The sequence below is a fragment of the Pseudorca crassidens genome, chromosome 7 (assembly GCF_039906515.1).
Source record: "Pseudorca crassidens isolate mPseCra1 chromosome 7, mPseCra1.hap1, whole genome shotgun sequence".
NCBI lineage: Eukaryota > Metazoa > Chordata > Mammalia > Artiodactyla > Delphinidae > Pseudorca > Pseudorca crassidens.
Genome location: NC_090302.1, coordinates 79,150,293 through 79,222,381, shown reverse-complemented (window position 1 = coordinate 79,222,381; position 72,089 = coordinate 79,150,293). Strand labels below are relative to the sequence as shown.

Genomic DNA, 72,089 nt, shown 5'->3' with positions numbered 1-72,089 from the left:
TCATTTTATGGCTGAACTGCAAGATAGATATAAAATGCTGTATGATCTTTGACATATATTATGGAATTAAATGGATTAATGTCATACACATGCAGTTGAAAGAGTGTGGAGATAGGAGTATTTTTATATGTGACCTTCCTAATTAGGCAGTGAAATAGGCTATTAACAGAGGATCACATTGTTGCCATTATTTTCCTTATGGCACTATAGCTAGAGAAAAAGCCTAAGTTGAAGGCTCTACTGATTAACACAACATTGTAAATCAACTACACTTCAATTAAAAAAATATTGATTAAGGATATTACAAATGGTTAAAATGTTTGAATTCAGGATTGTGTGGCTGGTGCACAAAGGAGTGCTTTGTAGGGGACTTTGGCTTCATTTGGGCCATTTCCCTTTCTCTGTTGTGTGTGAGTCCTGATGTCACCCCTTGAAGGGCCATCAACTGACAGGAGAAGTTATAATGATATTAATGATGATGACGATGACTTGCATTTCTTTGAACCTATTAAGAATAAAATAGTTTCTAGTATAATTGTCCCAGAAAAATTTTTTTATGTTAAAGTGCTTTTTGTTTTATTTTATAAAATAGGCAGAGAAGTGACTAAATGGGTTAAAAGAATATGAACTGTGGAAGTTAAGTGTCTGTTGGGCAGGCTTAGGGAAGACAGTGAGGGAAATACCCCAGAGACAGGGAGAGGAGTGCAGAGAACCAGCTCCTTCCTCAGCCCCACCTGGATCCACCCCTTCAGGAGACTGTGTCCAGGTCTGTCCCCACCCTGGGTCTTCCCCTCACTGCACAGGTTACAGGAGATCAGTGTTGGGTTGGCTGTTCCTCCCACATCTCAGTGGCAGATGCTGACATTTTTGCTGAAACCCAAAAGCAGATATATGGGAGCAAAGACCTGTATGTTTTGGAGTCTTTTTTTTTTTAATTGAAGTGTAGTTGACTTACAATGTCGTCTTGATTTCTGCTTGGAGTCTGAATTTCTCGTTAAATCCTGAACGTCATGAGCCATCCCATCCAGCACCCTAATTTCCATTCCTGTAGATCCAGTATTTGCTCAAGTTCAAAAATGTAAATAAACATGTATGTTGTGAAATGATTACCACATTCAAGCTAAAAAAAATATTAAAACAAAAAGTACAAAGAAAAAGAAAAACAAACAAACAAAACTATCGTGCCTTACTCCTGACCTCTGTTTCAAAGTATAAACAGAAAGGGGAATGTCTAGTTTTAGCTTAGGTCTTCAAAGAGGTTTCTAAAACTTACATCCTATCCAGACCAGTTCATTAAGAGTCCACTGAATTGTAGCAAAGGAGGCAATTGTCATTAATGACTCTCTTTTCTTTCTGTCTACACATTCACTTCCTGTCTATTCCTTTCCAGCTATAGAGTCTTCCACTATTCTTATGGTTTATTTTTCCACAAATAACTCTTTAATGGAGATCTAAACATTTTTCCTTTTATAGAGTTAACCAATACTAGACTTATCAAATAATACTTTATTCTAAATTTTTGGCATGATATTCCTTCCTCCATTCTATATAAAATTAATAGCAAGTGATTATGTAAATATATAGATATGGATAGATTCTGGTTTGATAAATTGGAGTTCTTTTACTCTGCTCAGGTGATTTGTTGACTTGTTCTTGTTATTATAACTAAAGCTTTATAGCATATTCATTACCTGACAGAGAAGTTAAACTTTTTTCATTTTTTTCAAAATTATTTTAGCTAATCCAAAAAATTAATTTTCCCCAAAGTATCTAAAAATTTTTAGAAGTTTACTAAGTTGCCAGTTAAGCTATTAAGCTATTTTGTCATAAATGGGCATCTTTACAATATTTAATTTTCTCATCCACTGACATGTATGTACATCTCTTCACACTTCGAGTACTATTCGTAGTTTTCTTCATCTAAGACCTGTGGAGTTTCCCGTTAATATTATATGTACACACACACAAATACATGTGGCTTGTACTCTTAACACAATACGTTACCCTTCATTGTATTTTTCTTTTTTTCTAAAGTCTTTCAAACTTCTCTTTGTTATCCTTACTATTGACTGGTATTTTTTCTCCACTTTCTCCTCCCTGATACAGACATTGAAAATGGTTAGGCGAAACTTATTATATGTCCTAACATCACTTATCTCTGTCATGTCAAAAAGTGACAAATAGATACTATTCTTGAATCAATGAAGGATAATTGTGGTTCCTTTACTATGATAGAGAAGTCATAGAAAGTGATTTGTTCACCATTATTATTCAAATATAGTAGGATTTATGTCAAAGATTCTTAGTACAATATAAAATCTGATAATAAATCTAATATTTTGCTTCACTTACGAAGCAAATTATTAGCTATTTTCCCCCAGCTTACCAAGATAGATATTGCATTTTACAATTTGCACTGCTTTTTATTGTAGGTATAAAAATGAAATCATTTGACAAGATTTATAATGACAAGATAACTATAGTGTAAAAACAGAAAGGGTTCAAGTTTTATGACACACAATTAAAGGTTATAAAAATAAAAATATTGAGACTAAGCATTTTTCATAATCATATATTGTGATAACACAAATAATCTTCAGTGAAAAACATTTGTTGTCACAAACTAAAATCATAAGTAATTTCTGTTTAAATAATATACTTGAGCTGGTAAAAAATTTGGCTAAAAACATTTTTATAGGCTGCATACATAAAATTTTATGATAGAAAACATTAAAGGTTTTATGTCATAGGAACTGTAAGGCACCCTTTATATTCTCAAGTCTGCTTTATAAATAATATAACTTTCCCCAACTTTTTACATATTTCATTTTTTTAATGGAAAATCTCAAACATTATAGATGCACTAAGATTTTGGGACAACCCAGGAGTACATAAACAGAACAAGATTATTTCAGATTATAGAGAATTCCCTTGAAGAAGAAATGAGATTGTAGTTGAGGAGAAATACTAGCCATTGTCCCAGAACCAGTTGGTTGCAATTTGAAATTATGGTAAGTGGAAAAGCCTGTATATAAACATCTCCTTGTTTTAAGAAGCTCATAAGTCAAGTTTATAACAAAGGCATTACCTGTTTTTAGTTTCAAGGATTCCCAGCACAGTCAAGTGTTAGATGAGAAACTTCTCTTTGAAAATTAGTAATTCAGATAGAGATGAGAAACATGTCCTACACTGGGTAAATAAAAATGTTTCATTTTAGTAATGATAATCACAATTCTATTACTTTAGCAACTGAATTGGTAAAACTATTATGTTAAATATTCCTATTAAATATTCCTATTCCTATTATTGTAGGAGGAGTCCTTGAAAATTAACACATCTATTCTGATTTGTAGTTTGGAGAATAAACTCAGTAGTAGTGTTGCTTGCACCCAAAGTAGTGATTGTTTGCTATCAGCAGTGGTTTAGTAGTTGTTAAACATTCGTATAGCTCTTTTCCCCTAAAAAGTTCAAATCACTTTAGCACGGTTTAATCATTTACTATTAGAAATTTTGGTAAAGTCAGAAAGCAGCTGAGCCCTAAACATATATTTATAATGCTCCAAAATTATAAATTCTTCAAGGTCTTGAGCAGACACAAGTGGGAGGTAGTGTGATATGTGAAACAACTGACCCGGGTGGTAGGTTGTTGCCTCCATTTTCATTTTGATATAGTTTAAAGCAGAATGTTGGTAGAATTGGTGCTGTTTGTCTTGTTAGAGGAGAAATGGGAGGACTCTCCAACCTTGTTTATTTATCACATCAAATAGGTGCTGATTCAACAAGACAGCCTACACTCCCCACTTTTGATGGGAACTTTGCTTCTGCTCCAGGAAATGCCTAAGTTCGTGGTTATAAATGGTAGTGGTGATGGAGTTAATCAATCAGGTGCTATTTGGGAAATATAGATTCTAAAGGGTTTCATATCTCCTGGGTCCTCTAAATAAACTGTCTTCAGATGTCCCTGAGTTTCATACAATAAATTCTGTCCCTTGTGGGTCAAATAAGACAAATATAAATGTCTTCCATGATCATTCACTCTCCTTGCTGGCTTTAGGTTTTACCTGGTGAGAGGCCCATGGCCCTAGCGTTTTCTACAGTTCTAAGCCTATACTCAGAATTGGAAGTGACTAAAGTATGCAGAGTTCTGGGAATTTTCTTCAGAGAAGAACATAGTTGATTCTTTACTGGGATTATGGTTCTACCATAATTCTGGTATTCAGGACCTGGGGAGAATTTCCTTCAACCCAATCTCAAGATCTGAATTTTTCAGGCCGAGAACATCTGGTAGGGTGTTCTCCACTGATTGAAGTCCCAAAAGGTAATCTCCATGGGCTATAAGGAAGAAATACCTACCTGGTGGTTTAGCAATTTTTCTGTTTTCATCCTTGTGTGAAAGTCAGTCATAGCAAAAGGAATATAAACAAATCAGTATATAAATAAATAACACCTCCTTTTGTGTTGTCTCATTCACCAAGCCTTTATTGGCACATGCTGTAATCAAAGAGCTGTCCTGTGTCTCTGTGAAAGCAGGTTGCTAACACTTGCTGTCAAACGTGAAGGAGCTACAGTCTCATGGAGACAGAGAGGCAAAGAGGTCAGTACATAACAGAATGTGATAAATCTTATAATTGAGAAAAAAGCAAAAAATGTACAGAGAATTAATTCTAGCTTGGGAAATGAGGGAAAATATCTGAAAGAGGTAATTGTGAACTAAGCCTTGAGAAGTAATTGTTGGAGAAGAGGTGTGGAGATATATAAAGCTGAAAGGAAAAGCTCATGAGCCAAAGCCTGGAGGTGTGGAAGCCTATAGAATGGTTAGGTTCTGGCAAGTCATCTGATAACATGGAAAGGGAAGAACTCGGAGCAGATATTGATGTTGGAGGAAGCAGATGGAACGTGTGTGTGGTGATTCCACATGCAGTCATGAGGATTGGGGACTGGTCCTTAGACCATAAAAAGCTATTGAAATGTTTTAAAGAGAGGGGTGACATGTTCTGATTTACCCAATGAGAAAGATTCTCTTAAATATTAATATATTTAATATTAATAAAATATTAATATTAATTAGAGAGATTAGTTGTGAGGCTATCACATAGTATAAACAATAAAGACTGGGATTCAAAGGAAACATAAATAAGTCAACTTCCTTCCCTAAAATATGAAGAGTTGTAGTAGAGAGGATCCATCTAGATCAGGAAATATGGAGGGAACATGAAGGAATCACTTTAGGTGCCCTCAGCCTTCTTCATGAAGCAGCCAGCAAGGAGATCGGGTGAGACGTAAGTTTAAAGGTTTCCAGGAGTGGTTTGGGGGAAAACAGCAATAACAGTTAATCAAAATGTGATTTGATTTGGAGTGTGCTAAAATACAGTGCTATTTCAATTTGTTATAAAAATGAGTCAAGCAGTCTTCTGAAATTCAGAATTGGGGGGAAAGGTGGGAAGAACTAAGAGGACCCTGTGGGTGTGCTGAATCATTCAGTACATCATGAGGCAGTGGCCCCATAGAAAACATAAAACATAGCTATGTATTTCAGGAATAAAATTTTTGAAGAAGAAACTCCCTTTGCCCGGGAATGGTAACTGCAAGGTTCACTCACTGGTGGGATAGCGTCAGGAAGACTTCTGTTTAGGAGCAGCTCTGACCTTGATATAGCTGGCCTTTCATCCCTTTCTGTGTTTTTCCTTTCTAGTTCTCCCCTGTTGGGCTGCCTGGTCCAGTGTGTGTCCCTTAATTGTTACTTTCAATTGAGAGGTAGATGATATGCAGATAAAATGAATGACCTACCGGTGATAGAAGACACTCATGTTCATATTCATATTTTTTTAATATATAAATTTATTTTATTGTTTTTGGCTGTGCTGGGTCTTCGTTGATGCACACGGGCTTTCTCTAGTTGCAGTGAGCGGGGGCTACTCTTCATTGTGGTGCGCGGGCTTCTCATTGCGGTGGCTTCTCTTGTTGCAGAGCACGGGCTCTAGGTGCATGAGCTTCAGTAGTTGTAGCTCGCGGGCTCTAGAGCGCAGGCTCAGTAGCTGTGGCACACGGGCATAGTTGCTCCACAGCATGTGGGATCTTCCTGCACCAAGGCTCGAACCCGTGTCCCTGCATTGGCAGGCGGATTCTTAATCACTGCGCCAGTAGGGAAGCCCCCATATTCATATTAAGGTCTTAGGATGAGGAGCAGCAAGTAGACTTTTGGGAGGGGTGTAGTCAGAAGATGCTGCCATAGGATGGTGTGTTTGCTGCTGTCCAAGTGAGAGGGAACTAACCTGTAAAATGGACCTACTATGACCAGTTACTGTGTTTAGTATTGGGTTGGCCAAAAAGTTCGTCCAGGTTTTTGTAGTATCTTACAAACTTTTTGGCCAACCCCAATACTTTCATATATTATATCTTTTAATTCTCAAAACATTTTTACAAGGCAGGTATAAATATTCCCCTTTTACAAACAATGAAATTAGAAACTAGACATCTCAAAATACTTACCCAAAGCTCATCTAGCTGGATAGCAATAATACTGAAGTTTGGTCAAAGCCCATTTGTTTGCAAAGACCACGTTCTTTCTTCTATACCACATTGACATCCATGTGTAATGTGTGTTTTAAAAAATCTAGTATTCAAGCTGATCCTAAAATTTGGAGCATCTGTTAGTAAAATGATTTATCTATATGCCCTGATATACTGTATTAATTTTAGGGGCCTATTACTGTAAAACTTTTTAAATGTTTCCAAGAAGATACAAAGTGATGATTATTGTTATTGCCAAGCATCATGTAATGAGAGTTCACTAAAATTTCATTGTAACTCTATTAACCCTGTCTTCCCTAAAGAGAAAAAAAATCCAGTAAAATCACACTTACTTTGACCCAGAGGCTGCTTGGGACTACAGTAAATCAAGTGTGATTTTAAAAACTTCTGCTAAGAAAATAAACCAGTTCTCTTGCTGAGTGCATAGCATAAGTGCATAGATATTCTCTCCCATCTAAAGAGACAATATTGTAGGTTTCTTCTTGAAGAAACTTGACAAATCATCAGGCTATATCAAGATTTCAACTTCCCATACAAATTTCTTTGTAGCCTCTGCTACAGTGAATCGTCCTCCTTTATTTCCAATAAAACATTTGCAGACAGAAATCATTTTCAAATTTAATCATGACACCATGGTGCCATTTCTATATGGGGTCCTGGGTCATTTGGTGTATATTAACTGATTAGCTGTCAATGGTTTGGTCTATTAATCCCTCCAGATGCCTTCCTTATGCTTTAATATTTTCATGGCAAGAAAGCTGTGCTTCAAAATGAGATGTAAAACTTTCTAGCGGAAAACACCAGCTGTCTGGAAATGCTTGGGAGTTTCCATATGTAAGAGAAAACTACATCGTTCATTGAGGGTCCTGTGTGCCCTTGGCAATCTTGATATTCTAGAAAGAAACAAGATGTGCCTCAAGCAAAGAGGCTGGATTCACACAGGGACAATTACTAAGCTTGACTAGTGTGAAAGCACATTCTGTGATATTTTGTGATTAACCTTATGCTCTTTAGCTTCCTGGTAGGTGAAGCTGCCTTATGACTGGCTCAGGAATGCTTCTGAGAACGTGTGTGAGAAACCACTCAACTCACGTCTTGCAGTTCCTATTTCAAATGGTTCATACTCTGGTTTTTATTTTCTAGAACAGCCCGCTTTTTAGCCAAGAGGGATGGCGTCAGAACCTTTGATTCTTGGTTTTCCCATGATTCACAGTATCCTCCAGGTTTATAGTTCATTTGTTCAATCATTTAGTCATCTCCTTTTAGGGTCTATGAACTGGGGTAGGCACTGTGCAGATGGAAAATAAAACAATTTGATTTTAGCTTCATAAGACCTATATCAGATTTCTGAACTCCAAAAAGGTAGGATAGTAATTTTGTGTTGTTTTAAGCCATGAAGTTTGGGATAATGTGGTACAGTCACAATAGGAAAAAAATCCACCTTCCTTTTCCTGTAAAACTTGCCTTTCTGAATATTACAGTGCTTTCAGTGCATTAAGCCAATCAGTCATTTTTGTTGGAAATCAACACTTTGAATCAGTTTTGTCCTAAATTTGATTTGGACATGTGGCAGTTTAATTACCCTCTGGAATATGTGAAGCATATCATTGTCATATCTACTAAGATCTGAAGAAAAAGCCATCTAGCAATATTAAATATGTGAGAGGATGACATGTTTTTATCATATTTGAATTATGTCTCATCAGTTGGACTATCCTGCTTGTATGGTTGTTAAGGATGAGAAAGCATCATTTAAGTATGGGTTATACTAACAAAGATGTGATGTTGGATCCCTCATATTTTACTGAATAACATTTATTGTAAGTTAAAGAAAAATATTAATTTAAATATGTATTGTAACATGAAAAATCTGATGTATGTTTCTGTCTGTAGAATGACAGTATGTTAGTTTTCAATGTGTACCAAAATAATTTGGTTGGCAACCAAGTGTGATGATTTTCCTGACTGACTTTGAGGTAACAGGAAACATAGGGTATATTAAGAGAATATCTATATCTATATCAGGATCCATTTGTTTCCCACTTCAATTGAACATTAGTAGGCTTAATATTGGATGACAATCATTAGAGAAATTTAATATAAGGTTATTTATTCATCCATTTATTATGGAGCTTTATCTTGTTTTTAATGCTGAGAACTGAGTTCATCTGTTGGTACTCCTTTTAAAGGCATTTTATAAATTTTGGAAATGTTGAGGCTCAGTAGTTGAAGATACAAATTATTAGAGAAGATTATGCAATCTAGTAGCATATCTAATATGAAAGAATACAGTTTTTCTAAGTTTTTAAAGTATAATAATTACAAATAATTATTTATACAATTTAGCAATATTAATTAGTGTCATCAATTGGCTCTTGAATGCCTTTTAAGACAAGAAGATAATTGTAATCTTCCTTACATGATGATTCATACTCTCATGAATGATTTTATTCTGCCTGGAGAATTAGAATAGAAAAATGTGTATGTATGCACATTTAATTTTAGAATTCTAAAAATAATTAGACCAAATAATCAGTCCTTTATAGAAAATGCATTGTTTGGGAGACTGCATGTGAGTAGTTTTATTGAACTCACTGGAGGGGAATGTGAAAAACGAACTTTGCTGAAGGCAACCTTACTTTGATTAACGAGAACTCTGATAGAACTCTGCTGTGTGATGACTGTAATAATGATAACAAACTTATAAAGCCAGGAGTTCAAGAGATGAAACCCCAAGGGGGAAAATTCCAAAAAGAAAAACATATAAGACAATTTGTCCTCCTCAACTTTGTTTCTGGAAGAAGGTGAAAAAGTCTCTCCTGATTCTTTTTTTTTTTTAATTTTTAACTTAATTTAATTTTTTTTAATTTAATTTTTATTTTATGTTGGAGTATAGTTGATTTACAATGTTGTGTTAGTTTCAGGTGTACAGCTCTGTGATTCAGTTATACATATACATATATCTTCTGATTCTTTATAATCTCAAGGCAATTGTCACATGGGTGGGAACAAAACTCATACAATTATCTTAGCCCGAAGAAAGACTGAAGAAGCAAGCCTGAAAATGTAGTTTAAATTTAAATCTCACTGGTAGTGCTGAAGACATCTGATAAAAGCAGATGTATACCTTATCTGGAGGAAAGCTTTAAATTTAGGCATCAAAGAATTCCACAGACAAAAGTTTCCCAGAGGAAAATGAGATTATAATCAAATATCTCAAAATAAATGAGAAAATAAGTCACCATGAATAAGAGTCATTGGAAACAATAAATACCGATTCATCCACAGAGACTCTGGTACTAGGTCTATCACATACAGGATAAAAAATTAGTATATTTAGTACATTTAAAGGAAAAAAAAACACAACCAGAACCAAGAATGTATGTAAGGAAAAGAGATCATTTAAAAGTAACCAAGAAGATTTTAGTGAACACAACCAGTGAGGCTTTTAGAAATAAAAAATATAATATTTGAATTTAGAAACTCAAAGCAGGGGCTAAGTATCAGTAGACACAATGGAAGAGGGAATTAGTGAACTAAAATTTAAATCTGAAAAAATGTATGCAGAGTGTAGCACAAAGAACTTTAAGAGAACATCATTATTAAGGATGAAACAGTTAAGACTTTCCCTTAGATGCTAAAAATAGTCAAGGGTACCCACTAATGCCACTTCTCTTCATTGAACTGGATGTCCTAACCAGTGTTGCCTGGCCAAAGAAAGAAAGAAAGAATGAATAGTTGAGAGACTGAAAGATTGGAGAGAAGAATTAAAGTTACTCTTGTGTATGTAGAAAATTCAAAATATCAGAAGCATTATTTGAATTAATAAGGGACTTTGACAAAATTAATAGATATAAACTAAGTGTAAAAAAATCAATTGTAGGGCTTCCCTGGTGGCGCGGTGGTTGGGAGTCAGCCTGCCGATGCAGGGGATGCGGGTTTGTGCCCCGGTCCGGGAGGATCCCACATGCCACGGAGCGGCTGGGCCCGTGAGTCGTGGCCACTGAGCCTGCGCGTCCGGAGCCAGTGCTCCGCAACGGGAGAGGCCACAACAGTGAGAGGCCCGCGTACCCCTCCCCCCCCAAAAAAAATCAATTGTATTTCCACATACCAGCAATAAGCAGGTATCTTTTAAAAATACATAATTACCCACAGGATGAATAACACTTAAATCCAAAAAAGTATAAATATAAAAAATGAGAAAAAGAAAGCCAATCCAATAGAAAAAGCTTCACAAAGCCCATCATAATAAATAAATTGTTGACTTTGTTAATCATCACAAAAATGCAAATCAAAATTATAATTAGAAACCACAATACCCACCAAATTAGTAAACTTTAAAAGTCTGAAAATATCAAGTTGGGGTGAGAATATGAAACTTTTTAGAAAACAAAACAGTTTGGCATTATCTAGTAAAGTGGAAGATACTCTGTCTCCTATTCAGCTGATACAAACATATAAGAAATAGCTGAACAACTTAAAAGAAAGCTATGTCAAATCAAATCATACAAATAAAATTAATAAAAAAATGAAATATCAGTGGCCAAGAAACAAACAAATGCTCAACTTGACTAGTAAGTAAATAAATGTAAATTAAGATATCATTTCACTTCTAAAATTAATAATAAAAATAATATCAAGCTTTACCTTCTTGCTATAAAATGTTGCCACTAACTGCATGTGAGAGTGTTAATGGGTACAATCTTTCTAGAAAATAGTTTGGCAATTAATACAAAAGCATCCCTAGCTTTTGGCCTAGTACTTTGACCTTTTAATCTAGGAAATAATAAACAGGCACAGGGATTGACATGCAAGGATGATCACTGAAGAGCATTTCTGAATAGCAAAACAAATTTCAAATTTTCAAAATGTACAATAAAAGGGGAGACTTAATTTTTGCATATCCAAACATGAAACATGCTGAAACATGCTGTACAGTTAGTGTTATGAAGAAATTCTCAGCACAGATTGTCACATGATACAAACTTGTTAGAGAACAAAAGTGTTCATAGCATGAGCCCAATGCTATTTAAATATTGTATGCACAAAAATGGTAAAATGTTTAAAGTACTTATTATGTGGTGAGATAACAGGCAATTAAACAGTATATTCTCTTTATTATTTTCTGTATTTTCTACAATGTTATATGTGATGTTTTTCATATGTAAAAATTATTAGAAATATGTAGGAAAATCAGTATTATGTATTATTCACCATAACAGCATCCCTAATAACGTACCTCTGTTTTCTCAAAGTTTAGTATTTGCAAATATGTTTTCTTTGACCCTTGGTTCTAGGTTGTATATACAATTAATTCTTGATTTCCTTGCATCAGGAGAACACTTTTCAGTTCTCTCCCAAACGTATTTTCATGTGAATTTCATCTAAATTATAAATATTTATGTATTGAAGAGGATCAAAATGCCCACAACTGCCTAAAATATAAGGAGTTCCTTGTACATCAGGAATAGCTTCATAAGCAGCCCCAAATAAGATTGTCTGTTTCTGCATATGTTCAATTTGTTCAGCAGTTTGGAAAGTAGCCAGAACAACAAATGGTGTGGACATTAAATTCAGGGCACAAGTCTCTTAGTCAATATTTGGTGTGAAGGAAATGGTAGTATGAGTTGTTACAGCAAATACTGCCTTTATTTCTGCCATCAAAATAAATAAAGCTCAATCCTTTCATGTATGCATTAGGAGATGAAATTCTGAAGAAACAGCTACTCATAGTTCATTGGCATTGGGATAAAGTTGGATTTTCAATATAACCCAGCAAATGTATCACTCTGAATATTTCATTTAACTACTTGTTGGTGGGCTGGATGATGGTCCTAATTCCTGGAACCTATAAATGTTACCTTATTTGGAAGAGGGTTTTTCTGCAAATGTGAGTAAATTAAGGATCTTGAGATGGAGAGATTATCCTCGATTATCCAGGTGGGCCTTAAATGCCATCATATATATCCTGAATTGATGCTTCCCATATCCTTGTAAGAGGAAGGCAGGGAGAGATTTGACATTCACCCAGAAGAGAAGGCATTGTAACCATGGAGACAGAGATGAGAGTGATGCAGACACAAGCCAAAGAATACTGGCAGCCACCAGAAGCTGGAACAGGCAAGTGTGAACAGATTCTTCCCTAGAGCCTCCAGAGAGAGCACGACCCTCTTGACACCTTGATTTTGGACAATAAGCCTACAGAACTGTGAGAGAATAAATTTTTGTTGTTTTAAGCCACCCAGTTTGTGGTAATGTGTTACTGCTTCACAGGAAACTAATGGTTCATAATATAAATACAGAGTTATCAGTGACCATAAGTCATTGTTATTAAACCATTGGCTACATATTTGTGGGAAAAAGACAAGTGTAACTGGCGAAAACAATAAAATGTTTTTTCTAAGAGCAATCATTTCTTAAATGTCATTTTTCATAGTCATTTGTACAGCATATTCTTTCTCTCTTTAATACTACTTTCTCTCCTACATTAGCAGTTGTGTTTTTCTTGGCAATCTCTAACGATCCATGCTTCCCTATTCCAGCAATCATTTATCTTCTTGTTTTAATAAGTGCAAATGAGTCCATGGCCTAGAGAAGTAATCAAAACTGTCATACAAGCTTTTCAAAACATGAGACCCTGAGGTTACTAATGCTAGAATTCACTATTAAGTTCATAATATTCTTTTATTTTCTCATTATGTAATAAGTTGCCCTAATCTTCCTGAACAAAATTAGCGAGCTTCTCCTAGTTCCTAGAAAACACAGTTTGGAAGCTGTGTCATAGTGCTCAGATGTTTGTTAGTTTATATTTTCATTCGTATTTTTAACTTCCGTTTTTTTTGCGGTATGCGGGCCTCTCACTATTGTGGCCTCTCCTGTTGCGGAGCAGAGGCTCCGGACGCGCAGGCCCAGCAGCCATGGCTCACGGGCCCAACCGCTCCGCGGCATGTGGGATCTTCCCGGACCGGGGCACGAACCTGTGTCCCCTGCATCGGCAGGTGGACTCTCAACCACTGCGCCACCAGGGAAGCCCTGTTTTGTTATTTTTATCAAAGTAAAATAAATACATGATAAAAACTTTTTTAAAGGGTTATGATAGAAAGAAATAGAACACCCCTACACATACACATACATCGTCTCCACTTCTAGTCTCCGCAGAAATACCTTTTTATGGGTTCAATTTTAAAATTTCCAGTTGTCTCCATTTATTAAGTAATGCACCTATACTATTATTTCTTGATTTATTATTTTTTCCATGTTTTCTATTGTGTCATAAAAGGTGAGGATTTAACTTAACTTGCACATCCTACAATTGTCCAGGATTGTTGGATGTTGGGCTGTGCACAGGTGATGGGGCTGTTGAACGGAGAAAATGCAAACATGAGGACAGTATGATACTGTGTCCTTTCCCTTCCTTTGGTTTTGGTTTTGCTTTTCCATCTCTTCCTCTCCCATTCATCACTCTGTAATTTTCCTTCTCCTCACTCAGGCTAGCTTCTCCCATCCTCATCCAAAACATCTGTGGAAAGACTTCAAGTCTTTTTACACAAAGGCCCACTTTCTAATCATTTCTCTCCTCTCATGGGGAGATAAAACCTATCTCCAGGTAGAGCCTTATGCTGTCTCCTCCCCTATATCTGAAACAGCACCTCTTTTGTATTTATATTATAAACACAAATTTCTTCAGTCTTTTGCATTCACTGTCCTTTATTTCATGTTCTCTTTGATTACCTTGGAGCCTCCTGTAGGACACTGAATGTGGGGAGAAGCTATGAGACTGAACGTTTTGGCACCATCCATTGGAAAATGTAAGAAGCAGAAAAAACAAAAAACAGTTGCCAAATCATCTGTACAAGTACCATGCACAAACTACCCCAAATGGCAAACAGCTGCAATCTAAGAGGCAGGGTTAACTGCTTTCAGTAGATAGCGACTATTTTTGGTGCTATGTTCCAAAAAAATTCTGCTGTATTTGGATTTATGGGGAAAAGATTTGTGATTTTTGTCACGGCTATGTGGCTGTTTTCTCCAGTTGAAAGGGTTTACTGAGCCAAAACCTTAATTGCTTCCTTCCTCTTTGACAGCTTAATCCATTTAGAGTTTTTAACGACAGATATGCTGGCCACAATGTTGATTTGATTCTTGCCTCAAGGCTGAATAGTAATCATACTTTGTTGCTCATATTCCTATTCAGTTTTATCTTTTACCCCTTAAGGATGAGAAAGTTTCTGAACTTCCCTTGTCTCTCTTTATTTTCGCTTGTAAATCAGCCAATTATTTTCTAAGCTTATCTCTCTTTTAAAGGTCTTTGTCAATGCAGCTAATATTAAACAACATATTCTATTATTATTTTGTGTTCCAGCCCTTTTTCTCTGGAGCTACAAATTCATGAGATGTATTATCTTCATTCTAAGTGATGGCAGGTGAAACTTTTACCATACAGAGTATGTTCTCTGACCGAAATGGAATAAAACTAGAAATCAGTAACAGAAAGACAGGAATATCTTAAAACATTTGGAAATTAAATATCACTCTTTAAACAATCCATGAGTCAAAGAGAGAGTCTTAAAGGATTTTAAAAATACATATTGAATAGAATTAAATGAAAATAAAATATAACCTATCAAGTTTGTGGCATGCAGCTGAAGCTGTGCTGAGAGGGAAATTTATAGCACTAAATATTTGCGTTAGAAAAGAGGAAAAGTCTCAAATCAGTAATCTGAGTTTCCGCCTTAAGAAACTAGAAAAGGAAGAATGAAATAAACCTAAAGCAAGCAGTAGGGAAGTAAGACAATAAGAGTATAAATCAATAAAATTGAAAACAGGAAGACCATAGAGAAAATAGCTGAAGCTAAAAACCACTTATTAAAAAAAAAGACTGGTAAATTTGATACAACTCAAGCAAGAGCAGCAGACATAAAAAGAGAAGACAAAAATCATCAATATCAGGAGTGGACTAGAGATATCAGTACAAATTTTACTGCCATTAAAATGATAATGAAGGAATACTAAAAACAAATTTATATTCATAAATTCAACAACTTAAAATAGAACAATTCCTCAAAACTTATAAACTACTGAAAATCAAGATGAAATCAGTAACTGGAGTATTTTAGAACCACTAATGAAACTGAGTTTGTAATTTAAAAACTCCTAAAAAAGAAATCTCCATGCCCACATGATTTTGCTGGAGAATCTTACTAAACCTTTAAAGAGGAGTTAACAGTGGAAAATAGAAAAGGATAGAAGACTTCCCCACTTATTTTATGAGGCCAGTAGTATCCTCATTTGATTCAATGCAAATACCTGCATTAATACTTACTTGGGTCTGTGACATCTTACTGTGAGTGAATCCAGTACCATACAACGGTTTAGGATCCTGGCTCTGAAAACAGACTGCCTGGATTCAAATTTCAACTCAGCTATGTTTTAGGTCTTTCCTTGGTGAGCTGTGTAACTGGTCTGAGCTTCATTTGCCTTACCTGTTGAGTGTTGATAACAATAGTAGCTCCTTAGAAAAACTTTGTGCAGATTCAGTGAGTTAAACATGTAAACTCTTATAGTCTTGCGCATAGCAATTTGTCAAATAATATCCCTATTATTTTTTCAAGTTATTCTCTTCATTGTTCTCAGTTGATAGCCATCGTGGTAGAGTTTCATTCTAGCATTGTAGTCTCTTGCTAATTGCTGTGAACTCCTATGTTTTATTAACTTTTCTTCTATGGTGTCTCAGAGTTCTCACATACGGCTTGGTAATTTATACTTTTAAAAACTTTATGCTCTGATTGTGTAAACACTCTAAAAATATTTGATTCATGTGAACACAACTTATCTCTTTGAGTCAACATGTATAAATTAACAGGAATGATAGTTACAAGATTAGTGGGTACTTGCGATTTTGCTGGCTGGAATAATCACATGAAAGCTACTTCTAGCAGCGTGTTGGGGAAATATATAAAAGCATTTCATATTTTTAGATTATGAATAGTGTAACTTTTTAAAAAAATGGTACAGTTACTTTTTAATTTAATTAATTAATTAATTAATTTACTTTTGGCTGTGTTGGGTCTTCGTTTCTGTGCTAGGGCTTTCTCTAGTTGTGGCAGGCGGGGGCTACTCTTCATCACGGTGCGCAGGCCTCTCACTATCACGGCCTCTCGTTGCGGAGCACAGGCTCCAGACGCGCAGGCTCAGTAGTTGTGGCTCACGGGCCTAGTTGCTCCGCGGCATGTGGGACTTTCCCAGACCAGGCCTTGAACCCGTGTCCCCTGCATTAGCAGGCAGATTCTCAGCGACTGAGCCACCAGGGAAGCCCTGTAACTTTTATTTGAAAATTTAAAACAGCCCTCTTTCTCATATTTGAATTTTTAATAGAATTCTATTTCATCTGATATTAATACACTCTCCCTTGCTTCCTTTTTCTTTGCATTCACATCACATATATTTGCCGTACTTATTTTACTTTTTACCTCTGTAAACTATTTTATTTTGATTGAGTGGTTTAGTCTTATCTTTAACCTCAGTTGGACCCTTGGGGCCAGCCAGCGATCTTTCTAGTTTTCTGTGATTGGAACCTCCTTGATTCTCCATCCTAAACCACCAGCGCCTCTCCCTCCTGTCTCCCCTCAGAGAAGACCTCACCTCCATCAGCCAAACGTAACTGAAGTAACCAAGAGACTCATCATGATTTTGTACCAAAACTACAAAATAAATAACTGATTTTTCCTACTTTTTTCCTGCTACAGTGGGGGAAGTGCATTTTTTCCCATTTAAGCTTATTCATTTTAATTCTACTTTTGACTCCTCTGAGTCATCTCACGCATTTAACCCACTACCAAGTCCTCTGGATTCTACTTCGCATTTCTGTCAAATTCTCTTCATATCTACTGTCATACTTGTCCCAACTACTATCACATGACAATAGACCTGTTTGGTCTGCCATTCCACTCTTGCTCTCTTCCAGTCCTCTACAGAGGAGCCAGGGTGATATTTTCATAAATGTAATTCCAATTGTATCTCCCTTTTGATTAATGTATTTCAGTGGCTTCCCAGCACCATTGGGATGAAGCCTAAACAGCTTAGAACATCTTATAAATCTTGCCTTTGCTTATCTTTTTAGTTTCTCTCTTGCTAACCATCCATTGTGTCTATGCTTCAAGTATAATGATCTGATGGGAGAAAATTATTTCTCTGGGCATCAAAATACTCAGAGTTATATGAGAGATAAGTAAATGAATAGATGGATGGATCATAGCAGTAAGCGTTGTGGAATTTTGTTTATGCATACATAGTTTACAAAATAATTTACCTGTAGAGATGGTCTTGTTTATGTTTTATAATTAAGTCATGAGTTAACTCAAAAAGATTAACTGAGTCAGAGAAAAAATATACTTCCAGCAACATGTTAAAATGTCTTTGTTAACCACATTTAGTGAGCCAAATACCATCAAATTCAGGACTTTCACTGATAAGCTGAATATTGAATGACTCATCTCACAAGTGCTTTTGAAGTTATTTGCAAATATTCCACAAACAGTTTTCCTTTCTCTCCTTTTAGCTGGTCAAAAGCCATAAATGACTGCTTTGTATTTGTCACAATTAATATATCTTGGAAATAGGGGTACATCTCATTTCCAATGCAGTTTACATAAATCTCTGAGTCAGACATGCCACTTCTAATGAAATACCATTCACTTTTTCTGTCTGGGAAGAAATTTCATCTGGGGAGATGTTATTATGTCAAAAGGGCATTTTCATCCAGAAAGCTTATAATATTAGATTGATAAAACTTATCTTCTCCCTGTTTAAATTCTTTATCTCATGCTATGCTCAGACGTTGATTCTCTGGGCACATATTTTCATGGTTCCACACTGGAAAATTGAAGTCTTGAAAGGCATTAGTCCTTCAATCCTCTTTTTATTTAGTCAATAGCAAGGTAAAGTTGCATTGTTTTTAACCCCAAACCCCTGAAAGAAAGTCAGTTCAATTTATTTTGCATCAGATCTATGTAGGCACTGTAATTATGATGATAGTAACTCCTAAGGAACACACGATACAAGTTAAGACCTCAAATGGCAATTTGTGGCAGGAACAAATTATACCTGAAAGCCCCCAAATTATCTTAATAATGCTTTCATACAATTATGAGCCAAAGCAACATTCAGAAATCTTTATAAGTAAGAAGGTGGTTCATCAACATTGTGTTATCCAGGCATTTCAGGGTACATCTCTTTCTGGTTCCAAAAGGAAATCTTTGATAATTTAAGCAGGGAGATTATATTGAAATGTGTTCTTTGAGCACTGGGGCTTCATCGACCTCTTTGCTATGGCTGGTAGCCAATAGTGATTTCATACCACAGCACACCAGGGCGATTTGTGTGTGTATATGGATGTGTGTTATGGACTGAATCATGTCCCTTTCAACATTCAGATGTTGAAGCCCTAACCCCCAATGTGACTGTATTTGGAGATGAGATTTTTAAGGAGGTAATTAAGTTTAATTAAGTCATAAGGGTGGGTCCCTAACTTGGTCAGACTGGTGTCCTTAAAGAAGAGACACCAGAGACCCACGTGCACACAGAGATAAAGACCTTGTGAGGGCACAGTAAGAAGGCCTCATCTGCAAGCTGAAACAGAGCTCTCACCAGAAGCCAACAATGCTGGCACCTTGGTCTTGGACATTTAGCCTCCAGAACTATGAGAAAACTAATTTCTGTTTTTTAAGCCACCCAGTCTGTGGTATCCTGTTAAAGCAACCTGAGCAGACTAGTACAACGTGTGTGTGTGTGTGTGTGTGTGTGTGTGAGAGAGAGAGAGAGAGAGAAAGAGAGCTCAAGAATGAGTGCTTGGGATACTGAGTGGGCAGCTCTGTAGAACTGTGATTTGATTGACAGAAAGATGCCAGTAGATATGGTTAAAAATTGTAAAACTTCTGTAAAAACATAGGATATGGAAACTGGCAGAAAGAGTTTCATGAAGAAGAATGCAATACAATGTACATCCAGGATTCTCAGGGCCGCTAATTGTTCTCCACCCCCTAATAGCTGCTGCTCCATGGTCTGCAGGGAGTGAGGATTCCGCTAGGTGTCTCTCTTACCATTCTGAGAGGTTACTGACATTCACTACTAACTGTTCTGGAGATGCTGAATAGATGACTATCTGTGCATTTAGCTAGTCCCAAACAGCCCAGTATATTCCTGAAAGTTATTATGAATGTTGGTGAAGCAAAGATCAATTTAAAAAAAAATCACTGAATCCATAGAGGGTAATGACAAGTTGAAATTATATGGAGTAATCACAGTTCAGAAACACAAAAAGGGAATCAGGTGGCTACTGAGGATCTGGTCTCAGACATGTCCCTGTACCACTGAGAACTTGAACTGTCTTTGAGCTGTACCAGACCAAAGGACACCACCAGCCATATTCAGAACAGTATCCGCCAGCTGCAACCTTATGGTCTCAAGGTCTCCCCTTGTAACTATGCAACCATTTTAGACCCCAACTAATCCTTGCTTAACAAACACCCTCACTTCTTGCCAGCTCCAGTTACAATTTTTGACAAACAACTTATGTAACTAACAGTGGCCTTTAAAAGCTTCCTCCATTTTGTAGTCTGGCAGGACACAATTCAAGTGCTTCTTGAATCTGTGTCTCCCAGCTGCAGTTCTAACGAATCCCAATAACTGCCTCTTTATTTCAGTCAGGTCTCTGTTGCTGAAATTTGGATTAACAAGGGACAAACACAAATATATAAAATTAAAAATTTAGTTTCATAAATTTGAAAGCCTAAATAACACAAATAATATAAAATACCACATTAACTTAAGAAGTAGAGAATCTCAGTAGATTTATCATTTAGCAGAAAAATGAAAATATAAAGTCTGTTCCCCTGGCTCCAAAATACCTGAAATATATAGAGTTATTGGTGATTTTTTTTAATTTTGGGAAAAAAAATCCCTTCTTCTATTAGCTTTTCCAGAAAATATGATTCTGAGAATGCCAGAAGAGTCCAATACAAGAAAATCTAATAAAGTGGACTACCTTGATAGATTAAATAAGAAAATTTGTAATATCATCCTAGCAAATATTTATTGAGCGATGTTGCCTACAGAATTTTGCTAAAAGAGAATAAAAAAATGTAATGAACACCCAGGCCTCCCAGATGGGAAGACAGGGCCATACAAAATAACAACATTATAGGTGAAAACAATAAATGATTAAACACCAACATGATTCATATATAGCATACGTATAATAAGAACTTAGAAACTGAGGAGACTGATAGAGCTCTAAAGGTAATTTAGGCTGGACCATTAGACATTTCTCCATAAGAGTCAAAAAGATTCAGATTGCCTACCTTAATAATTCACATTTGGAAAAAGATGCAGTACTTTATGCCTATACAGTATTGCTGTGAATACACATCTAAAGTCTTGTAGCATAGTATAAACTCCGCCAAAAAAAAAAAAGAGCAGAAGATTTTAAGAGTATGTTCCAATGACCCCTGACAATATTGTGAATTAAGCAATGAGGGTATCTTTGCTAACTCTAGCCCTGTTATCTGTTACTTTACCAATACTGGCCATTTAATGTCCAGAGAAAGCCTCTCCGACATACAATTCTCCATTGGTTATTGACACATTAGTCTAACCTTAGTCATTATGTAAATGTGCCCTGAGGTTTAGTTCTGCTTAGGAAATGCAAGATTTTGTCCCTTACCAAAGTCAGATTAACATCAGAAATTAAATAGGAGATACATTTTTGGAAATATTTAGAGCAGCTACAAGGATAGACATTTCTATACTTATGCCCTGGCACGTGTCCCCCTGCTCTCCTGCCTGGGAGCGAGGAAGCAGAGATGAGTAGTAATAACAGCTTAGACCTAAGGCCAGATGGCCTAGGTTCAAATTCCGACTCTGTTAATTAGCTGTGTGACCTGGGGCATTCTTAACATCTTTATATATTAGTTCTTAACATCTTTATATATTAGTTTCCTCATCAGAAAAATGTGGTAAGTAATAGTACCTGTGATATAGTTTATGTTTCAGTCCTGTGTGGATTCAGTGATATCATCCATGTAAAATGCTTAGAACTCCTGGCATACAATAAACCCTTACAGAGGATTAAATAGTAGTCTAGTGACATCACTAGTCATCTAATAAAGCGTCGTTGTACACACATCGCACTAACAGTAGTAGCAACTCCTTCACCTCCACTCCAGAAAATTGAGTGACATCCTACAAGTGGTTCTGATACAGTGTGGTCAAACTTTGATGGAGGTTTAGTACTTTCTACCTATACAACAGCATTCTAATTGCTCTGTCATCATTGATTCTCCTTAAAATGCTCTATGAGAAGCATGTCTTTGTGCCTCTGGAGTTGCTTTAGTTGCCTGAGAATTAGTTATTGGACTGGGTCTCTCCTGAGTAACAGCTTCATTGCAACAGCTTCAAATGTTGCCAGGAAATGCCTGGAAGTCCTCATCCCCAGACTCCCCAGACCTGCAGCCCAGGGCACCAGAGAAGCACTCCTTTTTCTTACAGAACCATGTTTCTTCACACGCTGTGATCTGGCCTCAGAATAAAGAGCCCCCAAGCCTGCCTCTTCTGATTGGATGTTACCATGTGGCAGGGAATATGGATCACAAAGGTAGCATAAAATGTCTGATTGAGGGCAGCCAGCTGTTTATTGCTACATTATCTGCTTCCGAAAAAGAGACTATGGAGCTGCTGTCCCCACCCCTCCCACCTTTCCCCATACATAAAACTTGATGAGATATTAACATTTAAATTACAGCACTCTTTATTTTTATTCTCTTCTGTTCCAGAGGCTTTGAAATGCATTAGACTGTTTCAAACTGTCTTCTGGGGAAGCTTAATAAGACTTCCCGTTTTTCTGTGGGTCTTTCTCAACATGGGAACCTGCTATCACTCCCTAGGTCCACCAAGGGGAATTTCAGTGACTGCTGAAGCCCCAGGCTCTTGTTTGTCCATACTTCAACACAAATTCAATCTTCCAGGTACTTCAGCCCAACAACTTAAACCAAATAAAAGGTAAAATCTTTGCTCCCCTCCCCCTGTGAATACCCTGGGTGTCTAGGCCCTTGCTTGCCTGTTCCTTCCTGTCCAGGTACTTGTAAGATGAACACAAGTTGGTCTTTTTTTTAAAAATTATTATTAATTTATTTATTTTTGGGTCTTCATTGCTGCTCTCAGGCTTTCTCTAGTTGTGGCGAGCGGGGGCTACTCTTCATTGCGGTGTGTGGGCTTCTCGTTGCAGTGGCTTCTCTTGTTGTGGAACACGGGCTCTAGGTGCACGGGCTCAGTAGTTGTGACTTGCAGGCTCTAGAGCGCAGGCTCAGTAGTTGTGGCTCACGGGCTCAGTAATTGTGGCCCACGGGCTTCAGTAGTTGTGGCACATGGGCTCAGTAGTTGTGGCTCACGGGCTTAGTTGCTCCATGACATGTGGGATCTTCCTGGACCAGGGTCGGACCAGGGTCGAACCTGTGTCCCCTGCATTGGCAGGTGGATTCTTAACCACTGAGCCACCAGGGAAGTCCCAAGATGGTCTTTTAATTAGCAAGTTGGAGGGAGTGGAGCTACGCTGTCACTGGGCCTCTTGAGGACTGTTTTCCATTAATAATAAATGGAGAATAGTGTTTTCCAACAAGAAAGCCCTACTGCCCCTGCCTCCCACCACTGTGGTCACACTCTGACCTGCATGCCCAGCCCTGCCTACCTGTTCTTTTAAGGCCCAGCTCAAATGGTGCCTCTTTTCTGTGGCTTTTCCTAACACCTCTTACCTTCTCCACCATCCTCTGAACTATCGCAGAATGAGCTGCACCCATCTTTCTTCCCCTAGGATCATATATATAATTCTAATATAGATTTATTAGTTCGTGTCTATGCCCTATGTGCTAGTCTGTGATGACACAGTTACTTTATTCCTATTTGTACCATTTGGTACACGTTCACCTATGGTACTGTAGTGCTGACACGTAAGAAATGATCATTTAATTGCTTGATGATTTAAAGTGACCTATAATAGTAGATATTGTAAGCAAAAATAAGTAGAGTTTAAATATATTTAAAACATTCACCTACTGGGCATACTCTCTTCTTACTTTGGTTGTCTTCTCAGCTCTTCTGTTTACTCACTCTTCCAAAGCTCACAGTACCTCACTCCCAAGACTTTTGCCAGTTGCCCCCAATTCCATACGTGGATGACAATGCAGGAGGAGTGCTCAGAGTTCCGAGAACTGAAATGCAGGCAAGAGTGAAACTCCCTTGTCTCATTTTCAGTAGTGTTGTGCTCATATTCCCAAGGAACACGATGTTAAGATGAAGATACTGATTGTGCTGTTTAGTGTTGCAGGCGTCAACTATTCTGTGGCAGTGAATGATTCTTAAGTCCTCTTGGAACTTGTAGAACAAACGTGAAAAACGTAAAATAAGGTCATGTATCTATAAGCCTTTTGAAAGGGATAAAAAGGCTGTTAAGATGTTGGTCATTTTTTAAATGTTATTTTAGTAATTTATTCATTCAATAATATTTATTGAGTTGCCTACAGTGTGCTAGCTACTATGTGAGGAGCTGGGGCTACAGTGGTGAACAAGAAAGACAAATCCCTGCATTTGAGGTAGGTTCCACTCTAATAGGAGACGTGGAGAATAAAACAGATCATTGTAATATTATATGATGAAGATTCTAATGGAAGAATTATAGCATGCCGTGAGAAGACAGAGGAAGGGTTGTATATTAGTCTGCTAGGGCTGCCGTAACAAAATACCACAGACCTTAACAACAGAAATTTACTTTCTCACAGTTCTGGAGGTTGGAAGTCCAAAATCAAGGTTGGAAGAATTGGATTCTCCTAAGGCCTCTCTCCTTGGCTTGCAGATGACTACGTTTTCGCTGTGTCCTCATATGTCTTTTTTCCAGGTGTGCCAAGAAGTTGGTCATTTAAACTCCTAATTTGGCTCTTCTCTATCCTACTAGATACATTATCTGACCCCAAGTAAATGGGAGTTATTTGAGGGCAGAAATTGTCCTCTATTCTATATACTGTTCTATATGTAAGAGACATACAGTGTGGTGATCAAGAGCTCAGATTTCAAGGGTCAAACTGCCTGAACTTGAAGCTCAGCCTAGTCACTTGCTAGATGTATGACCTTGGACAAGCCACTTATCTTCTCTTTGCTTTGATGCCCTCTTCTTAAAGATGGGCATAAAATAATATCTGTCTTATAGGGCTGTTGTGAAGATTAAATGAATTACTCTAACGAAAACACTTAGAAGAGCACCTGGTGTTCTTGAAGTACTCTTATTATTCTAGTCCCATTCACAAGGACTTGTTCTGTCAATGTTAGCATCTTAGTCTACGTTTTACATTGTCTTTATTGACGTGGTTTAAACTGTTTTGACCTTTGTACCAAAGCAACTAAACTTTGACCCTGTCACAATCAGCCCTCGGTAGCAAGAAAACCTGGGAAATGTGGATCTTTAAAGGCTACTCAGCATTAGAGATTGAATGTGAAAGTGATTCTCAGAATGACAGAGAAGTTTGGATTAAGAAAATATAGATTCAGTAGTGCAGGAATGGTTTCTTCCTGTGTTGCCTAATGACAGAGAAAATTTACCTGAGTTCTCTAGGCTTGTTTCTGCATCTGAGATGATGGGCAGTGAAATTCAAATGCATCTGTAGCAACTAAAACTGCTTAGATAAAATACTTTTTGGTACATTGCTGAAAGCATCATCCTTCAGATTATTGAAATGACAAGGACTCTTTTTCTGAGTTTTTCTTTTGAGGGGGTGGTTTGTATGTGTTTAAAGAACATCTTTACTGAGAAACAATTCACATCTCATAAAATTCACTCTAAATTTAGAGTATATTTCAATGGATTTAGTATTTTAACAGAGTTGTGTAACCATCACAACTAATTCCAGAATATTTCCATCACTCCAAAAAGAAATTCCATATTGATTAGCTGTCCCTCCCTTTTTTCTTCCTTTCCTCCCTCCCTCCCCAATCCTAGGCAACCTCTAATCTTTCTGTCTCTATGAATTTGTCTATTCTAGACTTTTATATAAGTGGAATAATACAATATGTGGTCTTTAAGCTGCTTTCTTTAACTTATAATGTTTTCAAGGTTCATCCATGTTGTATCACGTATTAGGACTTCATTCCTTGTTATTGCTGGATGACAGTACATTGCATGGATATACCATATTTTGTTGATCTCTTCATCAGTTGATGGAAATTAGAGTTGTTTCCACTGTTGGACTAGTATGAGTAATGCTGCTGTATGATCATTTATGGACTTTTTTTTTTGTATGTGGTGGTTTTAATTTCTCTTGGTTATATACCTGAAAGTGGAATTTATAGGCATTTTAAAACCAGTATTAAGATGACTTATTGAATTATTTTTGTAAGGGAGTAAACTCGAAGAGCCTTCTGCTGTGTAGAAAGATCAGCACAAGAAAATATCTTACTATTAGAGAGGTTTAAAACATGTCTTTAAGTAATTTTCTCAATTGTTCCCACCACTGTGTTCTGAAGAAGCAAGCAAAGATAATTCCCATTTTACAGATGAGGAAATAGGTTGTGCTGAGAAACTGGGTTTAAATCACATATCAGTCAAATTGGAGAAAAAGAAGAGTAACAGTTGTTCTTGCATTCTTTCCAAAATTCCACCTGCTGCTTTACTAGGGTATTACTGTGTTCCTATAGCTGTAGAAATTTTTGTAAGATGTCTTATAAAGCTAGTTTTGTAAGACCAGACTAGTTATATAGCGAATTGAATTTTCTTTTTTATGGATGTATGTGGAACTTAATTTCTATACTTTGACACTTGGACTGCTGAGTGATTCTAGATAAAATTATAAAGTAGTATGCCATTGTACCATATTCAGGTTTTCAACCTCAATTGGGACCTCAAAGCCATTCTGCAGCTTTTGTTTTCTTGGTCGATGTCTACTTTAGGACGTCACAGGCTGTCAGGGGCCATAGGACATCACATCTGATGTCTCCAGCAGGATCCCAGGCTTTTTAGTGCAAGGATTGCTTCATATATTTTTCACTGTTGGTGTCAACTGGAGTGACTTGCATGAGGGTATTCAGTAGATTTTTAAAAAAATTTTATTTATTTATTTATGGCTGCATTGGTCTTCATTGCTGCGTGCGGGCTTTCTCTAGTTGCATTGAGCGGGGGCTACTCTTTGTTGCGGTGCACAGGCTTCTCATTGCGGTGGCTTCTCTTGTTGCGGAGCAGGGGCTCTAGGCACACAGGCTCCAGTAGTTGTGGCACATGGGCTCAGTAGCTGTGGCTCATGAGCTCTAGAGCGCAGGCTCAGTAGTTGTGGCACATGGGCTTAGTTGCTCCGTGGCGTGTGGGATCTTCCTGGACCAGGGCTCAAACCCGTGTCCCCTGCATTGGCAGGCAGATTCTTAACCACTGCGCCACCAGGGAAGTCCCTCAGTAGGTATTTTTGGATGACAGTTATTCTGACCTCCTTCCTTCCTACCCAGTTAAAAGGGACCATGATCAAACCCTTTGCAAGAAGATGTTCATGTGCAGTTTATCAGGGATTTAATACAGAGGTTTTGATTATATATGTCAGTATGTTGAATTACCAAAATATTTATATATTTTATTAATGTACAGGCATTAACCAAGGCTGAAAGAGAGGCAAATTAATAATTAATTAGAAGGCAAGATGGTATATAGTAAGTTTAATGACAGATGACAGTTTGAATAAGATGGGAGCTCAGAGGAGTAACTGTTAACACAAACTTGAAGAACCATGGCAGACCGTGTCCCTTGAATGTTAAAGGTTGATTAAGAATTCCCTCCACATAGAGGAGAGATGGCACGAGCCAATTCATAGGTGAGAAATAACATGGCGTTGGGAAGGGGAGGAGAAGAGGCAGCTGGAGGGAGTTTGGGAGACAGATATGCAGGAGGAGGAAGAATTTAGGCTAACAGTCTAACTTGTATGTTACGCTGAGAAATGTGGCCTTTATCTTTTAAGAGAACTCTATTGAAGCCATGACTGGCCATTTAAGAGTTTTAAGCAGAGTTAACACACGATTATATTTAATTATATTTCACAACGTAGTAGGCTAAAAGGAGGAGGATATTTATATGTCATCGGGGTGAAGTTGACTGGGCACTCAACACAGAGGCAGAGTCCCCTGTGATCATCCCTAGTCTTTTATGGCCAATGTTCCTCCTCCTTTTTGGTTTCTCTTAGGGAGTACCATTGAGTAACATCCTGCATTCTCTTTTATTTTAGACATACCTAATATTCTCTTGTGACTGGGAGATAAGTGATGTTTGTATAATTTACATATTCATAGTCACTTGTTGAGGTTTTGTGTGGTATTAAAGAAGAACATACAAAATTATCTAAAAAGGCTGTTAAAATATTCCTCCCTTTGCCAACCACATATATTTTTGAAACTGGATTTTTAAAGATCACTTACTTTAACAAAAACAATGTATCATGACAGACTGAAGGCAGAGCATATATGACAATTCAGCTGTCTTCTCTCAAGTCAGATATGAAAGAGACTTGCAAAAGATGTAAATGATGTCATGCTTCTGGAAATATTTTATTTCAGAAGATATATTTTCAATAACTTATTATTTATATTAACACATAATTGGTCTATCTTGCCAATAAATGAGAAAATATTTTCTGAGAAATCTCAGAATCTTCATGTGCACAATCTCAGAATCGAATACAGACAACACCAATAGATATAGCCTATATAAAAACACCCTTTGGGGGTCCTCAGTAATTTTTAAGAGTGTAAAGCATTTCTCAGAACAAAAACAGCAAAAACAAAAAATTGAGAACCATTGTGCTAGAACAACTATGGTCGCACCCTTTCCAACCCCTCCCCACCAACAACTGCCCCTTGGTCTCCCTTTGGCCTGGAGGTAAACACATGAGCACCACAGTCTACCTCAAAAAAGGAGGCCCACACAGACTCTGCAAGTGTGTTCAGGACAGTCTGGGTGGCAATTTCAGTTTCCCACGTATCCAAAGTCTGGTCTAGAAGAAGGAGGAATGGGGGTGTGCACTATGTATGAGCCACATGCAATTGCTCCTGTGGATTCTTTATTCCATGGGGAAGGGGCACAATCAGAGGAGGGGCAAGGATGGGCAGAGACCCCTCTTGTTGGATGTAAGGGTAGTACTGCTCACACTTGTACTTTGTAGTAGCAGGGACAGAAATTGCTCCCATAATTTGAAATAACCAATCATTACCTGTTCGTAGGTCAACACTCTTTTCATTCATCTCAGAAAGCATTGAGGGTCTTTCTGACCCTCTCTCTAACCTTCGCCTACTACTCCTCTATACTCAGTAACTGAGGTAAAGAAAGAGAGAGCAAGTCTAAAAATGTACCAGTTTAACCCATTTGACATATTCTCAAATTTTCAAAAGAATTCTGGGCTGTGTTAGCTACAGGGCAGATCTGAAATCCTCTCAGCAGATGCTTAAAAAATGGGCCAAGAAAGAACAAAACCCATTCCATTTTAAGCCAGACTGCCAATGTACTCATTGGAATCTGGGCCAATAATTCATGCAGAGTGATGCTGCTTACCAAATTGTTCCATGCCTTACCCCTTACGTCCGTCATGAGAAAAATCCTAGGCTCCAAGAAGCTTCAAAATTAAAGAATTAAGACTCTAAGACTGAACTGGCTGAAAGCTCACCACTTTATGCTTTTTATCAATGTATATCAACAAACGCTGTATGAGAGAAAAAACTGCTTTCTGATATTTTTCACGTTGAAACATATATAATGTAGGCTCTACCAGGAAGAATGTGTAGAGCAGTAAGATTCCTATAGTCAATACTCACTGGCAGTCTGAAGAGACTCTGAGTATTAAACACATAATATGGAAAATTGCTCAGAGACTTATCTCTGGTTTCCATGGAAATTAACATATTTATCTAAAGAGTGGTACAGGATAAAATTTCAGGATAAATTTCATCTAATGCAATCACTTTGCTTTTAGGAACACAATGTAGATGTTGAAGCTAAAGAGTAAAGAGAAAGTAAAGCTGAAGTTGGAAAAAAAACTGTTATAAAGTCATCATAATAATAATTATTTTAATAAAAAAATCTACTTTAAGTTTAAGAGAAGTCCTGTACTTAAGTTTCAGAGACTGGTTAGTGAAAATATTAATGTAAGATCTCTCCTTCTTTTTCCTAAACACAGTGGAAGATTAAATCAATTATTATGAACAAGCAATTACTAAGAAATATGAAATGAGAATAGAATGAAAACAGAATTAAACCGTTTAAACACACATTTAGGACTTAAAACATAAGTGAAAGCAAGTCCCTCCTTAATGAATTTACCAAATTCTTTAATGTGGGCATTAACTGCTCTTGCCTTTTAGTTGTTGTATAAAATTATAATGTTGGTTGCTGAATGAGGCCTTTGAGATACTCTTTACATCGTTGGTTCCCATACCTGACAGATCATGAAATCATCTACAGTAATGCTTCCAAACTCTATTGTTCACATCATCTGGGGATCTTGATTAAAAATAAATATTCTGATTCAGCAGGTCTGGGGTGAGGCCTGATATTCTGCATTTGAAACACATTCTCAGGTGATATGCTGCTGTTCTGTGCACCATACTTTGGATAGCAAAAGCCTAGAGACCTATATAAAAATACAGATTCTGTCCTCTCACTCCTAGAGATTCAAACTTAGTGCAATAGTACTTGAAAAGTTTCTTATTTTATAGATGAGGAAACTGAAGTTCAAAATAGTATAGTAAGTCCCCTACATACGAATGAGTTCCGTTCTGAGAGCACGTCTGTAAGTCCAATTTGTTCGTAAGTCCAACGAAGTTAGCCTAGGTGCCCAACTAATGCAATTCTCTATATAGTACTGTACAGTAATAGGTTTATAGTACTTTTCACACAAATAATATGTAAAAAACAAACAAAAAAATAAAACATTTTTAATCTTACAGTACGGTACCTTGAAAAGTGTATTATTTTCAGACACTCAGCATCCTACATAAGTACTCTGATTTCCTGAATTTAACTATGATGAGCTAATTTTTTAACTGAAGATACTATTTTCCATATTTTTCTCTTCCTGTTGAGAATCCTTCCTCCCAGGAATAAAAACTGGCAGATTTTTCAAGTCAGACATCCTGGGCTTGAAATAAAGATACTGTACTACTGTACTCTGTACAGTACTGTAAAGTACACAAAAGCACAACCACTTGTAGAGGATGCACACATGTGACAATACATGCCAGACTTGTGAACTAACTTATGTGATTGGACATGCGAATGCACATTCGCATCTTTGAAGGTTCGCAACATGAAGGTTCGCAACATGAAGGTTCATATGTAGGGGACTTACTGTAGAGTGATGTGTAACAAAATAGCCATCTAACCAACAGCAGGCCAAAGACCTCCTAATCCCAGTCTACTGCTGTTTTATTTACACAACAATGTCTCCCATATTATGAGAACTTTCCACATTTTACAGTTAGGATGTGCCATCTGTACAGTTTCATAGGGCTTCATGCTAAGAAGGGCCCCATGATTGGGGTTTAATGCTCTATGGTTGACATCTTGAAATTCATAGTTATTTTGTCTTTGAATTTACGTTTTGTAGTTGAAGTCCAATGGGACAAAGGAGCACGTGTAGAGGGAGAGCTTGGAGTCTTGGCTCACACGTGGTCTTGCCTCCTGCAGCTTCTCACCCCTCCCTAGGATAGATAGTTGGCCCCCTGCTACCACCCCCTGATGCCGCAGGCTCTGCTTGGCCTCCCTTTCCCAATCTCTGCCCCAGACCTCTGCCAGCCTCCACCAAGAGTGGTGACAGGTTGAACTGGGGAGAGGAGGCTCATATCCCTCCAGCATCCTCCTCCCCTCTGGAGACCTGAGTGTGCATGTGGGGAGAATTAGGGTTGAGAGTGTTCTATGGTGTCCCCGGGCATGGCATGATGGCAGTGTCCCCACACCAGCATAGCAGTGTGATGGCTTGACAGGGACTTCTCATCCTACCCCAAGCCACATACAAAGCTTGTCTCTGAGCAGAGGTTTAGATCTCTTGGGGTTGCCCACATGTCATGGATTTGAAAGCTATTCTAATTATATGTAATATCTAATATCATGTTACATATAGTTAGAATATCTTTCTAATTTCAGAGAACGCTCTGGTTACACATGCAAAAGGAGGGAGGGAGATGCAAGAGGGAAGAGATATGGGAACATATGTATATGTATAACTGATTCACTTTGTTATAAAGCAGAAACTAACACACCATTGTAAAGCAATTATACTCCAATAAAGATGTAAAAAAAAAACACTCTAAAATTTAAACCTACCTCCAATGATTCTAAAGTTATTAAGCCTGCCTTTAAGGTTCCCTACTAAATAACTTGGTACCCTGAGTTAGGAAAAGTTTTGCTCATCTTAATTTACTTCATGTGCACAATATCTTCAACAAGCACAATAAATTGGTTTATTTGCTGCAGCTTTGCCTGTCTGAAATATCCATCTCTTCCAGAATTTTGGTCATTTTTCTATTTCACCTTGGAGTGTTTTGGTAGATTGTAGCTTTCCAGGAATTGGTCCATTTCATCAAAGTTGTCAACATCATGTGCATAGAGTTGTTTGTACTAATACCTTACTATCCTTTTAATGTCTGTGTGGTATGTAGTGATAGCTCCCAGTTTGCTTCTCAAATTAGTTGTTTGTATGTCTTTCTTTCCTGTCAGTTTTACTGGAGATTGGTCAAGATAATTGGCCTTTTTAAAAAACGAGGTTTTATGTTCATTGATTTTTTTGTTATTTTTTTCTGTGTCCAGTGTCATTGATCTGCTCTTATTTTATTTCCTTCATTCTGCTTGCTTTGGGATTATTCTGCTCTTCTTTTTCTCTGATTTCTTTATGTGGGAGCTTAGATGATTAATTTGAGACCTTTCTTATCTTCTAATATAAGCATTTAATGTTATTGATTTCACTCTAAGAACTTCTTTAGCTGCATTCCACAAATTTTGATATGCTGTACATTCATTTTCGATCAGTTCAAAACATTTTCTAATTTCCCTTGAGACTGCCTCTTTGGCTCACTCATTTAGACTCAGTTGACAGATGATGCTAGTTTTTCTATATTTTTATTGATTTTCTATCTACCAGTTTCATCTGTTTCTGAAAGAGGAATGTTAACATATCAAACTATAACTTTCAATTTATCTATTTCTCCTTTTATTTTTGTCAGCTTTTGCTTCATGCAATTTGAAGCTCTCATGTTATATGTATATACATTTAGGATTGTTATTTTTCTTGGTGAATTAAACCTTTTATCATTATGTGATTTCCCTCTCTTTTCCTCATGCATTTTCTTTGCTTTGAAGTCTACTTTTTTCTGATATTACCATAACTACTTTAACTTTCTTCTTATTAGTGGTTGCATGATACATCTTTTTCAACTTTTTTACTTTTACTATACCTGTGCATTATATTTGAAGTGATTTCTTATGGATAACAGATCATTTGTTCATATTTTATTTCTAATCATTTGTGACAATCTCTGCCTTTTAATTGATGTGCTTAGATGTCTTACATTTAATGTAATTATTTATATATTTTGACAGGTCTGTCATTTTATTATTTGTTATCTGAATGTCCCCTCTGTTTTAAAATCTTGGACTTCTTAATTTTTTAGATTATATGAAGATTTCTAGTATCCTTTTTAACATTTCTTTTAGTTTTTTAAAACTACATCTTAGTATATTTTTAGTGATTTTTTCTAAACCCTTACAATCTATTTACTTATCTTTTCACAGTCAATTTTAAATTAGTATTTTACTGCTTCAAATTGAATGTAGAACACTTACTGCCATATAGATTCAGGAATCCTCTCCCTTTATGTTGTTGTTTCATGTGTATTACAAGTTATATACATTAAAAAAGCCTATCAGGCAATGTTTTAATTTATGCTTTTAAGCATTGTATTTATTTTAACAAATTTAAGAGGAAAAAATATATTTAGTCACATATTTACCAATTCTGTTGCTCTTCCTTCATTTCTGAAGTTACAAGTTTCCCTCTGATATGATTTCTCTGTTTATTAACAACTTCCTTTTGCATTTGTTCTAGAGCAGGTGTGCCAATGATAAATTCTCTTGTTTTTTATTTATTTATCTGAGAATGTCTTTATTTCATCTTCACTCCTAAAGAATATTTTCACTGGATATAGAATTCGAGGTTGACAGTTCTTTTCTATAAACTCTTTGAAACTGTTATCCTACTACTTTCTGGCCTCCTTGGTTTCTGATGATTGTCATTCAAATTACTGATTCCCTACATATAATATGCTGTTTTCCTCTGACTGCTTTTGTGCCTGTGAAGGGGGTGGTAGAATTTGGTTTTCATCAGTTTGATTGTGATATGTCTGGGCATGAACTTCTTCGAGTTTATCGTGTTTGGGTTTTACTGAGCTTTATGAGCCTATAAGTTTATGTATCTTGCAAAGTTTTCAGACATTACTTCTTCAAAATTTATTTTCTAAACTACCCTCCTTGTTTCCCCCTTCTGAGATTCTGATGGCATGAAAATTAAACTTTTGGCATTTTACACAATTCCATGGGGAGGGGGTGGCTCTTTTTTTTTTTCCAATATTTTTTCTCTGTGGTTCAAATTAGATCATTTCTGTTGATCTAGGTTTACGTTCACTGACTCTTCCTTTAGTCACCTCTGTTGTGCTGTTGAGTCCATCAGGTGTATTTTAATTTTTGGTTCTTGTGTTTTTCGGTTCTAAAATTTTCATTTTGTTCAATTTATACCTTTTATTTCCATGCTGAGATGATCTGTCCTTCCACTTGTTTCAAGAGTGTTGGCCCTTAGCTCTTGTAGCATGGTTATCAAGGCTACTTTGAAAGTCTTTGCATCATAATTCCAACATTTGGGTCACTTTAGGGGCCACCTTTGTAGTGGTGTCTGTTGATTGTCTTTTCCTTTGTGAGTTGTTGAGGTTTTTTCCATTCTTCACATAGCAAGTAATTTTGTGTTATATGTTGGATATTTTGAATATTATGTTAATAGATCCTTGCATCTTGTTTAAAGCCTATAGAAACTGTTAATATTTTCCTTTGTTTTAGCAGGCAATCAATTAAATTAACTTCAGACCACAAGTTCTAACCAATGTCTTGTGGTCTGTGGATCCAACTCAGTTCATTTTTCACATTACAGTATTATTTAGACCTGTTTTGATTGCCCAGTCTGGGACTTACACAGTGTTCTTCTCTGTATTTCTGTTATCAAAGCTTTGGTATTTGTTTATGTCAGATCCATACAGATTGAGAATGAGCCCTCTCCTCAATATCTCTGACAGTCTCTAGTTCCCAAAGGGCCCCTCTTCTAGGTCTGATGGCTGGAAACCTAGGACTTTAGTTTCCCTTTTGCCATGCACTTCGACAGTTGAATATGCCTCCAGAACCAAGCAGTAGGAAGATAGAGACAAAAAGCATTAGGAGTCTTTTCAACAAATGGGGCTTGGCAACTGGATATCTACACACAAAAGAATAAAGTTGGGCCCCTGCCTCACGTTGTTGTATTACAGGTGATGAGTAGTTGAGTTGGCTTGTTCACTGGGGGGGAGTTTCAAACATAAATATGTGAAAATCTTTTAAACCTTCCAGTCTTCTCTTCAGGCATGGAGGTAAGGTGGTGGTAAAATATTCTGGTCTTCTGGGAGCTGGTTGGATGAAGGGAGATAAAGGCCCCACCATTTAGTGTAAAGACATCCTGGAATTCTACCATGCATCATGCAGTAGCCCTGCAAACTTTTCTATAAGTCTCTCTCTCTCATTTTTTTTTTTTTTTTTTAGATATGGACCTTTATTCCTGCCTCTTTGATGTTGGTTGTCCAGGTCAATTTCTTCAAAGAGTAAAAATTTGACCCCCTGCCTAAGAATGGGGTACAGTTGGCTTTCAGAAGTAAGAGAGAGGATCAGGTGTTCTAATTGCTTCCTATTTATATATATTTTTAACCGGTTTGATCCTTGCCCACTGAAGAACATTGTGCCTCCAAGTCCTAGGCACAGTGGTCAGGGGTGAATATTCTCACTTGTCATTAATATTTCTGTCTGGAGGTACTTAGGTTGGGCTCCTCCTGCCTTGATAAATCAGTTATTTCTCTCCATGTCTCCCCATATAAAAGTCTTTTATGCTACTATTTTTTTTCCTCTTATATTTGTCTATGTGAACTTAAAACTCTGTTTTATTCCTATAATATCATTTAATGTGTTCTTAGGAGAGGAAGGCAATAAACAAGATTTTTTAATATGGTATGTTAAACTAGAGGTTTAATGTGTTGTTTTATTTAAATAAATCAGGGATAACTTAGAACTGATAAAAGCCAAAGAATGCCTTGATCCTTAGTATTAAACTTATCTTTCCAAGTTAGATAATGCAGCTAGGAGAATAATGATGAAACCACGCTCCCCCAGTTTTCTGAGGAGGTTTAAGGAATGAATGAGTCAATGAGAGATAAGTCCCTACATCTGATGCATTATTTTGGGTGAGATGGTCCTGTGGGGAAGTGGCTCTGTTCTAATGGAAAATGTGAAGTGTGAAAATGAATCCATGAAAGGGATGAATTATGGTTATAGATAAGGTTGCTAAAATTTGCATATCCTTTCTGTTTGAAGGGTATCTTTGTACTCAACCTGACCCATTGGAGTTTTCTTGCATAAGAGCCTTGGCAGGGACCCAGCAGCCATAAGTAATTTATGGCCTAAGAGTGGTAACTTATGGCCTAAGAGTGGTAATTTATATCACATCCATCATCTTCTACTTCATTCCAAGGGAAGAATGTCCTAACCATGAGAGAATCCTGGCCCAGGACCAGGGAGCAGGGCTGATGTGTAATATTCTACTATCCACATTATGTAAGTGAACTAAGTAAGGTTAAAATAGGGCATCATTAATGCATTTGGTTATTTTAGGAGCCATCTGCAATATACCACCTAAAGTTATACAGACTCTATGAGGGATCTTGATGGTAACTTCTGGTTGCCTTAAGCATCTCTGTTCTGCTGTTGTATTAACATGTAAATAGAGTTGTTCTGTGACTTGTTTGTGGTGGTTTGAACAAAGCATTTCATTTTCAGTCACCAAAATGGAACTGCTGGAAATCTGTTCTCCAGGATTGAAGACAGTGAAGGTCATGGGCTTCAGCAAGGGAATTAGGAAGTACAGCTATGACTGTCTCAGGTTTGCAGAACATTTACCTCTGAGATAAAATCTTGGTTTTTATTTTCAAGGATATCTTAGAGTAGGCAAAGGTAATGAAATGTATTCTCAGAGGAAGTACACAATGATAGAACAATGGGAACACTTAAAAGGTGCCCTTAACCATTTTCATATAAAGGGAAGGCTGAAAAGGCTCAGTTCATTCATTTATGTTGTCATTATAAAATGTCTTGGTAGCCAAGGTTCATGAATGTAAATTGCTGGGGAAGCAATTGACATAATTAATGGAGGAGAAAATGTTCTTTTAAAAATGTTCCCACAATCAGAGGTTTGGATATAGTGTTCTTTGGAATATGTGAATGTTGGTGTACAAATTTGACTTGGAGATATTTTTTTCCCTCTTATGCATCCATTGGGCATAAATGAGTATTAGACTCTATACCCACCTTGTTAATTTAGAACAATGCTGTGTCTACGACATCAGTAGTGCCTGGGCATTTATAAATTTTGATCATCACATCATACCTCAGACATTACTTATAGTAAATAGTTAAAATAAATTTCCAGGCAAAAGTGACACAATTTAAAACATGATGGCAAACTTATAAAATTGTCAATTTATTTTCTTTTACAAGTGTCCATGACAAAATCAAACACAGAAAAATGTCTCAAAGTCTACTTCATTTCTGTAGAGGCTTGATGCCATTTTATAGCAATGATTATAAAAAATGATCAGTTAAAATTAATAATGTATTTCATCATAAATAATTTTGACAAATATTATGCTCAAAATGTAATATTTACAGTTGAGATTCAAAATATAATTGAAGCTAAATTGGCTTTGTCTATCAATTTTATATTTCAAAGCATTGTTGGAAAATGGAGTTAATAATAGTACCTACCTTATAGGGTTGTTACAACATTTCAATGATTAGTTCATGCAAAATGCTTAAAACAGTGCCTGAAGCATACATAGTAAACACTGAAAAAATTGTATTTATTATATTATTAACAATATAACTTACAGTTAGCCTGACAGTTACAGTTAGAGTTTAATATGGTTTTATACTTCACTCTTAAACCATTTTGGCACTTGTTCGACTTTCCTATACTTAGATTAAGCTCTTAATCTTCATTTAAAAGTCTGGGATTACATCTTTCATCCCAGTAAATACTTCCTCCACCTTTACAAATGTAGTGAATGCTTTATCAATCCCAAATGTTCTCTATAACTATAATCTGGTAGTTGGGTCCCATAAATAAAAATCAAAACTTACAGAAAATCACCAATTAAATATACCACAACTACATCACAAGAGTAGACACACTTTTTTCCAAGGTGAACAGTGTTTTAAAATACAGTTTTGCCTTAGCATTTCCTTTTCATATTCTCCACTAAGTAAAGGTTAAATCAAAGGCAAATTTTGTTAATGTGAGGTTCTCATACAGAAAGTTTATAATGAATATCAACTGGCACAAAAACTAATAAAAGATTTATTAGATGCTTTATTCCCACAAAACCCGCATACAAAATAGAATGATTCATACTCCTCAGACTTAGTTCTTATGTGTCATAAGTAGTGAGATTAGTGGAGACCAAATCCCTAAGACCAAAGTCAAATTGAATTTCGGATACGGTAAAATGAGGGTATCGTTATCTCCATTACTTCAGATTCTCTTAAAATTAAACTTAAAATGTATATATAGCTGCTTAAGTTTGGGATTGCTCTACCGTAGGTCCACCAAATCGTCCTTTAATTCAGCTCCTCTCTGTGGAATCTAGCCCCATCTTTTCTGGGAAAGTGAGTGGTGCTGCCAAATGCTCAGCCTTTACAAAATCTTGCTACCCAGTGTATTTTTTCCAGGAATTCGGCTTCTTCTGCTATGTTTCTATGATCAATAGGGTGTGCCTTAACCAACTCTAAAAATTCAGAAATTGTGTGTTGACACCTGAGTCCTCAAAGCACCTGAACTTTGGGGTGGGTAAATTTGAGTTTACTGATTTTTGGCTGCATCCTGTCAGCAGCCCTTTATTTTATGACTGCCTTCTCTATACCTGGGCCTGGCTGTCTGGGTTAGTCCATGTTGAGTGGATATATCCCTTTACCCTTACTCCTATAGAAGTCAACACTTTGACTAGAGGTAGATTTACCTGGAGGCTAATTGAGCTTAAGTTAGGGTCTCTCATACATAGTCCCTGCCTGTACTATGACAAGGGCTGAGAGTTGTCAAGTGTCCTACATGAAGAAGGAACACTTGGATATAACCAGGGAGCATCTATGTAAGGATTTCTGGTTACCTGTCCAAAAACACCTAAGAAAAAGACCTGGATCTCTAACAGCCCAGTCATTTCTTATTATTCCTTTTCTTATCACAATAAATATTCAAGTTTGTACCTAATTTTGTATTCTTTTGCTTAAAGACATCCCCCCATCCCCCCGCTGCAATCAGCTTAAGCTTCACGCAGGCCTCACACAACCTGGATCTGCCCCTGCTTTTGGCATTGCGTATTATTTTTGTAGCCTGCAATGTTCCTACCTTGTTGACTGGCAGGTGCATGGTAGGAGGATGTCTCCCTTCACATTACTCACTTCACACTTGGGGATACATCAGCTGTGCAAGAACTTGTACTAGTTGTCTACACTTGACCTCCAGTAGGTTTTGTCTGGGACCACCTACTGCATCCCCTCCTCCTTAATTGGTTTAATGGTGACATATTACCTGATTGCTCACTTTCTTTTTTCTTCTGATTCTTATCTCAGCTTCCTGGACTGTTTAGCTTTTAATTTCTTCCCCACAGAACACTCTTTGATGAGAAATGTTACTAGGGAATCTTGGTGACTCTCTTAATCTGTGAAACAATTGGAATTCATGGAGCATTCCCTTATAGAAACACCTTTTTATATAAGAAGGTATTTAGTTCTCCAGCCTCAACAATTTCCATATCTTTGGAACACAGTCTACTTAAATATGCAAAGGCAGTGTCCCTTCTGTGCTCTGGTTCATCTTGAAAACTGAATTCTCTGACTAAATTCTTCCATAAAAAGACAGAGGCTGTCATATTAGGTTAAAAAACAAAATCGGCCAATGTGCTGTTCACAAGAAACTCGGTTCAGACTGTAGGGGAGGAAACATCTTCTTCTCCCCTTCTAGTTCTTTGACTGGCTTAATAATTAAATTGACTCAAAACAGATTAATAGAAGAAAGATAAACAAAAGTTTAATAACATGCTTATGTTGCAGGAAGGGGGATCCCTTCCAGGGCCTGAGAGTGGGCTCTGTCTAACACTCAGAAATGACAAAGCAAAAGACTTTATTGGGAAGGGGTGCCCAGGTGGAGAGCAGCAGGGTTAGGGAACCCAGGAAGACTGCTCTGCCACGTGGCTTGCAGTCTCGGGTTTAATGGTAATGGGGTTAGATTCCGGGTTGTCTCTGGCCAACCATTCTGACTCAGGGTCCTTCCTGGTGGTGCGTGCAGCCACTCAGCCAAGATGGATTCCAACAAGAAGGATTCTGGAGGTTGGTAGGACATATGGACCGGCGTCTCCTCTCTCCTTTTGACCTTTTACAAATTCTTCTGTTTGGTGGTAGCTTGTTAGTTCCGTGTTCCTTACCAGGACCTCCTGTTGTAAGATAACTCATGTAAGTGGTTACTATTGTGCCTGGCCAGGGCTGACGATTTTGGTCAGTGATTCCCCTAACACATACATGGGAGAAACCAGGGAAAACTGAGTAACTCTCCAATAAAATAGAAGCATTCACCTTAAATACTATCTTTAGCTAACATCAAAAGAAGATGTTGGGGATTGGTAGTCAGTTACAGAGAAAAGCACAGTAAACCAAGGGTAAGGTTGTTAAGCAAATTTAAGTCATTGCCTTCTCCACTGATAATAGTTTCTAGAGATAAAGTCATCCCCCTCTTCCCAGTACAGCAGGGAGAAACCCTACAAATAAAGATTTCCCTTATACGTGTAAATTTCTCTTACAGGTAACGTCTACTCAGTTTTCAAACTTCTCCTGTGTCTGCAGTTTCTTAAAAATAATCAGCCTAAAATAATCAATATGCCAAAGAGACATGATTTGGGGTGGCAAATTTTGCTCCCCTATAAGACCAAGTGATAAAGAATGGCTGAAAATAATAGGATTAATGAAGAGCTACAAGGCAAATGTAAATATTAGAAAAGGCAAGAATGTCAATATTCCATTAGAAAAGCTTAGATATAAGATTAAAAGCACTAAGCAGTATAAATAGAGATGGTTTTAAATTATAATAGGCACAATTCCTATTTATGCAACAATCATAACCCAGTATGCATTTAGTAGCAAAAGAAAATATTTTAGAAATGTAAGGAAAATATATTAGAAATGTAAAGAGATATTGATAAAAATCAAGTTATAGTATAAATTTGGTAAAATTATTAGGGTTAAAGGTCAAAACAGGTAAGGAAATTGAAAAAGTAAGCATTGATAAACTATAATGTGCGTGTGTATGCGCGTGCATACATAAACACATGCCCATTGTCAACTAAAAAAATTGCAGAACCTTAAAGTTGAGAATTATGTTTTATTCAGTGGACATACTGAAGACTTAAGCCTGGGAGATAGTCTCTCAGATAACTGTGAGGGACTGTTCTGAAGAGGTAAGGGGGGAGCCAGGATATATAGGAGTTTTTGAAAAAAAAAAAAACCCAGGCAGTTGGAACATCCAAAGATTAGTGTTAATTAAAGAAAATCAGACCTCTCAGTTAATGAATTTAGTGCTTTTCTATGTATGGGAAGATGCAAGAGTCTGGGATCATTAAAATTATTCCTTTGATATGCACCTTGACTATCTAGGGCCAGTATCCTGTTTTGTCCATCCTGAACCCTCAGGGTGTATCATTCTGGGCAGCTGAAATGGCTGATGGCTTGATGGCTGCAACATCCTTTGCTTATTGATATGGTAGGCAACATTCTTTGTCCACAACATATATACTACCCGCTTTTCTTACGTCAATTTAAAAAGAATATAATGTATTTGGTTGAAAAGAAAGCTTTATATTTAAAAAGTAGAGATTTTATAGGTCTTATTCTTTGATAATAAATCAAAACACATAAATGTATTTCTAAAAAGATTAACATCCTTGAATATTCATGAATCAAAGAGGAAATTACAAAATATATAGAAACAAATACAGCAAAAGCTATATTCAGAGGAAATGTATAGCTTAAAATATAAAGAATAAAGGCAAAATATAAGGAAATTAGTACTCATTTTAAGAAGTTAATAAAAAGAACAATAAGATAAATCAAAAAAAATCTGGAGAGAAGAGATAATGGTAAGACAAAATTAATGGAAAGGAAAACAAAAACATAGTAGAAATAATATACTACAACACTCTTTGAAAAGAAATAAAATAGAAAAACTGCTGTGAGCATGATTAAGAAAAAAGATCAAAAACATAAGATTAAGAATGAGGAAAGAAAAAAACTGTACATGTAAGAAAAATTAAGATAATAATAAGAAAACATCACATGCAAAATTAGATAACAAATTTGATAATGTAGGAGAAAATGACATACTAAAATAAAACTATGTAGGGCTTCCCTGGTGGCACAGTTGTTGAGAGTGCGCCTGGTGATGCAGGGGACGTGGGTTCATGCCCCGGTCCAGGAGGATCCCGCATGCCGCGGAGTAGCTGGGTCCGTGGGCCGTGGCTGCTGGGCCTGCGCATCCGGAGCCTGTGCTCCACGGTGGGAGAGGCCCCAGTGGTGAGAGGCCTGCGTACTGCAAAAAAAAAATAAAATAAAACTATGTAAAAATGAAAAACTTGAATCGGTATGCCGAAAATTAAGAGAAATGAGATCTTTAGATTTTCCCTTTAAAAAGTACAAATACCCAATGAATTCACAGGTACAGAACAGATAATTTCATGATGTTTAAATTATTCCTGGCTAGAAAGAATAGAAGATCCTTACTTTATTCAGGAGGCCAGCATAATTCTAATGCCAGAACCTGTTTGTCTTTTTTAAGTGAATAACTAGCTACTTATTTAAAAAGATACAAATATTCCAATAAAATTTATTTTCATATTAGAAAGTAAATCTAGTAATATATCAAAAGAAAAATACTAAAGCTTTCAAGACACATAAGGATGGTTCATTCTCATACAATGAACCAAGTAAACAGATTAAATAAGAAAAAGCTTATGATTATACCCATACATGCTAAACATCATCTTCTAAAATTTAGCAGGCATTTCCAATTAAAAGAAAAGCTCCAAAATGGTTCCACGAGAAAGTTATTCAAATACAGTGTAGATTATTTTCACCCAAACAAGTGGCACAGTACTAACCTGGAGCTAGTCATGGATACATTTCAGAATTTCATTCCTTTTTTTGTCCTTGGAAGTTTCAGTTTACTATAGGATTTAGTATAACAGTAGGGGTAAGAAACTGTAGATGTGCCTTTATCTCATCTTATTAAAATTACATTTTCTCACTGTTACCGAACTCAGGTTTGGGTGCTTACAGCTCAAAAGCCAATAATCGAGAGGCAAGTGTCAGTAGAAAGGAAAGTTGCTTTAATCAGAAAAGCCAGCAATCTGTGGAGAAGATAAACTCATATCCCGAGACCAACTCCAAAGATTCTGCTCATGACAGTTTTTAAAGGGAAAAAGGGGAAGTAATCTCAGTTAATCATTGAGGCAGATTCTGCATCATTTTCCACTGCATGCAGGCTGACTCCTCATGATCTTTCTTTAAAGGTTGTCTTGCCTATGTGGTCTGACTGCAGGATTGCTAAGGGGGCTGATGTGGATAGAGAGCTAGTTATTCTTTAACTACTTAATTCTTCATTCCTACTTCTTTCAATCTAGGAAAAGAATCAACCAGTTAGGCACGGTATTGTGTGCATTTAGTAGAGCATAAGTTAGCAGTTATGTTAAATGTTACCTAGTGATCTCATTTTTATAATTAAGGCTTAAGGGGAACAGAAATAGACAAACAGGAAAGGGGCAAAGCTGCTGCTTACGTCACCACAATTCTGGAACCTGCTGTACTTTTATGTAGATGAAATCTCTTCCTCTCTGGACTTTGAAGGGTGATCTGAAAATTACTGAAGTGTAGCTATTTGTAGTGTTTTTCTTTGGGGAACAGGGTTCCTGGAAGCACTAATTTTCCCCACTAGCCATTTTCAGCAGTTACTCCACCCATTTCTGTTGTACTTTCAGAGACCAGCTGATGCAGAGGTAATTTTCAATAACTCAGTTCTATAATTTTGCTGTCGTAGACCAACACTGTGGTGCCCAATTCAATAGGTAAATTAAAGGATCTGCTGATAGAGGAGTATTGTGCTGTGCTTAACAGAAATAAGTCTGGTAAAGGCAACATTCCAGGAGGAATCTGCTTACCTCTCTGGGCACAAAATTTTGCCCACAGTAGTCAGGTACATTCCTTCCAGGTCATTTGTTTTTGACAAGATATCTGGAGGAATTTTAGAAATGACAAACAATGTAGAATGTGAATCACATAGTGATTAACTATGTGGTTAATAAGCATCATTAAAACAAGTTGCAAATGACTTACAGCGTTTCTCATATGAAGTACAAATTACTCCCCTGTAAGTGGGCAGTGAGGACTTGGAGTCCAGTGTGGCTTTGAGAATGGTCGTCTTCGGCTTTGGCCTGAACTCCCTGCTTGCGTTGCCTCAGTTCTGCTAATCTTCCAGTGGGCCCATAGGTGTTCTTGCCATACACCAGTCTGTGCTAGAAGGTCATTTTTTGTGGCAGGTCCCTCATCAAAGTTCGGAATATTCTCAGTCTCAATAATCTGTAACTACTCTAACTTCCCTTTAAATACCGACACCTTGCTAATAATATTCCTAAGGATAATATCCCCATCACCAAATATGCTCTGTAAATGCCACTTGCTAATCATTATTTACTCCAGTAGTTTCTCTTTGTTGCTGGCCAGCTCCTCTGTTTCTTGCTTGCTTCTTTCTTCCCTCTGTTCTGTGTGTACTGAAGTGTTGGGACATTATCTGACTGTGTTCAGAAATTAACTCACTTCTGAGGATGTATCTTGTTGAACAGTATGCCCTTGTGTTCCTTCTGACTGTTGCTCAGATTACAAAGTTGTTTCCAGTGCTCTTACCTCTGGTGGTGCCTAATGGTAAGGGCACTACATACTTTTACTTTAAGATAAGCACGAAAGCTTAATCAAGATGACCTCTTTCCGTACCACTTGACCTACCTGGAAGGCAGAATTGAAGGGACATCCCTATCAGAGGCCACGTCCTGTAACCTCACCTGTATGGTGGATTTGGAGGCACACAAATAACGGCAAAAGATGGGAGAAATTTGTCATGGCAGCTGGTGGGTACCCTAAAGGGCACCTCATCCTTCTCTGGAAGGGGAGAGGCTACAATTCTTGGCAAGATAGTCTTAAAAGGAAGAGCAGTGCTTCCTTTCTTCATGCAACCAAATATCAGATGTGCCCAGGTGGCGTACTCTCTACTTCATCCCAAAGAATTAAGCACAGATTCAAAATGTAAACCAACAGTTATGTCACCATGAAAAGATTGTTTGTGGTAGTAAGTTTAAAGGCTCCTATAGTTTGTCAGTAATCTGGTGATGATCTGGAGAGTAGTCTATAAAAACTGAAGAAAAAGCAGATCCTTGAAGATATTTCCAGAATTATTAGAAAGATATTCTAATTATATTCCCAGACTTAATATGAAGATGAATAGCATTAATAGAGAAGGTCTGTGTGAAGCACGTGTTAATATCATACTCTCAGCCTCTTCCACGTAGTAGGAAAGATGGCTATCAGTGGCTCTGACCTTCCACATTTAGGGGTCCGTGGTCAGAAGAAGGGATTCTTATTCCCTTTGTTGACTTCTCATAGTTACAGGAGAGCATTTTAATTTGATCTTCTGATTTAGTGGAGGAGTAGGGTTTAGATCCGCATCCCTAATTCCACTAAGTAATCTATCTTTGACACTTGAATTAATACTTCAACTAATCCCAAACCAATTGTTACTGGAGCATGAATTTCATCCATGAATAAAAATAAGGGTAGTGTGCAGGGAGGGAGTATCTATGTTGTTTGGACTCCTTGTCTTCTTTGCATTTTACATTTTGCTCATGTAGACCACACTCATGGGTTGATTAGCTTTCAGCTCAGGAGTGAACACCGGTAAGTGGATTTAATTGAAGAGACTACACAAGGTATTTTATACATTTTTCAGGATTTCTGGTATCACTCTGTGAGTGTCCCTTATTGATTTAGCACATCTATCAGTTGACTCTGCAGCCTGAATTTTTGGAATGCCAACTCTAAATTTCTCAGATTTTGAAGGAACTGTGTGGGCAGTGCATATTTTCATGAATAATACTAAGATGGAAAATCAGCACAGGGCTCTGCTTCTCTTGGAAATAGCAGAAGGGGAAGACAAAGAAACTAACATTTATTGAGGGTATGATAGAGTTCTAAAATGTTCCTCCAGATTTTTCCAACTTCATACCTGGAACTGTGAATATGATGAGAAATCACAATTTTTATTATGTTACATTACACGGCAAAGGGGATTTTGCAAAGACCATTAAGGTTACAAATCAGTTGACTTTGAGTTGATCAAAAGGGAGATTATCAGGGCAGGCCTCATGGAATCACTCAAGCTAATAGCACATTTTCTCCATTCATCCGGAAGGGAAAGTCAGAGAGAATTAGGGTACTGAAGAGGGGGCCTTATGTGAGGACTTCTAGGAGCTGAGTGACCTCCAGCCAACAGCCAGAAAGGCAGCTGGGATGACTGTAAGGAACTGCATTCTGTCAATAATAGGAATGTGCTTGAAAGAAGACTCAGCTCCAGATGAGAATGTGGCTGGCCGACACTTTGATTACAGTCTTGTGAGACCCTAAGCATAGAACCCAGCTGAGATCGCCTGGACTTCTGACCTACAGAACTGCGAGCTAACAAATGAATGTTGTTTTAAGCCATTAAGTTTGTAGTAATTTGTCACACAGTAATAGAAAACCAATACAGATGCCTATCTAGTAGCCGGTATTAGTGTTTTCTACGTGGCATTTAATTTAATTATAGCAATCCTGTAAGAGACGAATCCTTGTAACTATTATACAGATGGGAAACAGGCTCAGATTATTTATATGACTTGTCCAAGGTCTCATAAATTTTAAGTGGCAGAACCCACACTGGGGGTGATTGGCTGTCTGTATCCGTGCAAGTAGCTTTCATTACCCTATTCTCAGAAGTCTGCTGGAATAACTAGCAAGGACACCATCCTTCTGGGAAAGTCACTCCAGATGAGTGTCCCAAAGGAATATATTTTCCCCTGAGCTGCTCTGTAATAGTAGACTAAAGACAAATCAGCCCCAATGTCTAAAATTACTCATTTTCTGTGATTTTTCTCTGTCTCTTTTAATGTAACGTGACTTCATTTTTTTGATTTTTAAAAAATATTTCATTGAAGTATAGTTGATTTACAATGTGTTAATTTATGCTATACAGCAAAGTGATTCAGTTATACATATATATATTCTTTTTCATATTCTTTTCCATTGTGGTTTATCACAGGATATTGAATATAGTTCCCTGTGCTATGCAGTATGACCTTGTTGTTTATCTGTCCTATATATACTAGTTTGCATCTGCTAATTCCAAACTTCGAATCCTTTCCTTCCCCCCTCCCCCTCCCCCTTGGCAACCGCAAATCTGTTCTCTATTTCTCTGAGTCTGCTTCTGTTTCGTAGATATGTTCATTTGTGTTGTATTTTAGATTCCACGTATAAGTGACACGATACAGCATTTGTCTTTCTCTTTCTGAATTACTTCACTTAGTATGATAATCTCTAGGTCCATCCATGTTGCTGCAAATGGCATTATTTTCATTCTCTTTTATGACTGAGTAATATTACACTGTGAGTATATATATACCACATCTTCTTTATCCATTCATTTGTCAGTGGACATTTAAGTTGTTTCCATGTCTTGGCTATTGTAAAGAGTGCTGCTATGAATATAGGGGTGCATGTATCTTTTTGAATTTTAGTTTTGTCTGGGTATATGCCCAGGAGTGTGATTACCCAGGAGTGGGCAACTCTATTTTTAGTTTTTTCAGGAACCTCCATACTGCTTTCTGTAGTGGCTGCACCAATTTACATTCCCAACAACAGTGCTTTCTCCACACCCTCTCCAGCACCCTCTCCAGCATTTATTATTTGTAGACCTTTTAATGATGGCCATAAACACGACTTCTTCTTGGTCTTAGTATTCCATTTCTGAATCATGAATTAGGAGTGCTCACTGCCTTATTTATGTAGAGTTACATTTTTGTTTTCTACAAGGACTTGTCCTTAGGTACCTCATATATTGCTTTACCTATATGGAATAGTACTAGTTCCAGCTGACAGCCTAACTATCTGTAGTCAAATGCACCTGCCAGGTTCTTCCCCACCCGCCCTTACCCCACTCTACAGTCACCAACAAAAGGGAAATAAGTTCCAACTTCTTACACCACATGCAATTCATGTACAGTAAGTCCCCTACATATGAACCTTCAAGTTGAGAACTTTCAAAGATGTGAATGTGCATTCCATCAGCGTCAGGCGTGAGTGAAACTGCAGCTTGCCCTCCACCTCCTATTGCTGATGATCCTTCAGCTCTACCATCTCCCACCTCCTCTCCCTCCTCCAGTCAGTAACTCTTCTAGCCTGTTTACTCAGTGCCAGCCCCTGTATGCCAGCTGTTGTACTGTACACTACTGTACTTTTCAAGTTACTGTACTGTAAGATTAAAAATGTTTATTTTTTGTGTTTGTTTTTCATGTATTATTTATGTGAAAAGTATTATAAACCTATTACAGTACAGTACTGCATAGCCGATTGTGTTAGTTGGGTACCTAGGCTAACTTTGTTGGACTTGGAAACAAATTGGACTTACGAACGTGATCTCTCAACGTAACTTGTTCGTATGTAGGGGACTTACTGTACTTTTAAAAATGTAATTTTTCAGAAGAAAACCTATCTAGTTCACTTAAGAGTAATCAGATTTACCTGTTAATCTTCTATTTGATCATCAGGGCATAGGCATAATTAATTCACTGAGTTATAACAATCCTCGGAAACATTAAATATAGCCCAAAGATATCATCTAAGTCTAATTAAGATTCAACAGTTATCTTTATAGATTTTCACATAGTAATATTGTTTTATTTTCTAGTATTTTGATTTCACTTACAGGTAAAATACAACACTTGCTCTATGAATCCTACTTTGATATCAAATATATTGAGTGAATTTCTGTGATTTTCTTTTAAGCATATAAAAAATGCACAGTTTTAAAGAATTAAACATTTAGTATAAATAATTTGAGACAACTTTCAGGTGTATCATATGGGTGCTTAACTCAATTTGCATGATCCACATGGCCAAATTAATCTTTCTTTGTAAATTGGATATTTTCTGTGTTGAATTATTTTTTTCACACCAAAAGAGCTCTAGTTGATACTCTGGAAGGAAGTATGTAGGACATTTCCCACTACATCAGGTGGAGGACTTAAAACTCCTTCTACGTTATCAGTTGTAAAGAGTGAATCAAGAATTATGTGCTTATTAAAAATGTACAATACATACAATTAAGGAGAAAATATTATTCTGAGTCCTGACTCAAAGAAGATATACTGAATATACTAACCTATTTTTAATTTCTTAGGTGTGTATGATTAATAGAATTATAATCATAGTACAGACAGACCCTGACCTATGATGGCTCGACTTAGACTTTTTGACTTTAGGATGGTGCAAAAGTGGTATGAATTCAGTAGAAACTGTACTTTGAATTTTGATCTTTTCCTGGACTAGCAATAAGTGGTATAATGCTGTCTCATGATGCTGGGCAGGGAGAGCGAGCCTCAGCTCCCAGTCAGCCATGCGATCACGAGGGTAAACCAATACATGTACAACCATTCTGTACCCATATAGCCATTCTGTTTTTCACTTTGAGTACAGTATTCAATAAATTACATAAGATATTCAACACTTTGTTATAAAATAGGCTTTTTGTGAGATGGTTTTGCCCAACTGTAGGCTAATGTAAGTGTTCTGAGTACTTTTGAGGTAGGCTAGGCTGTTATAATGTTCAGTAGGTGAGGTGTATTAAATGCATTTTTGACTTACATCTTCAATTTACAGTGGGTTTATTGGGATGTAACCCCATTGTAAGCTGAGGAAGATCTGTATGTACAAAATGAATTATCATGGTTTTCTTCTAATATTTAAACATAAGTACTTCCTCACATATCTTAGTCTCTAAGAGCATCACTCTATGGCTGAATAATTTCCAAGATGAGGTTGTACCTGAATGCATTAATAATTTTGTTATTTTTAGATAGTTAGATGTGGCCAGTTTTCCTCTACTACCATGATACTTTGATGAGTGTTTATTTTTGTATAAATCTCTTGCTGTATTTCCTCTATTCTGAGATAATGCCACTTGTTATCCACTGTGACAGATACTGTTCAGCTTAAAGTCTCCACTTACGCAAATAAACAAAATTCATTATACATTTCTTCTTCTAGGAGTTTGATTCATGTAGTCTCTTAATTTTTGTTTTCTTCAAAGCCAGCTTTCTCCATCCCCTGATACAGATCATTTAGGATCCAGTGATTAAGTCCTGGTGTTCCTCTTGCAGTCCATCTCCATCACAGTATTTCCTGCTCTGCAGGAAATTTCTAGTAACTAGTGATTAACTTTAATTACAATCATGACCACCTTATATAGCAGAGTCCAAAAGGGTGATTACAAATCATGTTTCATAGTATTCTTCAGTAAGATCAAGCTTCAACACAGCTACCAGGCTTAAATAACTAATTTGCATATCATTACACAGAATTCAGATGAACTTATTTTATCCACTCCCACCCATTAGTCATCTTATTAGAGTTTAGAAAATTTATTAACTTTGTACCATGAGTCTGCAGGTGAAAATAAGAGGGCAGCATTCCATTACTAACGTGGTTATAATGATGAGAAAAAATGTCCCCAGGTGTTTTTGTATTCTGCCTGATTTAATTGATTATATCACTCATAAGCCATCAGTACAGCATTGAAAAGTTTTTATAAGATTTAATTATTTAAGTGGAGACAGTTATTATAATTTACTGAATGTATGCTATAAACCTTGTACTATGCTGAGTTTAAAACATTATTCCATCGAAACCTACAAAAACACTGAGCCTATTTTAAATATGTGGGAATTGAGTGTTAGAGAAGGTAGGCAGCTGACTAGGGTTATGTTGTTGGCCAGTAGCGGAGCCCAGCTTCAGTCTCAGGATTACATCACTCCTGAGCCAAGGCTCAAAACCTGCTGTTTCCTACAGAAATTTCCTTTGGGCTGCTGTGCAGAGATGGTTGCATCTTGTTGTACATGGTATATGAAGGTAACAGTCTTGCGCAATTTACTCACTGTTTTTTTTTTTTTTAACATCTTTATTGGAGTATAATTGCTTTACAATGATGTGTTAGTTTCTGCTGTATAACAAAGTGAATCAGCTATACATATACATATATCTCCATATCCTCTCCCTCTTGCGTCTCCCTCCCACCCTCCCTATCCCACCCGTCTAGGTGGTCACAAAGCACCAAGCTGGTCTCCCTGTGCTATGCCGCTGCTTCCTACTAGCTATCTATTTTACATTTGGTAGTGTATATATGTCAGTGCCACTCTCTCACTTCGTCCCAGCTTACCCTCCCCCCTCCCCCCTCCCCATGTCCTCAAATCCATTCTCTACGTCTGCGTTGTTATTCCTCTCCTGCCCCTAGGTTCTTCAGAACCATTTTTTTTTTTAAAGATTCCATATATATGCAAATCAAAACTACAATGAGGTATCACCTCACACCAGTCAGAATGGCCATCATCAAAAAATCTACAAGCAGTAAATGCTGGAGAGGGTGTGGAGAAAAGGGACCCCACTTGCACTGTTGGTGGGAATGTAAATTGATACAGCCACTGTGGAGAACAGTATGGAGGTGCCTTAAAAAACTAAAAATAGAACCACCATATGACCCAGCAGTCCCACTACTGGGCACATACCCTGAGAAAACCATAATTCAAAAAGAGTCATGTACTGCAATATTCATTGCAGCACTGTTTACAATAGCCAGGACATGGAAGCAACCTAAGTGTCCATTGACAGATGAATGGATAAAGAAGATGTGGCACATATATACAATGGAATATTACTCAGGCATAAAAAGAAATGAAATTGAGTTATTTGTAGTCAAGTGGATGGACCTAGAGTCTGTCATACAGAGTGAAGTAAGTCAGAAAGAGAAAAACAAATACCGTAAGCTAACTCATTGGTTTTTAAGACAGTGTTTATGGAGGGACCACTCTGTGACCTGCACTGAGTATCACTTATAATTTCACTCAGTGTTGACACAAGGAGGCAGTTAAAGTTACTGGATGAGGGAAGCTGAGTTTTCTCTTTTGGACATGATCTCTGAGTCTTCTGAACAGAGGCTTCAGAATTAAAGGCTGTTCTTAACTGGGGGAAAAGTTGAACAGATACATGAGTTTAGCGTAAGACTTATTGGAAGTCTGGAATATGCTAAAGCTTGAGCCCTACCCACAGAAAGTTCTGTTTCTAGAAGGGGCTTTCCTGTTTCTGGTAACTCAGGAAAAAACAATGTGAAGGTGGGAGGGTTTGTTTTGCTGTGATACAATAACTCACAGCAATGTGGGTGCAGCAGCTGAAGGCCTTGTAGAAGTAGGGGATGTTCTCTGACCTCTTAGGTCACATGCTAACTGAACTGAAAAAGTTTGGTGAAAGAGAAGGTGAAACAAAGTGCTAAAATGAGGCTTACTGACCAGATTCACACTCCAGATCTCTACTTATACCTTTCACAGAAAGGAACATGTTCATATACTTACTATACCACAATCAGAAAAAGAAAAAAGAAAAGGTATTAAATTACCTCCCTTTTTCTTACTTTGGGAAAACTCAGTCATGTATAAGGTTGACAGACTCTTTATCAAGGTTTTAGCTGTATCATCATCTAAGAACTCTAAAGTGATAAAAAAAAATGAAAAGGTGAAAGAAATTGTAAAGTTAGAAAAAATGATGGGGTTGGGGAAGAAGCAGCAAAGCAAGAAGAAAGTGTGCACACATGTTCTAGAATCATATGACACTATCAACTACTTCATGGGTATGGATTGTCCATGTCTGTAAATTCTTAAATGAAAACTTAATGGACAGATCCAAATGTATGGAAATTTGCAAAAGTTCACTACCAGTATTATTTGGTCATCATTTCAAAAATAACTTCATTCGTATTAAAGAGATTATATTTGACCATTGTGGGAAAATTAAGATCAAGGACAAATGTTAGAAAGACAAGGAAGAAATTTCTCTACACTCTAGCCAACACTTATGCAGAAAACAAACATTTTTTTCTAATTGAAGGGTGATGATTAAATTTATGTCACCTGCTAATGAGTTTGGCTCTTTTCATGTGTTTATAGTCCTTTTGTATTTCTTACATGTGAAGTGCCAATTTTATTGATCAAGATGATTGTGTGAATTTTCCCCCCTTTGTCTTGATAGATTTCCTCATTCTGAACCATCCTCTCATACTTGCTGCCTATTTATGCCTTGTACATGGTAGTAGGTGCAGAAGAATCCATGGTGGATAAGAGAGTTTCTGACCTCATGGAGTTTGTCCTAATAGAGGAAATAAATACATTAAATGATAATAAATTGAGATAAGTGCTATGACAAAGCACGTATTATGATAAAACAAGCAATCTAGTTATAGAGCTAAGTTAGGGTATGAGCAACATGGCTTGGAGTGGTAAGAAATATCTTCAGAGAGGAAGAAAAACATGGAAAGCCTTCACAGACAAGAAAAAAATGTATCATGCAAACAAAGTTTATAAAGAAATCCCTTAGCTCTTAAAATCTCACCCTTGCTCTCAGTATTTACTTCCAAGTCACTTGTTAGGCTAAGGACAAAGAAATGCTATTTTATCCCTTTGCAAGTCCTTCATGGGCGGTCTAGCACCTGTTTGGAGGTACATGACACCTACTGTTTTGTTCTTAGACTTTATGGTCTCAATTAACATTGAGACCGAATGAGCTCATTTTAATATTCAATTACACACCTAAATAACAAGCTTGTTCTGTAACGGGCTATAGCAAAACTGAATATAAGATATCCTGTCACTCTTCTGATTTGTAGATTGGCCCCAGTGAGTTGGACTCACCACCTTTCTTTCAAGCAAATTGAAGTTGCCGAATTATGGACACAGATTTAATTTCTTTTGGAATGAGGACTTCAGTGTATTTAATAAGATAATTATTGAATTAAGTATTTGGGCTTCCATACTAGTGAAGATATGAAAGCAGAATTTATGGAATGACTGATGCCATAGCCAGGAGGATGCATATGTTGGCTGAGAGCCCTTTTAGCTCCCGATATGTACATGCTGATGTTTCTTGTAAATTCTATTTCTATTTCAAGTAGGAACACAGGGTTATCAAGTATCCCAGGAGCTATGTCAGCGATGAATGAAGTGTGCAATCAATACCATATATAGAAAGAACATTTCATTAAACCATATTAATTGCTGATATTCAACATTTTTTACCCTATAATATAGCAATTTCATATGGTTCAAACTACTACTAATAAGTAGAGGGATAACATGCATAGCCTGTAACAGAGAATTTTAAATACATTTTCCACTCTGAGAGGTAGCAGAAAGTTGCCTTTCCAAGTGAGATGGGGCACACTGTGGTTTGCTTATATGAATCCTGTGGGGTCAGAATGACTGCTGTGTTAAAAGTTATTGCATTCAAATATACCTATGGTGCAACATTTCTCATAGAAATAGAAGGTACCCTGTTACGTATCATTAAGGTCACTAGGGTAGCCTTCCTACACTCCTCAAACGTTACCTTCCTGAATACAGGTGGGTACAGATGATTACAGTATATGGAACTCATTCTTCCTTCCTATTCTGATGTTTCCTTTCTGCAGACACCAAGTTTTAGAATATGTTGCATTAGTTACACTAGTGTATCTTAAATAGCAAACACCTTTCTTTTTCAGTTACTGCAAAATGCTCCAACAGTCTGCTTAACTAAAGAATTCAAAAGGTCTCACCCTCTAGGAGTTTAAGTAAAGTTCAAGTAAAGTAAAAGTCATAGTCTGGTACTTAGAATAAATTGGTATATCTCTTTGGTTTTTCACAGCATAATCCATTGAGACAGAATCTCTTCACTTCTTGTTGCAAAGTTCATATTTGCTCAAAATGAAGTAGCTCCCAGGAGTTGTTACAAAGACTTAGTTTATGCTTATTAGTGTGTGCATCTTTTGAAAAGAAGGCGGCTACGTTTGAAGGGACAGGGTTAAACCAAGTTGAATTCAAATGATGTTACAAGACATCATATTTTGCTCTTTAGCTTGAGGAAAAATTTACAAATTGGGTACTAGGCAACCAAATAAATCTACACTGATTGTAATCACCATACTATATTTGTATTACGACTGGAAACTTCAAGTTTAGTTTCACAAATTTTGGAGTGTTGGCATCTTTTTAGAAAAGCCCATGAACATAACAGTGCTTATTTGACACAAGTCATTATAGGTCTATTGGTCATTTAAAAGCAAAGTTATTTTTCATTTGCCTAGCTGCCTGGGTAGGCTGCTCCAGTGCTTTACTATCTGGGTGACTTCTTTTGCAAATGTGTTAAGTGTCTTCAGTTAATTTATGCTATCCTATGCATGGATGGGAGAAAAAGCCCAGGCTATTTTTAAACCTAATAGACTTTGAGAACCTGGAATATAATTTGAAGCTCAAACCCTTAGGGATGGGAGTTCCACTACTGGCCAGTCACAACAAATTTTCAACGGCAGAAATGTTCCACGAGAATAGCTGTAGCCTACATGCTGACTTGTGGGCAAGTCAAAATCTGTGTCACGAAGTGATTTTTGAGGCAGCAGAGTATTAGGGTTAAGTGTGAGGCTCGGAATGGGACAGCCTGATTTCCAGTCTGGGATCCGCCACTTACCAGCTGGGCACATTTTTTAACCTTGCTGTGTCTCAGTGTTCTCATATGTAAAATGGGAATGATAATGCCAATCTCATAATTAAAGATGAAAGAAGATAATACAAGCACAGCACTGAGTGCTGTGCTTAGTAAATATTCCTGCTGCAATTGTTTGTTGTTGTGATTGAAGCTCCCTGGGTTCTCTTGAAGGCTACACATCTATATAAATTATCTTCTGAGGTCTCTGAGGGGGATTTTTCTCTACAATGAAAAAGTGCTATCTGTATAATCATCTCTGTGGCAGAGTTTCGCCTACCAGGAGGAAGCATCATCCCCGAGGGTTAGGGTCATACTCAAAGCCAATATACAGTTGTCCTTCGGTATCTGCGGAGCATTGGTTCCAGGGCCCACTGTGGATACCAAAACCTGCAGATGCTCAATGGTTGGTTGAATCTGGATTCAGAACCAGTGGATATGGAGGTACGACTGTATTAGGAACTGAGCTCCCAGGCCTTGCCCTCCACAATGGCTAGTCTACATTCCTGTCCTGACAAAGGAGCTCTTAGAGAGAGGACAATCTGATCGTCAGCAGAGAAAATCACTGCCAAACTGGCTGGGTCTCTGGAGTTAAAGCTAAAGGCACTTATACAGCCACTTCCTCAAAGTACAAGTCTTTCCCAGGGGAGCTGAATTGGGTGGCCTCCCTTTTTTCTCTCTCCTTTCAGTACCCCAGCCCCCTCTCAGATTGTGTGCTGGAGCCAGTCTGTAGCCTTTTTCGATGCCGATGTCATTTTAGTTCAGGGCCCCCATTACCCTTACCTGCCCCTGAGTATTGGTTAGTATCATCCTGGCCTTCACCAATATGTTTTCTTAACTTAGAATCTTAGGATCTCAGTGTCTTTCCTTCTAGGAGGCTCCTGGGCAACAAATGCAAATTGGTATGCTTCCTGCACAGAGCTCCACCTGACAAAAGGTGATGAAAGAACTGTTTTACTGAGACAGAGGAAATGGGCTCCAGGTTGACATTCTGATTCGACTTCCGTACATAGAAACCTCTAGCATAATTTTCATGCTCCAATTCATCCATTACCCTTTTACATTATTCCACCTAATTGCCAAATAAATATTATGTGAGGGAAATGTTATTATCTTTGTTTTATAGTTGAGGGAGTTGAAGCATGGTTCAGTTACATGCCCAAGGTCATCCAACTAATAATTGAGAGAGTTGGGACCTGAACTCAGTTGTGCTAAATCTAGCAATTATTCTTCAGAAATACAGAAGCCTATTTTTCCTTTGGTCATAACTAAAGTAATATTTTGTATATAAGAAATACAGTTGTCTGCTTTTCTATTTTTGTATTTTATATATTTCTCTGGAAATTAATTTATTTTTGTTTGTTTAAATTGATGCATTTTATTATTTTTTAAAAATTTTTATTGGAGTATAGTTGATTTACAATGTTGTGTTAGTTTCAGGTGTACAGCAAAGTGAATCAGTTATACATATACATATAACCACTCTTTTTTAGATTCTTTTCCCATATAGACCATTACAGAGTATGGAGTAGAGTTCCCTGTGCTATACAGTAGGTCCTTATTAGTTACCTATTTTATGATAATGTTGTTTTTTTAAACAAGAATATTGCCTGGCTGAATCAGAAAAGTCTCAACATTAATTGAGTATAAAATATAGTGATTTGTATTGATGAGACAATTTAAAGAAATAACATCAGAATACTCTGGTCAAGCACTACTAAATGTAAGCTTAATGTTCTTTCATAGGCTTGGAAAAGAATAATTTGCTCTAAATCTCCTCCGGGTGCTTCTTACTCCAGAGTTCTGGACTTCTTTACTCAGATGTGAGTCTTCTAAATGCTTGCTCTGGCCTGTCTTCTCCGTCTCAGTCCTAAAGTTGTAAGTGGCAGACTCGTGGGTTAGAGCTAATGAGAAGATGATGTCATTTTTAGCTTTCCTATTTTGCTGATTAGTAGAACATATGGGAAAGACTATCGATTTGAAGCCTCTCAGATACGGATCCATAATTTACTATTTGCAAACTTAGGCAAAAGTACTTAAACTCTATGAGCCTAGTTTTCTTATTTGTAAGAAAAAAATGATCATATGGGAAAAGAATCTAAAAAAGAGTGGATATATGTATATGTATAACTGATTCACTTTGCTGTACACCTGAAACTAACATAACATTGTAAATCAACTATACACTAATAAAATTCTTAAAAAATGATTGAGATAAGTCACGCAGTTCATAACTTACTCTTCTAGAAACTGAATCCTTGTTTACTTGACTCCTAAGCTGATGTTTGGTCCTCTAGACCATGCTGACTCCTGAGATCTCTCTCTGGCTCTTGTGAGCTAATTTTCAAAAAGAAAGTTACGGGGAATTCCCTGGTGGTCCAGTGGTTAAGACTTAGTGCTTTCACTGCCGGGGCCCAGGTTCAATCCCTGGTCGGGGAACTAAGATCCCGCAAGCCACGTGGTGAGGCCAAAAAAAAGAGTTATGAAGTGGCAACTGAAAGTCTGCCACAACCCTTGTCCTAGGAGTCATGCCCCTTTTAGTATCTTAGATGAGAAACTATAATCCTTGATATAGAATGTAAAATTTTTTATTGAAGTATAGTTGATTTATAATGTGTTAATTTATGCTGTACAGCAAAGTGATTCAGTTATACATATATATACACATTCTTTTTCATATTCTTTTCCATTATGGTTTATCACAGGATATTGAATATAGTTCCCTGTGCTATACAGCAGGACCTTGTTGTTTATCCATCCTATATATAATAGTTTGTATCTGCTAATCCCAGACTCCCAATCCATCCCTCCCCCACCCCCACTTCCCCTTGGTAACCACCAGTATGTTCTTTATGTTTGTGAGTCTGTTTCTGTTTCATAGATAGGTTCATTTGTGTCATATTTTAGATTCCACATATAAGTGATATATATGGTATTTGTCTTTCTCTTTCTGAATTACTTCACTTAGTATGATAATCTCTTAGTATGATAATCTCTAAGTCCATCCATGTTGCTGCAAATGGCATTATTTCATTCTTTTTTATGGCTGAGTAGTATTCCATTGTATATATGACCCACATATCCTTTATCCATTCATCTATCCATGGACATTTAGGTTGTTTCCATGTCTTGGCTATTGTAAAGAGTGCTGCTATGAACATAGGGGTGCATGTATCTTTTTGAATCATAGTTTTCTTTGGATATATGCCAAGGAGTGGGATTGCTGGATCATATGGTAGTTCTGTTTTTAGTTTTTTAAGGAACCTCCGTGCTGTCTCCACATGGCTGCACCAATTTACATTGCCACCAACTGTCTAGGAGGGTTCCCTTTTCTCCACACCCTCTCCAGCATTTGTTATTTGTAGATTTTTTAATGGTGGCCATTCTGACCAGTGTAAGGTGGTACCTCATTGTAGTTTTTATTTGCATTTCTCTAATAATTAACAGTGTTGTGCATCTTTTCATGTGCCTTTTGGCCATCTGTATGTCTTCTTTGGAGAAATGTCTATTTAGCTCTAGAATGTAAAGTTTTCAGTATGTATATTTTCCTTGTTAAAGGAGTTGTACATATCCTCAGATTTTCAAAGGAGTCCTTGTCTGAAATGTTAAAAACCAATTCCTTGTAATCTAAAATATCTCCCTACCTCAAACAATGAATGACTGATGACTGAGCAGGGTAGAAGTAGATCTGATAGTCTCTTGTAGTACCTTGTTTGGGTGCTTGTACCTAAGGATCCTGATATCCAGAGAACTTGCCGTAAATCAACATTCATTTGGAGTTTGGATGCCATCCCCAAGGACTGGCCTGGTCACTATCATTCTAGCAAAATCCTTTTTCAAGGTCACACATATATGAATGAATATTAAGGATTGAATATTAAATATTAAGGATTTGTAGAGAATGAGAGAAAGGATGTATGGCATAAAGAGAAAGCTCTGCAGGGTGTGGTGGAATTTAATAAAGGCATTGATAAGGTAGAACGGATCCTGTCATGTTTCATTTTTCTATGTAGAGTGATTGCCTTTGGAAGAGCGAGGTGGACAATGGGTTTGGGAGAGGGGATGGAAGTGACAGTTGTACATGCTGCTGAAGTGAGGTAAGCATCGGCAGTACCCCTGCCCTGCCCAGGGCTGGGAATGTTGGTATCACCTCAAGTTCTGGAGGTGTCTGCATCTGTCTGCAGAACAACTGCTCATCTCTAGACTTAATGGGAATCCCCTATCTGCACATGATTTGTGTTTTTTTTTTCCTTGGAACAGGGGGACAGTTTACTCTTCATATAGGGTGAAAGGACATGTCTATTGATGCTGGCAACATCATGGAATTTCTGGAACAAGCAAGAGTATAGTCTATAACTCAGGAGATGTGAAGCAGGCTGTGGTCTCAAAAAGATATTTTGTAAATGGAGAAAGAATATTTTTGGATGTTTAAAGAACTAGATAATACATGCTTTTCTATGATAAAGGTAGTCCATCCCTGTTTATTTACTTTTATAGAGCTTTACTCTCTACCTAGCCTAAAACAGATTAATTTTCTCAAGCCACATTAAGAAAAATAAAGTCTAAAAAATTCCTTTACTTTCACTAAGAAAGGAGACTCATGTTTAACAAGTGCCTATGATATGGCATACTGTAGGAAAAGAATGATCACATTCTAATCCTAGTGAATTCTCACAATCCTGTTCTTGTATGATGCCCAGAGTGGAAATAACAAAACAGAGAGGTAAGTCAGGTTCTCCTGTGACACACAGCCTGTAAGTGACGGAGCTGAGAATCAAACCCAGCTCCCAGTGGGTTTGTCCAGTGAACCATTCATTGCTTGACACCTAATTAAGTAGAATTCCAAGTAGGAGAGAGATATTCCCTGTGGAATTGAGTAGAGGAATTAATGCTGCAAGAAGAACTGTCAGCATTTTATTATGGAGCAAAGTTTCACCTAAAGCCCCTTCTCAAGTGCACCAAACTGAGCTTTAATGGCATTCCTATTTTGATAGTGTACCCAACTGGAAAGCTATGAAAGTGACACCGCATTTTCCTACTGTAGGATTAACTATCATTATAAAAACTAATTAATAAATATTTTATGGGCAGAGTAACTTAACATACTGTCACAATAGGTTATCACACTCAATTATTATTCATCTATTCACTAATACCTGTTTATTGATAGACTATATGAGCTCTGTAGTAGGTGCTGGGAAAACCACAGTGGAAAAAAACCAGACTTAGTCCAATATGCATTATTTAATGGAAAAGCCCATTTCATTTGAATTTTTCTATTTTCTGATAACATAAATTATTCTTAACGACTTTAGGGCATTGCAGGAGTAGTCCTCACCTCATGCAGGCACAGAAAATAGCAGTGCAATGCTGTTAAGTGTGAGCTCAAGGACCAGAATCAATGCAGAACAAGAATATTGCCATTCATTCACTACTTGGCCTTATATCTCACTGTGCCATCCAGAGCTGTAGGGATGTGAATGTGGCAGATTTCAAATCAGCAATTCGAGCAAACAAAATGAGTCCTGGATTCCACTGTGCAGTGACCTACCTAAAAAGATGATAGGCTAATATTTAATTAATTGAACCAATGTTAATAAAAAACTTTAAGGGGAAGAGATTATGACTTCTCCTTCCAATAGTCACATGCTGCCACTGAGAACTAGAAAAGCTGGATAGAATATTTTCAAATGCGTACGTTTGAAAGCACTTCAGGCATTCGTTAAGTCGAACCTGATATTCACCTGTTTTTCCCTTTATAAAAAAATCTGCCAGTTTTTAAGTGGCAAATCTAGACGCTGAGACGCTGAACAGAGCTTTGGGAAGTCACTTTTGATGTGAAGATAAAATCTGTAAAATCAAAATGACTTACAGTGGGCCCAGCAAAATTAAAGAAACAAGGCCGATACCTACAGGTATGCTGGAAAAATAGTTATTATTTTATTTAAAAAACCCTAAGCTTATGAATGTGCCGGAGCATTCAGCCCCCTGCCCTCCCCGCACCCCCACCCCCAGCACAGTTGTATTGCAAAGAAGAAATACCAGGCTATCTGTAGCCAGTTTATTATGTTAACTTCATAAAAATATGTATTTACTTTATAAAATAAAAATACTAATTTATAAGTGAGCATTAAAAGACACACAAAACTGGAAAAATAGTGGCAGGCTACGTGATGGGCGACAGCTGGTATTTTATATTATGAATTTTACAAAGCATTCAGGCAAAAAGCAAACACGTTAATAAGAAAATTTTGCACCGAAAATTGGAAATCACAATGGGAAAAATACAAATGGCAGTTAAATGACAAGCCTTCAATAAATGCTTTTAAATAAGTGGATGGATAAATGAAATATTTTATTGGCCATAAATTTGGCACAAAATAGGCACTAAATAAATATTTTAAGTGAGTAAATGCAAAAATGAAATATACACTGGCAATAGATCTACAAAACGCAAAATAAAACAAGGTTTTGCCTTTTTTATACGTCAAGACAAAAGAAGTTTACATGTTAATATCCAATGCGAGCAGAAGGGAGAAAAAACTGACATCCTCAGACTTTACTTGTTGAGAATATAGTCTATTAAAAATACTATAGAGATAAATTTGCATGTAGTTATGAAAATCATATATACCTTTAGGAACCAATAATTACATTTATTTTATAAAACTCTGAAAGCATATTCAGTGGAAGATAATTCATAACATACTAAATTTGGTTAGAATTTAAATGTCAAATGAGATTATTTAAACAAACTCTTGTGTAGTCAAGAGTTTAGAAGGATATATAAAGATACTGAAAAATCTTCACAAGGTAATATTAAATGAAAATTAAAAATAAGGATAGCATAATCTTAATTACATTTTATTTGCATATGTTATATGCATTCATAAAAGACTAGAAGGATAAATATCTTCATGTTATCTGTGTTTATATCTGGATCATGGAATTGCTGTTGGTTGTGTGCACGTTCAGAGTTCTTTATGTCTTTCAGTGTTCATAATGAACATTTTGGGTAATAAAAAGAGATACTTCTATAAATGTTATAAATGTATAATAAAACAGAGATGGTGAGGTGGGCAGAATTTCAGTGCACATTTGTTTTTACTCTCTCAGGTTTGCCTGGGGCTCTGCTGAGATGTAGACACATTATGTTTTATGTCCAAGTGGTGATGGATTTGTGTATAAAATTACTTCTTCAAATGCCCATACAAGTCATTATACCCAATTGCCACAAGGTAAAGAAATAGTCTTTGGAATAGTGAGAGTTGACATTCCTGAGCCAAGTTAGGACCAGGCAACATCCTAAGAATGTTACATGGGTTATCACATTTCAGCCACACAACAGGTCTAAGAGGTACATCTTATAATCATGCCCATTTTTCAGATGGGGAAACGTGGACTTAAGTCAATTGCATTAAGTTCAGTTAGCTAGTACCTGGATTTCCCGATGCTCCCATGAGGAAAGCTTACGAACATTCTTTCTCTTTTGGAAATTTAGTAAATCACTTCCTTCACTTTTTCAAACTTGGGGCTGATCTTGCAGCGTGTCTGAAGAGAGCTGACAAAGCTGGAGGAGAGTAATCCAAAATGACATGGCTGCCTCAGATCTCTCTGCCTCGGAATTCACAAAGGGAGACTGAAGCCAGTTTGCTCAGGAACTGCACGTAGGAGGCACTGCCTTGTCAAAGAGCTGTCAAATAATTCCAAGAGACATCTGCCAAAATAATGGGCCAGCAATCTGGCATTCTCACGACCACATGAGGAAGAAAAGTGTTTCTCTCTCATACAGAGCTACTGAATTCTTATTTTTAACATTTTAAGTGTGATAAATAATTCTACCTTCTAAGTCAGAAGGGCTAGGCATGTGAGCTTCAATCCTGTATATGTTTCTTATACATGGGTTCTTGTTTGGGAAAAACGTTACCTTCCTTCAGAATAAATGTTAAAGTTTCTCAACTCAAGTGTATACAACCTCTGTGTTTCTCCTTTCTGGTTGAGTTAGACAATTAGTAGTGGCTAAATTAATATTAGAGCATACTACAGTACTGAATTGAGGGCATCTGAGTATAGAGACTTGAAGCTATATAACTATTTTCCTTTCTTTTTTGAAATTAATATGCTGCGGTCAATTAAAATCCCAGGAAACTTGAAAAGAAAAAAAAAAACCTACGTAATAGCTGAAAAAAAACAAAAGCAGTCATTTGTTCCCTCCTGAGTTCATTCAACAAGTATTTACTGAAAATTTACTGTATTAGATGCTGGGGATACAGATGAATTATCCAAGGATCTTGTTAGGCAGGAGCTCAGAGTCCAGATAAAGACACAAAACTGAAAACTAATAATTTAACATAAAACGTAGCCTCAAACCTTGTTTAGAATGAGGGTGATTATAAACACACACATACAGTGAGAAAAAAACTTACGATGCAGAAGAGCAGAAGTAGGGTCACTTAACCATTTGGGGAACAGAAGGAAGGAGGGGATGGGAAAGAGGAAGGGGGAGACAGAGAGAGAGACAGGGAGGGGGAAGATAGGGTATGTGTATTCTATAGGGCACTTAGACCTGATGCATTCAAATCCTTTACAAGGATATGCATATTCTTTGACCCAGAAACTCTGCCTTTAGGAATTTATACTGAGGAAACAGTCCTGGATATTCACAAAGATTTAGCTTTGTTTCACTGTTATTTATAGTAGCATGGAATTACAAATAAGTAATATGACCCTAAATAATGTTCTTAATATGACATAACCATAAAATGTATATTATTCTATTATTTCCCATGATGCTTGAAAAGAACAGATAATAGCATGTAAAAAAAAACCCAATAAATAGCCTTAAAGTGAAAGAGCATGCCCTATTATAATATCCCTTTTGTAAAAAAATATATAGTACATAAATACTCTGAAAGTTCTCTATTCAAAGATTCATAATTTGTCCAAATTTCTGAAATATGTTGTGTCTTACAATTGATGTCAAAACATTTTTGGCAGCCACTAAACAAGGGAGAGCATTGAGACATGGTTGTTGTTATCTGCTCATGCAGGAAACTCATGGTGTCTAAGGAGAATTTGTTGATTGATTATCACTTCAGTTAAGTTCATTGGTAGCATCTCAAGTATTTATAAGTTAAATATGGATTCTTAATTATTGCTAAATATATCTTCCACAATATTACAGTGGGATGAAACATTGAAATTAATAGTTATTTTAATACAGCAGACAGCCTGTCATACACAAAGTCATACAGTTAAGGAGTAAAACCACCACTTCAAAAAGGGTCTTTGGGGACTTCCCTGGTGGCTCAGTGGTTAAGAATCCGCCTGCCAATGCAGGGGACATGGGTTCAAGCCCTGGTCCGGGAAGAACCCACATGCCGCAGAGCAACTAAGCCCGTGCGCCACAACTATTGTGCCTGCACTCTAGAGCCTGCGAGCCACGACTACTGAGCCCACATGCCACAACTACTGAAGCCCGCGTGTGCCTAGAGCTCGTGCTCTGCAACAAGAGAAGCCACCGCAATGAGAACCCTGCACACCGCAACGAAGAGGAGCCCCTGCTCACCGCAACTAGAGGAAGCTCGTGTGCAGCAACGAAGACCCAACGCAGGCAAAAATAAAAAATATGTAAATAAATAAATTTATTTTTTAAAAAAAGGATCTTTGAAATTTGCTAAGAGAGTATATAATCTTAGGTGTTCTCAACACACACACACTGAAAGGTAACTGTGAAGTGAAGCTAATTAACCTGATTTTGATTGTGGTAATCATTTCACAATGTTTACATGTATCAAATGGTCACTTTACAGACTTTATACTTTTTTCAATTACACCTCAATAAAGCTAGGGGAAAAAGGGATCCTGGAATTTCTAAAGATGTCACTCAGGTGCCAAACATCTGTCAAAATTTTCCATCAGACTTGCTAGGAAAGTTTTTTAATATTCTGTACTGTTATTCAGTTTAAACAAAACAAAACTAGGCCTTTAATGAATTTTGAAATGGAGTTGAAGCTCCAGTAACCTTTGATTTTCCTTGAAATTGCATTAATGATCATAAAGGGCCTCAAAAGATCAAGCACCTGTCAGGAATTAGGAAAAGCAGTGTGCTTTCGTGATACTTACACCATGGTCTGTGGCCAAAGTGATTCACACAATTTTTAGTCTTGGAGGGTGAAGGAGGTTTAGATTCAAACTTCGTGGTTTGAAAGAAGAAAATGTTATAATATGTATTAATAATGTATTCAGTATTTTTCTCAGCAAAGTTTTTCTCTCTGCATTAAAATTTCTTTTTCCCCCTAAAAAGCTGTTATTGAATTTTTAAGTGGTTATATAAAGTGGCATATTAGAATATAGATGTGAGAATTAAGAAAATATATTTTATTTATATTCATTACATATACAGTCATACTTTCTTCACACCCACATAGCTAAAATATTGTAATACCATATACCAAAAATGTATCTCATAATAAAATTTAAATTGGTTTTTCAGTTTTTTCTTTTCTTCTTCATAGTGTTCTAAATTACTTTCACAATTTAAAGTTATTCAAATTAATACTTATCTAATCTTTTAAAATTTATATTCTCCTATAAACCAGCTTTAATTTTTTCACATTAACCTTATAACATCACTTTGATCCCTTATTTCTATAATTTCTAATTATAGAAATTAATGCAAATTTCTATAATTTCTATGAAAGTACGGAAATTATAAAGCTATAAAACTATTATAAAACATAGAAATGATAAAACCATGTTATTCCTTTAACACTTGATTGTTGCATTTATCTCTTCTCATAGAGTATAACATTTTGCATTTTCTGTTTACTCATCCTTAAATAAGAGGAGGTAACTTATACATGGTATCTACCTAAAAATATTCTCTTTGGATTCTCTCTTTGTTCAAACTGCTTTAAAAACATTGATCTTATCATCTCTGGAGTTCAGCAATGTATGTAGGAAGTGCAGAGGAGACAAAGCCAGGGCGACTCAACAAGGAAGACCCATTTGGTGAGTTCCTGGCTGTTTCTTTTTTTTTTTTTTAAAACCATTTTTTTAAAAAACAAATTATTTATTTATTTATGTTTGGCTGTGTTGGGTCTTCGTGGCTGTGCACAGGCCTTCTGTAGTTGTGGCGAGTGGGGGCTACTCTTTGTTGCGGTGCGCGGGCTTCTCATTTCGGTGGTTTCTCTTGTTGCGGAGCACGGGCTCTAGGTGTGTGGGCTTCAGTAGTTGTGGCTCACAGGCTCTAGAGCACAGGCTAAGTAGTTGTGGCGCACGGGCTTAGTTGCTCTGAGGCATGTGAGATCTTCCCGGACCAGGGCTTGAGCCTGTGTCCCCTGCCTTGGCAGGTAGATTCTTAACCACTGTGCCACTAGGGAAGTCCTGTGGCTGTTTCTTGACGCCTCTGGGACAAGGGTCTGGCTTTCTGTTCATCATTCCAAAGCCCAGTTTAGAATTCGAGTATAGCAGATCTGACCTCCCTTCTCAGTCCCCCTGTTTTCCTACTTGACTTGGTGTTGTTGCAAAATATATTTATAAGTTTTCCAATTTTAAGCCATCCTCACATTCCTGAGATGAACTCTACTTGATCATGGTACATAGGTCTTTTGCTGTTTAAATCTATTTTCTGGTATTTTATTTACAAATTTTCCTTCTACATTCCTAAGTGAGTTTTGTCTATTTATTTCTGCTGATTGCCATGTTTTGGCTTTAAGGTTTCTGTAGTTTCAGAAAATGAATTGAATAGTCTTTCATCTTTTCCTGTGCACAAAAGAAAATTATACAGAATTGAAATTGCCTGTTCTTTGAAAATATGAAATAAATTTTCCTCAAAACTATGAAAGGATCTCTGGTGAAATAACTATTTTTATATGATTTTAAGGTATATAGACTTGTAGGAGACAGAGATATATGGCTGTATGTAAACCCAAGTAAGAAATTCAGTTCATAATAATGTTAAGCTGCCAGTTTTGCTGAAATCATTTTGAGTGATTTTTTATTTGTTCTTATTTCTCTATACTTTCCAAATTATGTATTGTGAGCATGTTATAGGTATAACAAAAAGTTAAAATATATTAACAAAGCTTATAGATTCCTGTATTACTTAACACTTAACTCAGATGTGCTTTCTGAGCCTTCAAAGTAACTATTCCAGTCAATTTTCAATTTTATGTAATACTGATATATATATATATATCTGAAGCAGAGCACTAAACTTATTCTGCATAACTTGGCACATAGTTTCTTTTCACAAAATCAACCATCAAGAAAACTTCACTAAAAGCCTTATTACATAAAAATAATTCACTTTAAACATGATGAATATTGTTAAAGTGCCAATATTAGAAGAGCTGTGTAAAGTCCCACCTGTTTGTTTGATGGATCATAAGTCTAAGAAACATGGACTTGCAATATATTGAGAAGGAAATTGACATACCTTTTTGGTGGAGTGTCTTTAAAGTATAAGATTAAATAGAGAGCAGTTTTTTTCCCCAGAAAATAATTCCTCAGAGAAGAGGTAGATACCTTAGATGCAATTTATTAATAAGTGTTTCATTTCACAAGTTGATTTATAAGTTTATTGCAATCCTAATCAAAATTCCAATTTATATGGCAGTGTAAAGGTTCAAAAAAGCCTAGACAAGGTGGGAGGGCTTTCCCTATCAATTTTCAACATTTATTAAAATGTTATAGTAATTAAGGCTGTGTACTATTAGCACAGAGCTAGACACATCAGAATAAAGGAGCAAGAAATAGATCCATGCATATATGCATACTTAATAAATATGAGTCTTTAATAAATGATGCTGGGGCAATTAGATAACTATATGGAAAAAATGATATTGGACTACACAAAATCAGTGGGTGCATACAGACCTAAACGGGAAATGCAAACTATAGGCTTTTGGAAGATAATATAGAAGACTATCTTTATTAACTTGGAGATACAGAAAGATATCTTAGATAAGACAAAGATGTCTATATATTAAGGAAAATGATAAATCCAACTACAGTAAAATTCAGTGTTTCTGATTGTCACAAAATATCATGAAGAGGTATAAGCCAAAGAATGGGAGGGACTATTTTACAGAACAGATAACCAATAAAGGACTTGCATATGGAATATTTACAGATCAATGTTTTTTAAAAAGAACAAAGCAATGGAAATCTGGACCAAATATTTGAATGGGTACTTCACAAAAGAGTAAATCTAAATGATCAATAAAAATAGGTTAACGTACTCAACTTCAATAGTAAATCCAATTTAAAATGATAACCACCAGATTGGCAAACATTAAAAATGAGGATGTAGAGCAATAGGAATTATCATATGCTGCTGTATAATGTGCAAATTGGTGTAACAACTTTGGAAAACAGTTTAGCATTTTCTAGTAAATCTAACGACATGCATACCTTATAACCTAGCAGTTTTATTCCTGGGAGTGCATCTGAGAGAAATATATGCCCAAGTGTTAGAAGATATGCATGGAGATGTTCCCAGCAGCATTTTTTGCAATAAATAAAAACTCAAAACAACTAAAATCCATCAATAGTAAACTGGATAACTAACTTGCAGAGTTTTGCAGAATGGCGTTTATATAATGGAGTAATCAATAAAAGTGAAGCATTAGAGCAACATGCAACAACACAAATGAATTTTACAAATAAAATATGGAAAAAAGGACTCGAGCCACTAAAGAATACATACATTTATATGAAGTTTTTTTTAATACAGCAGATTTTATTTGTTATTTTATACATATTAGTATATATATATGTAAATCCTAATCTCCCAATTCATCCCACCACCACCCCATTCCCCACCCCCGGCTTTCCCCCCTTGGTGTTCATACATTTGTTCTTTACATCTGTGTCTCTGTTTCTGCCTTGCAAACCTGTTTATCTGTACCGTTTTTCTAGATTCCACATATATGCGTTAATATCTGATATTTGTTTTTCTCTTTCTGACTTACTTCACTCTGTATGACAGTCTGTAGGTCCATCCACGTCTCTACAAATGACACAAGTTTGTTCCTTTTTATGGCTGAGTAATATTCCATTGTATATATGTACCACATCTTCTCTATCCATTCGTCTGTCAGTCGGCATTTGCTTTCATGACCTGACTATTGTAAATAAGGCTGCAATGAACATTGGGGTGCATATGTCTTTTTGAATTATGGTTTCCTCTGGGTATATGCCCAGTAGTGGGATTGCTGAGTCATATGGTTATGTTACTGTTAGTTTTTTAAGAAACCTCCATACTGTTCTCCATAGTGGCTGTATCAATTTACATTCCCACCAACAGTGAAAGAGGGTTCCTTTTTCTCCACACCCTGCGTTTGTTGTTTCTGATGCCCATTCTAACTGGTGTGAGGTGATACTTCATTGTAGTTTTGATTTGCGTTTCTCTAATAATTAGTGATGTTGAGCACCTTTTCATGTGCCTCTTGGCCATCTGTATGTCTTCTTTGCAGAAATGTCTATTTAGGTCTCTGCCCATTTTTTGATTGGGTTGCTTGTTTTTTTAACTGTTGAGCTGCATGAGCTGTTTATATATTTTGGAAATTAATTCTTTGTCCATTAATTGGTTTGTAAATATTTTCTCCCCTTCTGAGGGTTGTCTTTTCATCTTGTTTATAGTTTCCTTTGCTGTGCAAAAGCTTTTAAGTTTCATTAGGTCCCTTTTGTTTATGTTTGTTTTTATTTCCATTACTATAGAAGGTGGGTCAAAAAAGACCTTGCTGTGATTTATGTCAAAGAGTGTTCTTCCTATGTTTTCCTCTAAGAGTTTTATAGTGTCCGGTCTTACATTTAGGTCTCTAATCCATTTGGAGTTTTATTTTTGTGTATGGTGTTAGGGAGTGTTCTAATTACTTTCTTTTACATGTAGCTGTCCAGTTTTACAAGCACCACTTATTGAAGAGACTGTCTTTTCTCCATTGTATATCCTTGCCTCCTTTGTTGTAGATTAGTTGACCATAGGTGTGTGAGTTTAATCTCTGGGCTTTCTGTCCCATTCCATTGATCTATATTTCTGTTTCTGTTTCAGTACCATATTGTCTTGATTACTGTAGCTTTGTAGTATAATATGAAGACAGGGAGTCTGATTCCTCCAGCTCCGTTTTTTTTTCCTTCAAGATTGCTTTGGCTATTTGGGGTCTTTCGTGTTTCCATTACAAATTTAAGATTTTTTGTGTTCTAGTTCTGTGAAAAATGCCATTGGTAGTTTGTTAGGGATTGCATTGAATCTGTAGATTGCTTTGGGTACTATAGTCATTTTCACAATGTTGATTCTTCCAATCCAAGATCATGGTATATCTCTCCATGTGTTTGTGTCATCTTTGATTTCTTTCATCAGTGTCTTACACTGATGTGTAAGACACTTAGTTTTCTGAGTACAGGTCTTTTACCTCCTTAGGTAGGTTTATTCCTAGGTATTTTATTATTTTTTTGTTGCAATGGTGAACGGGATTGTTTCCTTAATTTCTCTTTCTGATCTTTCATTGTTAGTGTATAGGAATGCAAGAGATTTCTGTTCATTAATTTTGTATCCTGCAACTTTGCCGCATTCATTGGTTAGTTTTAGTAGTTTTCTGGTGGCATCCGTAGGATTCTCTATGTAGAGTATCATGTCATCTGCAAACAGTGACAGTTTTATTTCTTCTTTTCCAGTTTGTATTCCTTTTATTTCTTTTTCTTCTCTGACTGCCATGGCTAGGACTTCCAAAACTGTGTTGAATGATAGTGGTAAGAGTGGACATCCTTGTCTTGTTCCTGATCTTAGAGGAAAATGCTTTCATTTTTTCACCATTGAAAATGATGTTTGCTGTGGGTTTGTCGTATATAGCCTTTATTATGTTGAGATAGGTTCCCTCTATGCCCACTTTCTGGAGAGTTTTTATCATAAATGGGTGTTGAATTTTCTCAAAAGCTTTTTCTGCATCTATTGAGACGATCATGTGGTTTTTATTCTTCAACTTGTTAATATGGTGTATCACATTGATTGATTTGCGTATATTGAAGAATCCTTGCCTCCCTGGGGTAAATCCCACTTCATCATGGTGTATGATCCTTTTAATGTGTTGTTGGATTCTGTTTGCTAGTATTTTGTTGAGGATTTTTGCATCTATATTCATCAGTGATATTGGTCTGTAATTTTCTTTTTTTGTCGTATCTTTGCCTGGTTTTGGTATCAGGGTGATGGTGG

At 36.8% G+C, this 72,089-nt stretch overlaps 1 long non-coding RNA gene across 1 annotated transcript; it reads right to left on the bottom strand.

Annotated features, from left to right (window-relative positions):
* Positions 1-37,763: 37,763 nt before the first annotated feature.
* Positions 37,764-63,737, bottom strand: LOC137227921 (uncharacterized). The gene is made up of 4 exons (XR_010945056.1): positions 63,312-63,737; positions 44,176-44,248; positions 42,347-42,551; positions 37,764-40,407 (listed from the first exon to the last, which is right to left on the bottom strand). It is a non-coding gene; the product is annotated as an uncharacterized lncRNA (long non-coding RNA).
* Between the last annotated feature and the right edge of the window lie 8,352 nt (positions 63,738-72,089).